The sequence below is a fragment of the Ziziphus jujuba genome, chromosome 2 (assembly GCF_031755915.1).
Source record: "Ziziphus jujuba cultivar Dongzao chromosome 2, ASM3175591v1".
Lineage (NCBI taxonomy): Eukaryota > Viridiplantae > Streptophyta > Magnoliopsida > Rosales > Rhamnaceae > Ziziphus > Ziziphus jujuba.
This window is the reverse complement of record NC_083380.1, coordinates 6293560-6365648: the sequence shown is the minus strand read 5'-3', so window position 1 is coordinate 6365648 and position 72089 is coordinate 6293560. Positions and strand designations below refer to the sequence as shown.

Genomic DNA, 72089 nt, shown 5'->3' with positions numbered 1-72089 from the left:
AAAGGTGGTCCAATATCATCAGCACATGACTCACCATGCCAAGTCCATCGCCGATAGTTGACATCAAATCCATTTCAATATATATGGCCTTTAATATCCCTAATAGTATGGATTTTCATATTCCCACATTGCATGCAAGGACACCGTACAACATTACAATCATTGGCATTCTCGATGCTAAATTTCAAAAATTCATTCAACCCCTTAGCAAAATCACTTGATGTTCTATCCTTTGTTATCCATGATTTATTCATTTCCCTACCAATCTAAGCAGAACAATGTCAAACAATATCACACAAAACATTATCGACAAAAGCAAGATTAAGAAAATCCATCGCAAACAAATTATTGACAAAAGCAATATTAAGAAAACCCAGTGAACCTCGACAAAAGCAAGATTAAGAAAATCCAGCGAACCTAACCTTCAGTTATAATGAAATAAATAAATAAAAAATAATCCAACCCACCACATGTTACCGCCAATCATAAAGAGAAAAGAAACTCACCAAAACCATGGAGACGAAGAAAGAAAAGCCAAGCTAACCATGAGGGCGACACAGATAAATCCAACTTCCAGATAGCAACACAGGCAAATGGAAACTTAAACACGAAATATCCCACTCTTCAAATCTCTTTTAGATTGCTTCCAATTCTAACACCTATTATGAAGTGTACTACTAACATATATTTTGTGAAAAGAAATGGTATTCAAATCCCGCGTAAAATTTTAAAACAAGCCAAAAATTTTAAGAAAATTGATAAACAGGTGACGTATTGAAATAAACTGTGTCGTTAAAGGATAAACAGTTTTAGGGATGCCCTTTTTTTTAATTCTTTTAAAAAAAAAAATTTCTCCAAGTACTATTTATATCCTTTTAAACTTTTGGCAATAACTCTAAATTTGTAATTTTTCATTTAAAAAACTAGATGAACTAGCAACTCCTTGAAATAAAAAGGAGACGCAGATACATATAAAAGGGTCGCCTTATCCAATAGTATTTAAAATTTATTTTTTAATTTTAGTTACTTTTTTTAAATTTCATCTACAAATATTTTCACAAACATCAATTCAATTGATCTAAAAATAGAAAACAATTTTATCAATGCTCGTTTCAATTATTCACACATATGTGTATACACAAACACAAAAACACATCTCACTACATAATTTGAGATTGGATATAACAATTGTAAATTGATCTAAAGCAAGGACCCACAGTCCAATTGCTCGACGTAAGTATGTTCAACGAGTTGAACTTTCATGTTTTTGGCTATCAACGATAGTTTATTTGAACCCAAATAAAATAATAGATTACATTTGTTTCTTCTTTTGAAATAACAAGTGACGCATTAAATGATACATGGCTCGCCAGATAATTTAAGGCGACCCTTTCAAAAGGACAATAGGCGACGCATAAATATTATTACACATCCCCTGTTAGCCATTAATTTTTTTGTTTTCCTATTTTTTTTTTATCAATCTAATGTTCTTTCAATATTAAATCACTAGTGAAAATATTAAAGCAAAATAAATGATAAAGTTTTTCTTCTTTTTTTATTTGTAAAAAATTTTAGTAACAGGCGACACATAAGCATAATTAAGAGTCGCCTATTAGATATTTATTCATGTTTTTTGGTTTATTGTTTTCAATCAATCTGATTTTTTTTCAGCATCAAATCACCAATAAAAATATTTAAGCAACTTATTAACTAAACTTTTTTTTTTTTTGGTTCAAAAGCATGGTAACAGGCGATGCATAACCATAATTACACGTCGTTTGTTAGCAAATCTTTTTTGTTTTGTTTTGGGTGCTCTTTTTTTTTAATCAATCTGATTTTCTTTCAGCATCAAATCACCATTAAAAATATTTAAAACATATAAATGAGTTTTTTTTTTAAAATAATTTTAATAGGCGACGCATTACCACATTTCCACATCGCCTGTTAGCAAATCTTTTTTTTTTTTAATCAATCTAATTTTCTTTACAATATCAAATATCCTGTTAAAATATTTAAGCAACTTATTAACTGAACTTTTTTTTTTTCCCCACAAAAGCATGGTAACAGGCGACGCATAACCATATTTACACGTCGCTTGTTGGCCATTTTTTTTTTTTTCTTCTTGGTTGCTCTTTTTGTTTAATCAATCTTATTTTCTTTCAGCATCAAATCACCATTGAAAATATTTAAACAACATAAATGAGTTTGCTTTTTTTAAAAAAAAAAAAAATAATTGTAATAGGTGACGCATAATCATATTTTTGCATCACCTTTTACCAAACATATATATATATATATATATATTGTTTTTGATTTTTTAATCAATCTAATTTTTTTTCAATATCAAATATCCAGTGAAAATATTTAAGCAACTATTAACTGAACTTTTTTTTTTTTTTTAACCCAAAAGCATGGTAATAGGTGATCAAAACCATAGTTACGCGTCGCTTGTTACCAAAACTTTTTTTCTTTTTTGGTGCTCTTTTTGTTTAATCAATTTGATTTTCTTTCAGTAACAAATCATCAGTGAAAATATTTAAACAACATAAATGAGTGTTTTTTTTTTAATTATTGGTAATAGATGACGTATAATAATATTTATGCATCGCTTGTTAGCAAATTTTTTTTTTTTTGGTTTTTTGTTTTTTAATCAATCTGATTTTCTTTTAACATCAAATATCCAGTGAAAATATTTAAGCAACTTATTAACTGAACATTTTTTTTTTTTTTAACAAAACCATGGTAACAGGTGACACATAACCATAGTTACACGTTGCTTGTTAATAAATCTTTTTTTTTTTTTTGGGTGCTCTTTTTTTTTAATAAATCTGATTTTCTTTCAGCATCAAATCACCAGTGAAAATATTTAAATAACATAAATTAGTTTTTTTTTAACATATTTTTAATAGGCAACGCATAATCGTATTTCCGCGTCGCCTATTAGCAAATTTTTTTTTTCTTTTTTTCTTTTAAATCAATCTGATTTTCTTTTCAATATCAAATATCTAGTAAAATATTTAAGCAACTTATTAACTGAACCTTTTTTTTTTGGGTACAAAAGCATGGTAACAGGCGACGCATAACCATAGTTACGCGTTGCTTATTAGCAATTTATTTTGTTTTTTTCTAGATGCTCTTTTTGATTAATCAATCTGATTTTCTTTCGACATTAAATCACCAGTGAAAATGTTTAAACAACATAAATTAGATTTTTTTTAAAAATATTTTTAATAGGCGACGCATAAGCATATTTTCGCGTCACCTGTTAGCAAATATTTTTTTTTTGATTTTTTTCCAATCAATCTGATTTTCTTTCAACATCAAATCACCAGTGAAAACATTTAAACAACATAAATGAGTTTTTTATTTATTTATTTTTTTAATCAATCTGATTTTCTTTCAAGTATACTTTATTTTCTATTTAAACTTTCAAAACACTTAAAATTTATATGCTTTTTATTTTTTGATAGGTGGCATAGTTTCTTCTTTATGAATCGCCCATTCTAATTTCTTCTTTTTTCTTTTGTATTTCGATTTTTTCTTTTTTTTGTGTCTTTAAATATTTTCATTTGCCCCTAAAATGTTCTTAATAACCATTTTTTATTCCCCAATATTCAGGAAATATTAAAAAATAAAATGGCACATTTTTCGATGGGCTTTCTTTTCAACATTTAACCCCAAGTACGGGTACTTGAGTGTTGGAAGCAATCTAGGAAGTATGAGAAGATTTTGAAGGATCACTCTCTCATTAGGCATTCGTGTTTCTTTCAAGGGTTTGAAGGATTTTGTGGGTTTCTTTCCTAAATTTCAAAGTTCCTTCTTCCTCTGCTTCTTCTTCTTGCTGGTGGTTGGGTTGGAAGCACTTCACCCTTTTGCCATGGCCGTCGCTATCGCTGGGTTGGGTGGGTCGTGTACTTCGCCATTGCAGGGTTAGGTGGCTGGGATTTTTACCGTCTCATCGCCGGGTTGGGTTGCTGGGTTTCTGCCATGCCGTCGCCATCGCCTGCTATGGTGGCTTGAAGTTCCTCTTGATTGCTGGATTTGTAAAGGTGTGCTATTTTTCATCCATTTTAGGGTTCGGTGGTGTATGTGTTGCTTAAAAAAATATTATGTTTGGTGGTTTTTTTTTTTTAAATTTTTGTTCGTTACTTTTAATTTGGTGGGGTTTTATGTTGTCAAAATCATGTCTTGTCATCAACAATGGGTTAGCTAAATTTTTTTTTGAAAAATAGCTATATTTATTGAGTGGGGTTCAATTGTATGTAAAGCAAAATGATATGCTAATATTTGTATTATGTGTTTATATGTTTAAATTCAAGATATAGCCATTATAAATTGTATTGGAAATGTCAACTGTATCACAGATGGTTCTCTATTGTAGGTCTTAAAACGACATCATTTGTACGACTCAGAATCCATTAGTGATTTATTCGCCTTTTGCGTTTGAAAATGTTAATAACTGTTAAAGGGGATAGATGTTAAGAAGATACTATTACTGCATCACTTTGTAAATAAATTATATGACTTTATCATTTATTATTGTTCTTAATGGTTTATTAATTATACCACACCCTATGTTCATATTGTTAGTAATATTAATTTGTGTTTATGTTTTTTGTATCTAGAATTATGGATCCTTTTAATGAACATGTCCTCTCGGATGGGGATGGCACTGGATCACCATCCAATGATATGGAAAGATCGAATACGTCAGCCCCAAGGAGTAGAAAACGAGGGGCTACAATGATGAAAGGCCTTAGGAAGTATTTGGTGGGAAACAAAAGCTTGGAACCTCAATATAATGAGGTTGGAGTTGCTATTAATTATGAGGCCGTTCGATTGAACAATTTGGAGGGCTCGTTGGCTAGGAGCACAATACCAATTAATATACCTAATTGGAGAGCTGTGTCAGATAGGTTAAAAGATAACCTATGGGCATCAATAAAGGTACGGAGTGCATTATTGTTAAATATTGTTTATTATGAATCATATTTAATTGATGAAGATTTTATAATTCCTTTTTTGCATTTGTAACTTGTATGCATTTTACTTGCATTTCTAACTTACAGCATTTACTTGTCAATCAATGTTACTAAATATATATATATTTTTTAATTTTGCAGCAATATACGGGTAAAGATGATAGTTTTAGGAAGGTAACTTTAAAAGATTGTTGTGACAAATGGAGAAAATTCAAGAATTACTTATATAGATATTTTGTTCGACCATATATTGACACACTTGAAAAGTTGAAGCATCAACCATCAATGTATGAATTCATAAGCCAAGAGGTGTGGGATGATTTTGTACAACAAAGGTTGTCGGATAAATGCCAGGTATAGTTTTATTTAATGCACGTTAATGTTGTATTAAATTGCACTGTCATTATTTATATAAAAATTAAAATTTGTTATGGTGACTTAAATTATTTGGGTTTTCTAATATGTATGTTTATAACTTTTGTAGGCATTAAGTCACAAATATTCAGAAAAACGGTAATTAAACAAGTATCCACATAGGATGGGTGCAATGGGCTATGCGAGATTAGAAAGACCCATTGTATGCAATTTATTTTTATTTACATTTAACCATATTAATTTTGTCATTGTTACTCACTTGCATTATTAAAATTAATTTATTTGTAACTTTTGAAGCAACTTGAAAGAGGCACCAAAGATTATGTAGACCGAGATGACCTATGGATACAGGCACGTAAGGGGAAGGATGGAAAATATGCAAATGAAGAAACTGAACATGTAGCGGAAAAAAATTGTGAGTATTGTATTTTTTATGAATATTTGTTGCATATATTATTATTTAGTTCATTATTATATAAACTAATATGTTTAATCATTTAAAAAATATATTGTAAAATGACTTAAAGAAGAAGGCAACAGAAGAAGAAATTCGGCCTTCACCTCCGGTGGATATCCTCACACAAGCTTTGGGAAAAGAGGAGTATGGAGGTAGGCTTAGGGGTCGAGGCAAAGGATACACGGTGACTAACTTTTTCCATACTCCTAAGCCCAGCTCACAAAAAAAGACTAAGTCGGAGGGAAGTGGAAACAATGCAGTCTACGAGATGCTGCTCAAAGGTCTGGTGGCAATCGTCAAAAAATCAAGTAGCAACAGTGCTGCCAAGTTGATGCGCTCATATCAGCATGGGGTATTGACATTTCTGTCACTCATTCATCCAGCCGATGATGTTGCTACTCCTGGGATCCAAGTCGATGATGTTGCTGCTCAAAGGACCCCCCCAGCCGATGATGTTGATGCTCCTGGGACCCAATCTACATCTAAGGTTAATGCTCCTCCGATCTATCCATCACCGATGAGATGTCCAGAGGTAATTATTTTATTATATATATATATACATGTTTAAGTGGGTTATTATTATCTATATAGCTCCCATGGTTGAAGAGCCCTACTTACCGCCATGAGGTCATGGGATCAAGTCTTTAAGTTGAAAGAATATTATCATGTCAACATATATTAATTTTTTATTTTTTATTTTTAACTTTGCAGGGTGTAAAATGCAATCTTGCACAGGCAATGTTGGCCATATAGTAGTACATGGCACTTTGGTACCTTCGCTGCCAACGGATATGTGCCATGGTGTGAAGCTAGGGGCAGCAAATTATAAGGTCACTGTTGATGATGTTATTGATGGATTTGCACCTTTTCCTATTCCATTATTTGACATCATACGTGTCGGTGATGCTGAAGGTGCATTTGTTGCATGGCCAAGAGATCTTGTTATCTTGCCATCTGAGGAGGTATTGTTCGATGCAGCTATATATAATAATGAAGTTTAAAATAATTTTGTTTTTGTATATAATAATGAAGTTTAAAATAATTTCATTTTTGTTCTACTTTAAATGTTGTTTGTTGATATTTGTAGGGAAGCTCGAACATGTCAAATGTTGAGAATGATCAAGATGATAATATTGATCCTTTAGTCATTACCCCAACGATCCGAGAGTTGCTATGTTGGATCAAGGATGTCGATAGCGATCATTTATGGTTTTTTAATATGAAAAAAGAGATCTTTGGGGAAGAACAACAGTTGGGCATAGCGAGGAGCGACATAAATGATTCTGTTACATGCAAGAATTATCTTCCGAATGCATCTTGTTCTACATATGGTAACCTAAATTTGGATGTGTTTATAACTAATTCTTCAATTTAATTAATTATAAACACTATAATTACTTTTAATCAGATTATGTAGGCATTTATGTGAGGGATTGATGGGCTCCTTCGAAGGGAATTATTACTTTGCTCATCCGAATATTATTGCTTCGGTTGGTCATCCAAACCCTCATAAACTGATGATAAATATATTGAGTAGATGGCAAGATGCAAGAAATAATCAACTATGGTTCTTTCCCTACTGTGCAAGGTAATATTGTGTTAGTTTTAATTGAATTATGTAGTGAAAATATTAATTTCAAAAAACATCATATTAACTAAAATATTTATTGGTGTTTTTAGGAATCATTGGATGCTATGTGTTGTTGATGTATACAAAGCAGTAACATGGTTTTTTGATTCTTTGAAGACTCATAAGAATATAATTGATAAGGATCTAAAAACTTTGATCGACGAGTAAGTTAATAACTCTCATTTTTTTAATTAATTGTTCTTATATTGGATATGTACTGAAGCTATAATATAATATTATACAATATATTTATTTCTATATAGTTCCTTCGTTGCATGGAACCAAGGGAAGACATCTGAAAAGAAATTTCGGTGGCAAAATACTAAGGTAATTATTATATATAAACTGAGCATTATTAATTGTTAGTTAATTTAAATACTTGTATATATTCGTATCTTATATTACACATAATTTATTGTTTGCAAATTTATACACCGATGCAGCCCGGGAGTATGGAATGCGGTTACTGTGTTATGATGATAATGCGAGATATCATTAGGCGCAAAGTTCCTCCCCGGGACTTAAGAGGAATGGTAAATTATTATTAATTTAATGATTTCATCATATTTCTATTATGTAATAATTAATATTTATGATTATTTGTATATTAACATAAGTTTCTCATGTTCAGTATGAAGGTGTCACTTGGTTACAAGCTGAAAATGTCAACGAATTTAGAGATGAATTGGCAACAGTGATGATCACAAGTATTTCAAACCAATGAATATCTATGCATGGTAGTGAAATAGCTAGCTTTTGTTGACAGCTTTTGTCTGTACATATAAAATATCGTAGACCAATTTGTAAAAATTGCTCATGAGGTAATATTTGTTTTGCATGAACTTTAGTTTTAAACATACCAATTTTACAAAAATTCAAACAATATTAAAAATAATTAAAAGAGTTGAAACACAAAATGGACAAGATGCTTGTGCATCGCCTGATATTGCAAAACAAATTAAAAACAAAAAAAACAAAAACCAGCACAGTTATGATGCTTAAAAATTGTAAATGGTTATTTGAAGGAGAAAGTAAAACTGATTGATTAATATTTTTAGAAAACCCAAAAAAAAAATTAAAAAAAATAAAAGGTGAACAGGCGCCGCACAATATGCTTGAGCGTCGCCTGATACAAATAATGCAAAAAAAACAAAAACCAGCACAGTTATGTGCTTAAATATTTTAACTGGTTATTTGAAGTTGAAAGTAAAATAGATTGATTAATATTTTTAGAAAATCAAAATATTTATATATATATATATATAAAGGGTAACAGGCGACGCACAATGCGCTTATGCGTCGCCTGATACAAATAATGCAAAGAAGACAAAAACCAGAATAGTTATGCTTCTTAAATATTTTTACTGGTTACGTGAAGTTGAAAGTAAAACAGATTGATTAATATTTTTAGAAAACCAAAAAAATAAAATAAAATAAAATAAAAGGGTAACAGGCGATACACAATTCGCTTGATACAAATAATGCAAAAAAAACCGAAAAAAAAAAAAACCAACACACTTATGCTTCTTAAATAGTTTTGCTGGTTATTTGAAGTTGAAAGTAAAATAGATTGATTAATATTTTAAGAAAACCAAAAAACAAAATAATAAAATAAAAGGGTAACAAGCGATGCACAACATGCATGTGCATCGCCTGATACAAATATTTTTTATAAAAAAATAAAAATAAAACAAGCTCTCTGATGCTGCTTAAATATTTTCACTTGTTATTTAAAGTTGAAAGAAAATTAGATTAATTAATATTTTATGAAAAAGGAAAATAAATAAATTGAAGGTGAACAGGCAAAGCATAATATGCATATGCGTCGCCTGATACAAATATTTTTAAAATAAAAAACGAAAACAAGCTCTGTGATGCTGCTTAAATATTTTCTCTTTTTATTTAAAGTTAAAAGAAAATCAACTGATTAATATTTTAAAAAAAACCCAAAAAAATAAAATTTAATAAGTTAATAGGCAACGCATAGTGTTGATTATGCGTCGCCTGATATCAATAATGTGCGGACTAAAAAATTAAAAATCCAGCTATGTTATTTTTCTTAAATATTTTCACTGGTTTTTAAAGTTGAATCAGATTGATTAATATTTTATAAAAAAGGAAAATAAATAAATTGAAGGTGAACAGGCGATGTACAATATGCATATGCATCGCCTGATACAAATATTTTTGTAATAAAAAACTAAAATAAACTCTGTGATGCTGCTTAAATATTTTCCTTTTTTATTTAAAGTTGAAAGAAAATCGACTGATTAATATTTACAAAAAACAAAAAAAAAAATTAATAAGTTAACAGGTGACGCATAGAGTTGGTTATGCGTCGCCTGATATCAATAATGTGGGGACCAAAAAAATAAAAATCCAGCTCTGTTATTTTTCTTAAATATTTTCACTGATTTTTAAAGTTGAAAGAATATCAGATTGATTAATATTTTATGAAAAAGGAAAATAAATAAATTGAAGGTGAACAGGCGACACACAATATGCATATGCGTCGCCTGATACAAATGTTTTTGAAATAAAAAACTAAAACAAACTCTGTAATGTTGCTTAAATATTTTCTCTTTTTATTTAAAATTGAAAGAAAATCGACTGATTAATATTTACAAAAAACAAAAAAAAAATTAATAAGTTAATAGGCGACGCACAGAGTTGGTTATGCGTTGCCTGATATCAATAATGTGTGGACCAAAAAAATAAAAATCCAGCTCTGTTATTTTTCTTAAATATTTTCACTGGTTTTTAAAGTTGAAAGAAAATCAGATTGATTAATATTTTATAAAAAAAGAAAATAAATGAATTGAAGGTGAACAAGCGACGCACAATATGCATATGCGCCACCTGATACAAATATTTTTGAAATAAAAAACTAAAACAAGCTCTGTGATGCTGCTTAAATATTTTCTCTTTTTATTTAAAGTTGAAAGAAAATCAACTAATTAATATTTACAAAAAACCAAAAAGAAAATTAATAAGTTAATAGGCAACGCATAGTGTTGATTATGCATCGCCTGATATCAATAATGTGGGGACCAAAAAAATAAAAATCTAGCTCTATTATTTTTCTTAAATATTTTCACTGGTTTTTAAAGTTAAAAGAAAATCAGATTGATTAACATTTTTCATTAGTGTAGCATTTAAACAATACAATTCATATAAAATATACACACGCTATTAAAGGCGACTTTGTTCAGCTGAATATTCAGCGACTCTTAACAGATGTGTCGTGTGTTGTTGTTTCTAGCGACTTATTGACGTCGACAGTTTTCGGATGCGTCGTCTATTTATTGCATTTTTACTGATGCATTAATCTCAGAGTCGTGGTTTTATTTTTTTAAACGCATTTATTTCGTAGTGTCGCTAAGTGAATGTCGCTAGATCTTAATTTTTGTATAGTATATATGAATTAATTACAAGTACTTCATTCATTACCACTATGCATTTTTTTGGATAATTTTTTTAAGGTAAATTTTCTTTTCTCGTATATTTCTATCTATATTGATAATTACTACATGTGTATGTAAGTCTTTTATCAAGTTACTGTTTTTTAGGGTAAACTCTAGTTTCCTACTTATATAGTAATTATAATGGTAATAACGCTGCGTATTCTCCACGATAAATTTTTTAAAGTAAATTTTCTTTTCTAATACATTATTATTAATTATCTATGTTGATAATTATTATGTGCAAGTCTTTAATCCAATAAGTATTTTTAAGGTAATTATTCTTTGTTACTGTTTACTATTAAGTTTATACGTGAATATATCTAATAGTTTTTTTCTTTTTTTTTTAATTAGTACTAGAAAATCTTTTAAAAAAAATTAAATATTAAATTATCTAATAGTTTTAGGTTTTTTTACTACTATTTTCTTATAATTATTACAAGTAATGAAAGAATTTACCTGAATTTTTTTTTCTTTTTATGTTTTTTAATTACAATTAAAATGTAAACTATACTTTTTTTTTTTTTGAAAGAATTGTAAACTATACTTAGATGACGAATATTTTATACTATAGTCTTTATAAAATTTATTTATTATTATTTTTTTGACCGAGAGAATAACAATATATATTAAAATTTAACAATATAAAAATTAAAAACGATATCAGAATTTTGTTAATTTCTTATTTTATCTAAGTTTTACTAATTTCTTTACGTTTCTTAAACTGTGTTTCTAATTTCTTATTAAGTTTTTTGTTTTATTTTGTTTTTATGCCTATTTTAGGTTGTTTTACTAATTTACTCTTTTTTTTTTATCATTACTAATTTACTTAAATGTTCTTTTTGCACATCTAATCCTTTACTAATTTCTTATTTGTTTAATGGTTGGTTCCTTCAATGAGTTTCATTTATTATTTTTTTCGTATATATTATAACATTACTATAGTTATAATAGAAGTATAGCTCCTTTTTTTCTTTTTTCTTATTTTCACATTTATTTATTTATTTATTTTAAGGACATATCAAAACGAAGCATTGATAGCATGTGGAATAAATAATTTACCCTATGGCTATAACTTCAGGTTGAAAGTAAACTAGAGATAAAGAGCACAAAGAAATTAGTAACAGAAAATAGAAAAAAAAGGCAATAAGAGAAAGTTTAAAGAAATAGAGAAGAAAACAAGGAAGAATGTAGTAGGTGTTGAGAAAGAAAATAGAGAAAAAAAATGGAGAAAAGCAGTGAGAAAAAGTAAAGAGAAAACAAAAAAAGAAAGTAAAGAAAAAACAAAATAGAGGAAACAAGTCAAGAGAGAAAGCATTGAGAAAGAAGAGAGGGAGAAGCAGAAAAAGAAATGCAGAAATAGAAACAGAGAGAAATTCAAGTGAGAAAAATTGAAAGGGAAAGGAAACAAATGAGAGACAAGAAGAGAGACAAACACAGCACACCAACCCGCATAAGAGGGAAGAGAACCTCGGGCAATTCCAGCATGATTCTCTTCACCCAAACGCCAAAAATTTCATATTTTTTTTATTAACAAAGAGTTATCACAGCGGGACTCAACCTTGCTTTACAACAAATATACACCCCTGACATTTTCTTATTTACACATCCATGAAATGTCTTCTATTGTGTAGAGAGGCAAGCCAAAGACCAGCTGTAATTACGACAGAAATAAAAAAAAAAAAATGAAAATTATCAGCAAGACTATCATGCAAGTACCTGTTTACCCAAAAGAGAAAAAAAAAAAAAAAAAAAAAAAAAAAAAAAAAAAAAAAAAAACATGTACATGTGCATGTAAGCAAGTCTATCATGCAAATATACAAGTTATAAGGAAAAAAACAAAAGAAAAAAGCATAATGAGCAAAAATATAAAACTGATAAACTATTGAGGATAAACTGTAATGTCCTGGCAGCAGGACTTTAAGCAAATGTCGCATAAATCACCACTTAAAGTTTTTGAACATGACTAATAAATACGAGAATCTTATTTTTTGAGAGGTCAAAGATCCATAGATAAATTGAGAATAAGGCACAAAACGACAAGCAAAATTCGCTATACCTTTGCAAACTAAGTATGCATTACGCATGCTTCAATGTAACGTTCTCTCCTTGCCAACAAACATTTAGACGCTTCCTCTGGACTTAAACATCCATAGTCCATTCAGATGCCTTTTGGATCTTCACATTAGTTTCCCCATCCAAATTTGAATTCAGAAACTGAGAATTAGGAAGACTAGGTGGATTTAATCATGGTGTACATCATATAAAAAACAACCTTACTCTTAAAAATATTAAAAGAGAAAAAAAAGACAGAGGAAACTCCATGTAGCAGACACCATCCGGGGGATTTGGACTAGTAGCAAGAGAAAACAAACCGGGAGGAAAGCCTGCAACCATTAGCAAGTACGACAAGGATTCTCAGCCTGAGAAGTTCGTAATGTAGAAATATAATAACGGCTAGAAACGAATTAAAGAAAATATTACTGTTTCTAAATTTGAATTTTTCTTACCGTTGGATTTTCAAAATTCAAATTATTAATAATAATTATAATAATAATAATAATAATAATAATAATAATATTATCATCATTTTTCTCTCTCGCTCTCCTTACCCTAGTGGCATTGGGTTACATTCTGGGTCAGCTGAAAATTGGGCTTGAACTTTCTGTCTATATATGCCAAATTTCAGCCCAGCTTATTAAAATTTTACTTTTGGGATTTTATTTATTTATTCATTTTTTTGGTGAAAAATTCTACATTTCTAATAAATGGAAAATAAGGAGGAAGAGAAGAGTCCTTAACTTTATAATCTCCATATTATGCTCAACAAAAATTAATATCAAAAATATTGTTTCTATCAATTTTATTTTATTTTTTTTACAATATATTCTTCTCTGCTTTTATACCATTTTTTTTTCAAATAAATATTGCTGATAACCATTTTAATTTTTTTGGACAAAAATTTCAAAATGAATGTTGAAAATTATTTGTTATGTAATAAAATTACATTTTTAATACTAATAAAACAAAAATACAAAAATACTAAGTTAGTATTTAAACTTCTCAAATACTAAGCTTATTGGTGCAATTCCTCCACGTTTAAGAAATCTCTCTGGCTTGCACAAGATATTAATCACTCTGTGAAATATCATTATTAACTTAAGCCATTTTGTGGAATAAATTGGAAGAATATTTGGAAAAATGAAGCTGATGTTTAATATTTTCTATGCTAAACAAGTAGTATGGACTTGCTAGTAACAATTTTTGTTATACTTTATTCTTTTCTGCATAAAAGCTGGCAGAGAAGTTCAAGCTGAGGATAAAATATTTATCATCAATATCAGGTAACAGACACAGTTGCATTATCACATGGAATTTTCTGAATGGCTTCCTTATTGACTTTCTAAGAAGATATTGTGAAAGAAGTAGGTATTTGTGCTACTCACCAAATGTAAAATTGTCCAGGTGACAATGACGGCTTAGCAAAGGATCATGTGGAAAGGAAATTGTGTCGTGTCATATAATCGTATTAAATTTTACTCATTTAAATATAATATGTTAAAAAAATGGACGTCGGATATATTCATATTTAAATTTATCATTTAATTTAATAGGTTATTCGTTACCTAATATGTTAACACGTTAAGCTTTTTCAATGGATATGGATTAACAACAAACATATTATCCATTTGATCCGTTTGACTTTCATATTATATTCTATAAAACATTCTTTTTACCGCAGAAAAATCAGGTGGTCCCTGGACCACATTTCTCTATAAATTTCTTCTATTTAAATTTAAATAAGTGGCAAAAATTAGCTGACTAGGACTTAAATTCCCTCCCCCCCAATTTTTCCACTTGAAATTTCTCTTCATCAAAAATTTTCCCCTAGTTAAATGTTTGGAAATGTTTTTTTCCTATTTGCCGAGTAAAATTTCTATGTTTAATTTTTTCAATATTTAACACCTAAAAATAATTTTTTCAAATTTAATAATTTTTTTCCAATACAATTTTGTTTCTGTTTTGATTTGGCTCATTTGGCTGGTTAAAATTCTAGTCAACTAAATTTTATAACACTTGGCAAAATTTGAATGGAGGAACTTTGTAGAGAAGGTGGCCCAAGGACTTTTCCCTTTTTACTAAATATTTGTCAATATATGGCTTATTAAATGTAGTCTTTGCTCCTTAAAATACAAACAGACACTTATATTATGGCCTACAGTCTGCAGAGTGACTACTGTACATGCAAAATGCTTTCATTGCCTGTGATCAAATTGTAAAATGATTCGTTTAAACAAAAATATTGTTGTCTTCATCCATCTTCAGTTCATTTTATAATTTTCCACTCAATTTATGCTTTCATTACTTATGATCAACATGCTTTGCATTGTTTATGAGAAGGCAGTTTTATAGACAATGTAGTTTTCTTCCTTAATAATGCCTTCTTAGTGGGGTTGGTATCTAATTTATCAAATACTCAATGATTTAAATAATCTGTTTAGCTTTGTTGTTATTTCCACATTAATTAAAGAGATAGTATTTTACAGCTAATATTCAAGAAGACAAACAACTTTTATTATCTTATTCTACCAAAAATTTGACGAGGTAAAAGTTGAAATTAAGTAGTAATTAATAGCATGGATATATATATATATACACATATATATATATATAGCTGGTAGTCACTCATTTTAAAAAAATTGCAGAGATGTTGGATGGTAGTGGTCTCTAATTGAAAGGTGGTGAAACGGGAACATTTATATATGTTAAGCTACTGTGAAAGGTAAAAAGCTAGATGATTATTTTATGGTCAAAATCCTTAGGACACGCTTCAAATTTCATGCCATAAACTATAGAATACTTTTTAAATCAAATGCGGGGCCTGTTTTCTCCCCCAAAAATCACTCTGTGGAACTTTCCTAATCTCTTCTATCTGATATAGATCTTGCTACCAAAACTAACAGAAATCAAATTTCTATGGTAGAAGACTTGGTGTTTGATTTCTTTATCCATTGTTTTTCTTTATGTTGATGGGAGAGAACATACAGAACACACAAAAATTTGCTGAAAATCAAAAGAGAGCAAATTTTAAAATTAATTTGTAAAGAAGGAAAAGAGAGAAAGCTGGTTTGCATTGTAGAGTCAAAAGTTAAGGATGCAACAAATTCCAATTATTATTACAAATGTCACCATTAAAGTAAGCCTTTTGTGGAATAAATTTCAACAAATTTGGAGAGAAAATGAAGCTGATGATCACCATTATCTATTAAACAAGTAACATGACTTGCTTTGTAGCTATTTTTGTTATAGTTTATTCTTGCCTGCGACAAATAGAGATAAGAAGAAACAAATTTGTATATCAAAATCAGGCAGAGGAAATCCTTTATCACCTACTTGGTAAAGAGACATACCTGCCTTGAGATTCAATCTCTATTTGATTATATGTTTAATATAATATATACGCTTTTCATCAAATACTAAACAATGAATACTTTTTATATAATTTTACTAGATTTCCATAGACTTTTTATCATGCATGGTTGAAATATAGAAGAGAAATAACAAAGGACTTGCAGAGATTACCATTTAGTTACCTGTGAAGAAATTTTAGCTTCATTACCTCGCTGTAGAATTGTATAATGAAGAAATCTATTTTGCGAACATATAATGTGGAAAGGCATGCACAACTTTACCTTATACCTAAATATATATATATATATATATTTCTTTTTCCATATATTTGAACAATTTTTAACTATATTTTGCTTTAAGACTATGGAAAATCTGAAAAGGAAAAACAACGAAAAAGGAAGCACCAACAAGAGTATCTATATTCCAGCGATGGGAAGGACTAACTAGCTTTACATGATCATTACTTTCTCTGTGGCTTCTTCAAAAGTGGATCATTTTTTGGTTTATCATTGAATTCAACTTTTCTATATTTTCATGTTTTTGTTAGTTGAAAGTCTGTTCTTACAAAAGCTTCTTATATTCCTCTTCACCAAAACGCGGTTTACAGTTCAATTTTATGGTTTCTGCTGGCATAAAGCTTGTACCTCTGATGGAAACAATTATAGGGCTTCCATTAATGTTACTAATTCTCTGCTTCATAATTATAGGAGAATTTCTTGCCAACACTGATGCTGAGGTGATAAATTACTTCAAGTCAGACAGAGAAGCTCTTAATGACTTTAAGATGAAACTTTAGCAAAAGTTATTACTTTAAAGCACATTACAGTGATGAGAATCAATCCGCATATCCAGTTTTTGATTTTATAATATGTTTCAGAATTTGATAGTAAAGAAGAGAGCTCTGCTCAAATCCGCTTAATACTTGCAGGTGGATGAAACTCGTTAAAATCATTAGAAAGCATATCCACTTTGTCAAATTTCTATTTTGCAGTGGGAAACTCTTATTTTGTTTTGCTTTGTGGTATTAAGAAAACACAATTAGAGAACAATGGAAAAGAATGTGAATGAGAAATATACAAGTAAAATTTGATTGGAAAGACCCCTCAATTAAATGCAAAAGAATTTGAGATTTAAATAAATAAAGGTGCTTAAGTAAGTGTATTTTTTATCTATGGGATTCGTGAAATTTCTTTATAGGATGGACCACAAAACTATGTCGGGGTATTCCTAATCTCTACTATTTCATATGGATCTTGTCCACTAGTGTAACAGAAGTGGCATTTCTATGGTAGAAAATTTGGTTTTTAATTTTTTATGAATTCTTTTTCTTTATTTTTTAATTTGTACTATAAATAAAACTACAGTATGAACCAAGTTTGCAGAAAATTAAACTTGGAAAAAAGAACAAAGGAAAAGAAAAGAGAGAGGAGGGGGGGGGGGGGGGGGGGGGGAGAGAGAGGGAGAGAGAGAGAGAGAGAATACGTAGAACCAAAAGTTCGCAGAAAATCAAAAGAGAGAACATTTAAAAATTTGCAGACCAAGAAAAGAGAGAAAGCAGGTTTGAAGAATCAAATGGTAAGGATGCAACAAATTCAAACTATTATTTCAAATGTCAACATTAAAGAAAGCTTTTTGTGGAATAAATTTCTAAAATTTTGGAAGAAAAAAAAAAAAATCAAGCTGATGGTTGTTAAAGTTTAATTGTCCGCCATAAAGAAAAGCTAAGAAGAAAGAAATTCGTATATCAATATCAGGTAGAGAAAATTGCGCTTTATCTCTAACTTGCTATAGAGACTTAGTTGCCTTGAGGGTCACTCTCTATTTGACTATATATGTACAGTAATGCATGCACTTTTCAAAAAATATTAGAGAATGATCAACTTTCATCAAGTTTGCAATACTAGATTCCCATGACTTTCATCATGCATGATTGCAATGTAGAAGGGAAACATGTCTCCTTTTTATATTGAAGCTGTAGAGAAAATATCATGACTGATTGGTTGAAACGTAGAATATCAATTTAACAGACAACTTGCAGAGATCGCTATTTACAAGTGAAGTATATAGCCTTAAAAGAAAAAAGAAAAGCTTTTTTTCCTACTTGTAGAAATAATATCATGACGAAATCTGTTATATGAATAGATAATGTGAAAAGGCATGCATAGCTTTGCTTTATACCTACAAGTAATTTCCATACATTTAAACAGTTTTTAACTATATTTTATTTTGAGACTGAAAAATCCGATGGGAAAAATGAATGATTAGCGTTACATTATCATGGCTTTAACTGTGGCTTTCCTAAGCTTTTCTATTTGATATGGATCTTGTTACCAAAAGTAACAGAAATGGTATTTCCATGATAGAAGATTTGGTATTTGATTTCTTTATCCATTTTTTTATTTTTTTTTTATTTTTTGATTTGTACTACAAAGAAAACTACAGTTAATATGATTGATGTTTAAACCAAGCGAAAGAGGTTGGAAAAAAAGTTTAAAATTAAGAGAGAGAGAGAGAGAGAGAGAGAGAGAGAGAGAGAGAGAGAGAGAGAGAGAGCGTAAAGAACACACAAAGTTTGCAGAAAATCAGAAGAAAGAAAATTTTAAAATTTGCAGAGAAAAAAAAGAGAGAAACCAGGTTTGAACAATCAAAATCTAAGGATGCAACATAATCAAACTATTGTTCCAAATATCATTATTAAACAACACTTTTCAAATATCATACTATAAAATATAGCAGGCTTTAAAGGATACATCTATTTACTCTTTTAATCAAATGCTGTACAGTTTTTTTCTCCCACTAAAACACTCTGTGGAATCTCCTTATTAAAGTAAGCCGGCTTTCTGGAATAAATTGCAACAAATTTTGGAAAATTGAAGCTGATCTTCATTATTACCGTATTAAACAATTAATATGGACTTCTCATTGTAACCATTTTTTTAGAGTTTATTGTTTTCTGCATAAAATCAGGCAAAGAACTACATAAGAATAAAAAAATTTACATCAATATCAGGTACACAACAATAGCATTATCACATGGCATTTTATTTGTGGTTTCCTAACAGAGAGACAGCTTGAGTGTTGGATTTAAATTTTCACATTGGCAATGAGAAAATATTTGAATGAAACCTACTTTAGTTTATATCATATCTTAGACTTCAGTGTTGAAAGGCAAAAATCCTACTATAGAATGCTTTAAAGGTTCCTTCTATTTGCCCTTTGTTTTAATCATAAGCTGTGTCTGTTTTCTTCCACTAAATCACTCAATGAGGCTTTCCAAATCTATTCTGTTTACAGAGATATAAAGAGAGAAAAAGCTGGTTTGAAGAATCAAAATGTATAAATGATGCAACTAATTTCAACTATATGCAAAATGTCACCATTAAAGTAAGCTTTTTGTCGAATAAATGGCAACAAATTTGGAAAAAAGAAGCTGATGATCATTAGTATCTGCGTTAAAGAAGTAATATAGATTTGATTGTAGTCATTTTTGCTATAGTTTATTATTTTCTGATTAAAAGCTTGAGAGATCACTCACCGAGAGAGCTTTTTCTCAGTGGTTTCCTCATTGGCTTGAAAATTCAACCTGCTTGTCTCCAAATTCGGTAATGAGTCTATACCATTTGTTATCACCGTGTAATGCTGAACCAAGACGGTCCATTTAGCAATTTTATATTATTAATCAGCACTAACTTTTTCAAGAATAAATACGACCACTTTTGCATGCTTTGAATGCAAAGTTTCTTATTCCTCTTCACTAGAACAAAACTTATACTCTTGAATTTTTGTTTATGGTTTCTTGCATAAAGGTTTTACCTATGATGGAAACAATTACAGGTCTCCCACTAATGTTACTGATTTTCTGCCTTTCAATCATAGGTGAATTTCTTCCCAACACTGATGCTGAGGCGATAAATTGCTTGAAGTCAGACCGAGAAGCTCTAATTGACTTCAAGAACGGTCTTCATGATCCTGAAAACTGGCTTTCTTCATGGAAGGCAAGCAACTGCTGTCAATGGCGGGGAATAAGCTGTGAGAACACTACTGGAGCTGTTATTGCAGTTGATCTTCATAATCCTCATCTGCAAGATTTTGATTCTTCTGGCAGGTATGAACTCGGGAGCTTCAGTGGGGAAATTAGACCTTCATTAACAAAACTGAAGTCCTTAAGGCATTTGGACTTGAGTTTCAACACATTCGATGACAACCCAATTCCTGAATTTTTTGGATCTTTTAAAAATTTGCAATATCTAAACCTCTCAAATGCTGGGTTTAGTGGTTCAGTTCCTCCAAATTTAGGAAACTTGTCTAGCTTGCAGTATCTTGATCTCGAGTCTTTGAGTTTACTTGTTGATAATCTTGCATGGGTAAAAGGTCTTGTCTCTCTAAAGCATCTTGTGATGAATGAAGTTGATCTTTCAGAGGTAGGATCAAACTGGATAAAGTCCCTGACCAAGCTCCCATTCTTAACTGAGTTGCATCTATGTGATTGTAGTTTATCTGGTACCATTCCACCTCTCATCTATGTAAATTTAACTTCTCTTGCCGTCCTAGATCTCAGTTACAACAAGTTGAATTCAAAAATACCTAATTGGCTTGTCAATGTTACTAGCCTTGTTGCTTTTGATATAACCTTAAATAACTTCTTTGGAAGAATCCCACTCGGTTTTAGCAACCTTCCTAATTTGCAAAGTTTAATTCTTAGTAGTAACTACAATCTTACAGCAAGTTGCTGCCAATTGCTTAGAGGAAGATGGGAGAAGATAAGAGTTCTCGATTTAGGGGGGAATAAACTACATGGGAATCTTCCTGCTTCCATTGGAAACATGACATTTCTCACCTACTTGAATCTTGGTTCCAATAATGTTGAGGGTGAGATTCCAAGCTCTATTGGCAAACTCTGCAACCTGATGCATTTCTTAATGTCAGGTAATAACTTGAATGGAACTTTACCTGAATTCCTTGAAGGAATAAAAAATTGCCTTTCTAAAAGGCCACTGGCTAGTCTGTTAAACTTGGACTTGTCACAAAATCACTTGGTTGGTAAATTACCACAATGGCTTAGTCAGCTCAAGACTCTCGTTGGTCTTAGTCTAGCAAGGAATGAGCTAAACGGAACTTTGCCAGAAAGTTTGGGACAACTTCCTGATTTGTCTTATCTCGATGTTTCTTCCAATCATTTGATGGGTATAATTACTGAAACACATTTTTCAAAGCTAGGTAAGCTAAACCTTTTGTCCCTATCTTCAAACTCTTTCACCGTGAATATCAGTTCCAGTTGGGTTCCCCCATTCCAACTCTGGTATCTTGATATGCATTCATGCCATTTGGGTCCTTCACTTCCTGCGTGGCTTAAGTCACAAAAGCAAGTCAGAACTTTGGATTTCTCATATGCTAACATTTCTGGCTCCATACCCAACTGGTTTTGGAAACATTCCTCTAGCCTTTCATGGTTGAATGTTTCTTATAATCTGTTAGAAGGTCGTCTACCAAGTCCACTAAACTTAGCTTCAAATGCAGTGGTTGATTTCAGCTCAAACCTCTTCAAAGGGTCCATTCCTCTTTCAGCCGGCAAAATTTACTTTCTTGATGTCTCCAAAAATAAATTTTCTGGTATTATTCCAGATAACATAAGTGGTTCCTTGGTTTTCCTCTCTATTTCTAGAAACCAGATAAATGGAGAAATCCCAGCTTCTATAGGTAACAATCCTGGTCTTCAAGTCATTGATCTTTCTAATAACAACTTAACAGGAAGCATTCCATCAAGCTTTGCCAACTGTTTTTATATTAAAGCACTAGACCTTAGTAACAACAATTTGTCTGGAAAAATCCCTGCCATCATAGGTTACCTAAGTTTGCTTCAAACATTGCACCTAAATGACAATAAGTTCTCCGGAGTGATCCCGTCATCTTTCCAGAACTTAGCAAGTTTGGAGACACTGGATCTTGGAAACAACAGATTAATTGGTAGAATTCCACCATGGATTGGGAAAGGTTTCGAAAGACTGAGAATTCTTAGCTTGAGAGCCAATGCATTTTCAGGAGAACTTCCACCAGTGCTATCAAATTTAAGTTCGATACAAGTTTTGGACCTGGCAAGAAATCAGTTCCATGGCAGCATTCCAGCTAGTTTTGGAGATTTCGAAGCTCTGAAACAGGAGCAAATCATAAACCATTATCTGCTTTATGGGATGTATGGGACTACCTATTATAAAGAAAACTTTGTTGTAACTCTGAAAGACCAGTCTCAGAGTTTCAGCAAGATCCTCTCCCTTTTAGTTGGCATAGATCTCTCAGGAAATAATTTGAGTGGAGATCTTCCAAGAGAGATAACAAAATTGTCAGGTTTGGTGTTTCTGAACTTGTCCAGAAACCATATCAGCGGACACATTCCCGAAAGCATTTCAAAGTTGGAGCAATTGTCATCACTTGATCTCTCTAGTAATAAGTTCTCAGGTGCTATTCCTCAAACTTTGGCATCACTCTCATTTTTGGGGTTCCTTAATCTGTCAAACAATAACTTCTCTGGTAGGATCCCTTATACAGATCACATGTCAACTTTTGATGCACCTTCTTTTGCTGGAAACACTGGCCTTTGTGGCATTCCACTTGATGTAAAATGTCCAAGTGATGATGATGATGACGATGATCCAGAAAAGGGATTGACTACTCGAAAGGCTAATACAAGTGGTGACAGCTTTGTTGACAAATGGTTTTGCTTGAGCATTGGATTGGGATTTGCAGCAGGAATTCTTGTTCCCTATCTGGTAATCACGATGAAAAGGTCTTGGAGCGTAGCCTACTTCGATGCTGTTGAGAGAGTTTTAGATAGAATACTATATCTGTGGTTGAAATACAGAACCAGACAGCAAAGGAATCGAGGGAGTAACCAAAGAAGATGACAGTCTGTTTTCTTTCTTCACTTAGTTATCTTGAAATGTATACCCCGCTTTCTTTGTTACTGGTTTATGTCTTTGTTACTGGTTTATGTCAATTCATTTTACTTGTCAAGATCCCATTTCACTCAATAGTTTTTCTATAGTTTCATTTCGAAATAGTATTACGTTTATTTGAAAATGTGCTTCTCATCTATGAACTATTATTTCATTTCGAAATAATATTACGTTTATTTGAAAATGTACTTCCCATCTATGAACTATTACTTATGTATCATCTACATTTCAAGCTTCAAAGTATTTGTTTTTTCTTCTCTTTATTATTTTTATTATTATTTATTATTTTTTTGCCTAGAAGGGAGGGAGGCATGTATTTTATTATATTTGAAAATCTCAATTTTTGTACGAGTAAAAGTTGTGAAGGTTTAGTGATGTGATGGTGGTCTAAGGAAAAGGTTTCTGTTCTTAACTTCAAGATGGAAAAGTGAGAAACCTCACCAAATTACTTGGTCCAAATATCCTAAAAGAGAAGAAAAGGTTTGGGTATCAGCTTCATTTCTTTGGAAGTGAGTCTATGAAAACACTGTTTGAAGGCCTGAAGGAGAAAGGTTTCCTTAACACATAGATAATGTATATAATTACAAAATATATCTATTCTTTTGTTTCACTTTCCCATCCTTATTTAATTTGTTATTTTATATAAACGTTGTGTTCAAATCAATATTGAAGGAAATGATATGCAGCTATTTACCCAAAACTACAAAAAAAAAAACAAAGAAACAAAAAAAAAAGACAAAAAAACAAAAAAACAACAAAAAAACAAAAAACAAAAAACAAAAAAAAAAAACAAAGAAAGAGAAGGAAATGATATGCTGCTGTATATTTTTTACCTTAATCATGGGATTGAGAAGCCTATGATCAGCTTGTACTATATAAAATAATTGAACTGAACGTCCAACTTTTAAGAAACCTCATTGCATCAATCTTTCTATAGCATTTACAGTGACCAAACTTTGACAAGTGTGAACGGTGAATAGGAACTTTTTTCTCATTTTGTCATGTGGAGTTTTCCACTGAGCAAAAACTTCAATTTGTTGATATTTTTCTTACTAGTTTTGATTCAATGATTCCAATACGAATTGGAATTTTTCTTTAAAAGAAAAAAAAAAAGCCAACGTTTGTATTAAAAATTTAGAAGGTAATCCGTGTGACAAAATTTTAGTACATGGGTTTGGTCAATTGTGTAACACCCCGTCCCGAACCATGTCGGAATTTTTGCATGTTGACCGAGGTTGACTGTTGACCATTGACCAAGGGGTCAAAAGTTGACTTTTTGACTCAGTTGGAATTCTAGGTTGACTGAGGTACCATTACGAAGTACACGTTGGCACGAGTTCGTAGACTAGTAGCACGTTGAAAACGGAGCTACGGTTTGAAAGTTATGAGCAAGGCAAGTTGAGGTCCAAACTGTCCAAGGGGTGCCGGAGTTGACTTTTTATTTATGGGGAAATGAGCTTTGACTCATGCATGGTTGTGAAGTGCTCTTCGATACGAGTTCATAGACTAGCAGCACGCTTAAAACGGACATCCGGTTAAAAAGTTATGGACGCGTGAAGTTTGCCGGATGCCGTAATATTTTAATGTTTTTGAGTCGATGAACAGTGAAATGCCACGTGTCATCACCTGAATTGTCCACATGGAATGAACAGTGTCACACGATGGCTTTTATTTGATAAAAATCTCGGGGAAGAGAGAGAAAGAGAAAGAGGAGAGAGAAAGAGAGAGAGAGAGACCGATCGGCTGCCGGAGTTTTTCAAATTTTCCGGCCGATTCACATTACATGCGCCGGCCATGCGGATGCCCCTCCCCATTTCCGGCAAAATCCCAAAATTTCACGGCCATTGGCCGCCGGACGCGCCCGGATCGAGGCGGCGAAGATTGGCGGCGATTTTTCCCTCCACACGCGCCAGCCACCCCTCACCACCTCCTCAAGTCCGGCCTACCCACCAAATTTCACGGCCACCGGACCTCCGACGCGCCGGGATTGGAGCTTTTTCCGGCGAGGGGCCGAAATTCTTCAAACTCCGATTTCTCCGCCGTCCGGCCTCCGTTTGCCTCACCGTTGGTCCCATTGGATTCCTCTCCCCTCGATCTACAAATCTGCAAAAAAATCTCAGCCAACGGCCACCGCACGCACCACCACCGGCGACGGTTGCCCGTGACCGAGACGGCTCACCGAAAGTTACTGTTCCGGCGAGTACCCAGTTGCACCGCTGATCCCTCCTGACTGTGTTCGACCTCCTGAACCCGAATCCGGCATCCGTTTCTGCCAATTCGCAACGGTTCGGGAGAATTGCGAAGTCGAAACCCGAAAGCTTTCCGGTGAGATTCCGACCACCTCGAGTCCGATCACCGGAAATTAAGACCGAATCTGTGATCCTCATCACTCGAGCTTCGATTCGGTATATAACTCCTAAATTTTAGATATCATTTGGTGTTCGCTCCCCGGGTACCCATTTGGGAGTTACCCGATTAAATTATTAATATTTGTGGTTTGGTGTATTGTGGATGTTTTAGGTGCACGTGCAAGTAGCGGAGTCGATCCTATGGAGGATCTTGATTGAGATACGTGCTTAAGGTGAGTGACCCACCCTCAAATTAATTTCGGAAATTAAATTGGTGAATATTATGTGTGATTTGAATATTTGGAATTTAAATTCTATGTGCCAAATATTTAATTGATTTATTGTGGAATTATTAATGGATTTATTTGATTAAAGAAAGTATACATTATATAAATTTATGCAAATGTGAAAATTATTTTACGGTATTGAGGATTGCGAAATTCTTGTGGTTTTAACATTAAATCGGGCATGATTTGATTTTCAAATATTTCAAGGAAAATATTTGTTTATGTTGGTGATTTCAATTTTTATAAAGTATGCCCATGGAATATTATGTGATTTAATTATTATATTTCAAGAATTATTTATGCTATTGGAAAATTGGAATATTTAAATTGATGGATTTGGGAGTTGGTGGAGTTGGATTTTCATGGAATTTATGATGTTGATTATAAAGAAATTGTGGAGAAATTTCCGGGTTCAAGTGGATGGAATAAACCCGCTATGTTTATGCAAAATGTGAGATTTTGATATACAAATTAAATATGTGGATTTTACGATTTTCAGATGCACCGTGCACGTACTGGTGTTCTGTTTATATGTGATATGGTTAGTGTGCACACGGATGTGATTAGCGCGGGTGGGTGTGAGTAGCGCGCAGGTGATTTTATGGGGTTGTCCTGTGATTGCCATCGGATGAGGGTAGGCGGCCCCTCCATGGCCGGGACACCAGTTAGCAGCGGCGCGATGGGACGCCATGCGACCGTATGCCGGTTTCTTTCTATAACCTCCTGTCTGGCGGTACCTTGAGACGCTGGGTACTGTTGGCGCCACTGGTATATAGTGGGTGCATCAAGTGATTTTCCGAACTGTGATTTTAAAATAAATATTTTGAAATTGTATTGGAATTAAAATATAATTATTACTGTTTCTGGTATTTATTTGATGTCTTGGTTTTTGGGGAATACGAACAAAGGGTTTTGTGAAAAGGTTTTAAAAAGGGAACTTTTCCAACCGAGAGAATTGTAAGGGTTTTGAGAGAAATTATTATTTCCAATTAATTATTATTTATCTACTTATTACCGTGGTATTATATTATATAGTAGATAGGGTCACTCACTGAGATGATTAACATCTCATATTTTCAAATTCCGTTCCTCTAGGTACCTGGTTGTCGGTGTTCATCCGGAGCGGACTTGATCTTCATCGCTGTCTTAGTTCGTGAAGTACCCTGTTCTTCTTTTACTGTAGTTGTAATACTTCTTTCACTCTTGTTGTATTCTATACTTAGTAGTACTTCACGAAGCTCTGTATACTGTATGGGACACTTATGTATTTATTATGCACTGGATTACTGTATTTATTTTTGGAGTGCTGAAATTTGTGGAATCAACTTGTCGTATTGTGGGAGGAATAAGGGGACGTCATAGAAGTGTGTTTTCAGTGCAGGAATTTGTGGTAAGTCCATCCCTTAGGGGAGGTTCTGCCGGATTTTCCATAGGAGGGTCTGGTAGGGTTTCCTTGGGATCAGGGCTTGTCTAGGGTTCCGGTGAGGAATTTTGGATGGGTCTTGACAAATTGTCATTTACATTGTATCTAATTTTCTTTCCCATTATAACAACATCTAACACTGATGGAAAAAAGAGTGATACTTAGGGCACACTTCGACAAAAGGTCCAGAGCAGAGCAGAGAGAGAGAGAGATGTTATGAATGGAGGGCAAAAGGTGGTGTGTGTAACAGGAACTTCAGGTTACATAAATAGATAGTATTGAGTCTATACTACAATTTGTCATCACCATGGAGCGACAATGGAGAAACTAGCTTCTAACAATTTCTTTTAATCGTAAAGACATTTACTATTTGGTTAAAAGAAAATACTAATAAAATGCAGCCACAACGTTAAATTGTTTATGTATTACTTTGACTTCAAAGTTTCTTCGTCCTCTTTACGAAAACTAAAGTTCATATTGAGATTTATTTTCTGGTGTCTAGTATAACGGTTGTACGTAGTTTACTAGTTTCTTTACTTTTCTTAACTTGTGTTGCCAATTTCTTATTTAGTTTTTGCTTTATTTAGCTTTTTATGCCTATTGTTGGTTGTTTTACTAATTAACTTTTTTTTTGTTTTTTTATCATTATTAATTTACTTAAATGTTCTTTTTGTACATATAATTTTTTACTAACTTCTTATTTGTTTAATGGTTGGTTTCTTCAATGTGTTTCATTTTATGCCTTTTTTTTTGGGGGGGGGGGGGTATATATTATAATAATACTATAGTTATAATAAAAGTATAGCTTTTTTTTTTTTTTTTACATTTAATTTTTTTAAGGACATATCAAAACTAATCATTGATAGCATGTGGAATAAATAATTTACCCTATAGCTATCACTTCACTTTGAAAGTAAACTAGAAATAAAGAGCACAAAGAGAAATTAGTAAAAGAAAATAGAAAAGAAAGTGGAGAGAAAAAAAGACAGTAAGAGAAAGTTAAAAGAAACATAGTAGAAAACTAGAGAGAAAGTGGTGGGTGTTGAGAAAGAAAATAGAGAGAAAAATGGAAAGAAAAAAAAGAAAGAAAAAAGAAAAACAAAAAAATGGTATAAAGAAAAAGCAGTGAGAAAAAATAAAGAAAAAACAAAATAGAGAAAGAAGGTCAAGAGAGAAAGCATTGAGAAAGAGGAGAGGGAAAAGCAGAGATAGAAACAGAGAGAAATTCAAGTGAGAAAAACAGAAAGGGAAAGGAAGCAAATGGGAGACAAGAAGAGAGACACACACAGCACACCAACCCACACAAAGGGGAAGAGAACCTCGGGCAATTTGCACATGATTCTCTTCACCCAAACGCCAAAAATTTCATATTGTTTTTTTGTTAACAAAGGGTTATCACAGCAGGACTCAACATTGCTTTACAACAAATATACACCCCTGACATTTTTTTGTTTACACATCCATGAAAAGTCTTCTATTGTGTAGAGAGGGAAGCCAAAGACCAGCTGTAATTACTACAGAAATAAAAAATGAAAATTATCAGCAAGACTATCATGTAAGTACATGTACATGTGATTCACCAACAAAAAATAAAAAAAAAAAAATACATGTAAATGTGCAGGCAAGCAAGTCTATCATGCAAATATAAAAGTTATAAGAGAAAAAACAAACATAATTAGCAAAAATATAAATTTGACAAACTATCAGGACAAACTATGATGTTACGGCAGTTAGGACTTTAGGCAAATGCCAGGTAGGTCAACACTAACAGTTTTTGAACTTGATTAACAAATAAGAGAATCTTATTTTTTTGAGAGGTCAAAGATCCATAAATCAATTGAGAATAAGGTACAAAACGAAGTAAGGAGGAAGATCACATTTTTTTTTCTTTAATTGTACACTTCTTATAAATGTAAAATAAGGAGGAAGATCCCTTAACTTTATAATCGCCATATTATGCTCAACACAAAGTAATATAAAAAATATTCTTTTTATCAATTTAATTTTTTTACAATACATTTTTCTTTGCTCTTATACCATTTTTTTTCAAATATGTTGATGATAACCATTTTAATTTTTTTGGATAGACATTTCAAAAGAAATGTTGAAAATTATTTGTTTAATAATAAAATTACATTTTTATACAAATGCATAAATAGTACAAAAATGCTAAGTTTAGTATTTAAACCTCTCAAATACTAGATTAGTGGTGCAATTACTCCACATTTAGGAAACTTTTCTAGCTTGCACTAAATACTGATCACTCTGTGAAATGTCATTATTAACGTAAGCCTATTTTTTGGAATAAATTGCAAGAAAATTTGGAAGAATGAAGCTGGTGTTCAATATTTTCTATTAAACAAGTAATACGGACTTGCTAGTAACAATTTTTGTTATACTTTATTCCTGAAATTTTGGGATCTTTTAAAAATTTACAATATTTAAATCTCCAAATGCTGGGTTTAGTGACGCAATTCTTCTAAATTTAGGGAACCTCTCTGGCTTGCAGTATCTTAATGTTTAGTCTTGGAGTTCATATGTTGATAATCTTGGGTGGGTGACAAGTCTTGTCTCTTTAGAACATCTTGTGATGAAAGAGTTAATCTTTCAACGGTAGGATCAGACTGGATTAGGATACTAAACAAACTCCCATCCTTAACTGAGCTGCACCTCTCATTTTGTAGCTTATCTGTTACCATTCCACCTCCTCCTTTTGTAAATGTTTCTTCACTTGTTTCCTTAGATCTTAGTTTTAACACCTTCAATCCAGAAATAGCTGATTGACTTTTAGTTTTAGTAAGCTGCCTAATTTGCAGTTTTTATATGTTGCTGGTAATCATAACCTCACAGAAGTTGCCATGAATTGTTGAGGGGAAGATGGGAAAAGATATAGACATGTCCTTGATATTGCATCCAATTGTCTGCAAGGGAAACTTCCTACTTTCCTTGGAAACATGACATTTCTTACTCGCTTAAATCTTCCTGAAAATCATGTTGAGGGTGAGATTCCAAGCTCTATTGGAAAACTTTGCTACCTGATGCATTTTGATATATCAAGTAATAACGTGACTGGTACTATATCCGAAATCCTTAAAGGAACAGATTGTCTGTCCAGGAAGCCACTACCTAGTCTACAGGATTTGGATTTGTCAAGTAATAACCTAGTTGGTAAGTTACCAGAATGGCTAGGTCAGCCCAAGAATCTTGTTGAACTTCATTTGCTCTATAACTCTCGTCATGGTCCCATCCCAGCTTCTTTAGGTTTAACGAAAATTCTTTCTGTATTATGGCTAGGAAGGAATGAATTAAATGGAACTCTTCTCGAAAGTTTGGGACAACTTTCTAAGTTGATACTTTTGATGGTTCTTCCAATCATTTGACGACTATAGTCATTGAAACATTTTTTTAAAGCAAGGTAAGCTAAAACATTTACTTCTATCTTTTAACTCTTTCACCTTGAATGTCAGTTCCAATTGGGTTTCCCCATTCCAAGTCTGGTATCTTCATATAGGTTCATGCCATTTGGGTCCTGTATTTCCTGCTTGGCTAAAGTCACAAAAGGAAGTCATTAATTTAGATTTGTCAAATGTCAGGCATCACCGGTTCCATGCCCTACTGGTTTTAGGAATGTTCCTTCATCTTAATATTCTTGAATGTTTCCCATAATAATTAGAAGGTCACCTACCGAGTCCATTAAGCTTAGCTTCATTTACAATGGTTGATTTCAGCTCAAACTTCTTCAATGGGTCCATTCCTATCCCAAATGACAACAATAAATTTCTTGATCTATCCAAAAATAAATTTTCTGGTACTATTTCGAAGAACATGAGTTATGATTTGTATGTTCTCTCTGTCAGGACCCGTCCAAAATTCCTCACCAGAACCCTAGACAAGCCCTGATCCTAGGGAAACCCTACCGGACCCTCCAATGGAAAATCCGGCAGAACCTCCCCTAAAGGTTGGACTTACCACAATTTCCTGCACTGAGAACACACTTCTATATTCATCTCCTTATTCCTCCCACAATACTACAAGTTGATTCCACAAATTTATAGCACTCCAAAAGAATAACAGTAACTCAGTGCATAAATAATACATAAATGTCCGAGACAGTATACAGAGCTTCATGAAGTACTACTAAGTATAGAATACAACATGGATGAAAGAAATATTACAATTTCAATAAATGAAGAACATGGTACTTCTCGAACTAAGACAGCGATGAAGATTAAGTCCGCTCCGGATGAATACCGACAAACCTGGTACCTAGAGGAACGGAATTTAAAAAATATGAGATGCTAATCATCTCAGTGAGTGACCCTATCTACTGTACAATTATAATACCACGATAATTAAGTAGATAAATAATAATTAATTGGAATTAATATTTTCTCTCAAAACCCTTACAATTCTCTCGGTTGGAAAAGTTCCCCTTTTAAAACATTTTCACAAAACCCTTTATTCGTATTCCCCGGAAACCAAGACATCAATTTTTTCAACTAAATATCAAATAAAATATAATAAGTCAAGCATCCAAAATTTATAATTAAAAGAAATTAATTTATTGAATAATTAAGTAAAGGGAAAATTAAACCAATTTAAAATCTCCCTTTCAAATAAATACCAAAAACAGTATTAATTATATTCTTAATTCCAATACAATTTCAAAATATTTATTTTAAAATTCCAGTTCTGAAAATCACTTGATGCACCCACTATATACCAGTGGCGCCAACAGTACCTAGCGTCCCAAGGTACCTAGCGTCCCAAGGTACCGCCAGACAAGAGGTTATAGAGAAAAACCGGCATACGGTCGCATGGCGTCCCACCGCGCCGCTGCAAACAAGTGTCCCGGCCATGGAGGGGCGGCTTACCCTCATCCGATGGCAAACACAAGACAACCCCACAAAATCACCTGCGCGCTACTCACACCCACCTGCGCGCTAATCACATCCGTATGCACACTAACCATATCACATATAAACATAACACCAGTACGTGTATGGTACATCTAAAAATCATAAAATCCACATATTTATTTTATATCTCAAAATCTCAAATTTTCCATAACATACCGGGTTTATTCCATCCAATTAAACCCGTAAATTTCCCACAATTCCTTTATAATCATCATCATAAATTCATCGCATAAATTCCATAATTTTCAAATCCACCAGCTCTCAAATCCACAAATTTAAATATTCAATTTTTCCAATAGCATAAATATTTTTGAAATATAATAAATTAAATCACATAACATTCCATGGGCATACTTATAAAAATTGAAGTCACCAACATAAACAAATATTTTCCTTGAAATATTTGAAAATCAAATCATGCCCAAAATAATGTTAAAACCACAAGAATTTCATATATAATTGAATTCCACAATTCTCAATACCATAAAATAATTTTCACATGGCATAAATTTATATAATGTATATTTTCTTTAATCAAAATAAATCCACCAATAATTTCCACAATAAATCAATTAAATATTTGACACATAGAATATAAATTTCAAATATTCAATTCACACAAAATATTCACAAATTTAATTTCCAAAATTAATTTGAAGGTGGGTCACTCACCTTAAGCACGTATATCAATCAAGATCCTCCGCAGGATCGACTCCACTACTCGCACGTGCACCTAAAACATCCACAATACACCAAACCAAATATATTAATATTTTAATCGGATAACTCCCAAATGGGTACTCGGGGAGCGAACACAAACGACAACCAAAGTTGATGAGTAATATACCGAATCGAAGCTTGAGCGACGAGTATTACAAATCCGGTCTTACTTCCCGAAGATCGGACCGGTGGTGGCCGGAATCTCACCGGAAAGCTTTCGGGATTCAACTCTTCGATCCTCTCAATCCGTCGCGAATTGGCGGAAAAGGATCCCGGATTTAGATTCAGGGGGTCGGAATCAGTGGAGAGGGACCGACGGTGCAACTGGGTACTAGCCGGAACAGTGATTTCCAGTGAGCCACCGCGGTCACCGGCAACCGTCGTCGACGGCGGCGCGTGCGGTGGCCGATGGCTAAGATTTTTGGGGGTTTTGTAGATCAAGGGGAGAGGGTTCCAACGGGACCGGCGGTGAGGCAAATGGAGGCCGGACGGCGAAGTAATCGGGGTTTGAAGGTTTTCGGTGCCTCGTCGGAAAATGCTCTGGTCCCAGCTCGTCAGAGGTCCGGCGACCATGAAACTTGGTGGGCTAGCCGGAAATGAGGAGGTGGTGAGGGGTGGCTGGCGCGTGTGGCCTGAAAATGGCCGGAAAGGGGTCAAAAGGCATTGGTCGGTGGTGGAGGGGAAAATCGCCTTCGAGCTTCGCCGGCTCGATCTGGACGCGTCCGGCGACCAGCGGTCGTTAGATTTTGGGGTTTGGCCGGAAATGGGGAGGCGCTCCTGTCTGGCCGGCGCATGTAGCAAGGATCGGCCGAAAAATTTGACGATTTCTGGCGGCCGGTCGTTTCTCTCTCTCCCTCTCTCTCTTTCTCTTTCCTCCCCGTCATTTTTGCCAAATAAAAGCCACCGTGGGTGCCACTGTTCATCCACGTGGACCAATCAGATGTCGACACGTGGCATTACTGTGCACGTAAGCCAGATATAATAAAATATTACAGTATCCGGCAAACTTCACACGTCTATAACTTTTTAACCAGATGTCTGATTTAAGCGTTCCGCTAGTCTATGAACTCGTATCGACGAGTACTTTACAACCATACAAAAGTCAAAGCAAAATTATACAACGATAAAAAGTCAACTCCAGGCACCTTTTGGACAGTTTGTACCACGAACTTGTTTTGCCCATAACTTTCAAACCGTAGCTCCGTTTTCGACGTGCTACTAGTCTATGAACTCGGGGCATCATGCACTTCGCCACGGTACTCTGGTCAACTAGAAATTTCAACTGGAACAAAAAGTCAACTTTTGACACACTAGGTCAACGGTCAACCTCGATCAACGTGCACGAATTCCGATGTGGTTTGGGACGGGGTGTTACACTCTCTCTTTCTGATAACAATATAAATGGAGAAATCCTAGCTCTATAGCTAATAATCACCATCTTTTAGTCATAGATCTTTTGAAAAACAACTTAATAGGAAATATTCCATCAAGCATTGGAAATTGTTCTTTCCTAACAATATTAGACCTCAGTATGAACAATTTATCTGGTAAAATTGCTGTATACGTGGGCCAATTAAGGGAGCTTCAAACCTTGCACCCAAGTGACAACAAGCTTTCTAGATATCTTCCAATATCTTACCTAAACTTATCTAGTATGTAGACACTGGATCTGGGATATAACAGAATAATGGGTAGAATACCACCGTGGTTTGGAAAAGGTTTCAAAAGTCTAAGAATTATTAGCTTGAGGTCTAATTCCTTTTTAGGAGAACTTCCACTAGTGCTGTCAGGACCTGTCCAAAATTCCTCACCGGAACCCTAAACAAGCCCTGATCCCAGGGAAACCCTTCTGGACCCTCCAATGGAAAATTCGGCAGAACCTCTCCTAAGGGTTGGACTTACCACAAATTTCCTGCACTGAAAACACACTTCTAAATTAATCCCCTGATTCCTCCCACATTACTACAATATAATTCCACAAATTTTCAGCACTTTAAATAAATAACAGGAAATTAATGCAGTATTTAATAAAATGCATCCAATACAGTATACAGAGCATTTTACAAATAAATGTGGAATTAATACAATATCAGATAAGGAAGCAATACAAGATGGAGAGGAAAAAAAGAAGGAAATACTTCTTGGACTTTCGGCAATGAACTGAGACGTCGAGTTCGCCCCGGACGATCAACGTCTCCCAACCTGGACCTAGGGGAACGGAATTTAAAAGCGTGAGATGCTAATCATCTCGGTGAATGACCCTGGCTACTGAACACTTTTAATATTAATAATAATTATAGTACACTTGATTAATTAAGAATAAATAAATAATTAATTAATTGAAGATAATATTTCTCTCAAAACTCTCTCCATTCACTCTGTTGGAAATGTTCCCCTTTTAAAACATTTTCGCAAAACCCGATTGTTCGTATTTTCCAAAAACCAAGGGATCAATTAATTTAATAAATAATAATTAAATACCCCAAATATAACTAAAATGTAATAAAATATAATAAATAATTTTTTGAACACTTTAGGGTTTGAAATTTCTATCTGAAAATTTATACTTGACGCACCACACCATATACCAGTGATGCCCTCCGATACCCAGCGTCCCGAGCACCGACTGACGGGGAGGTTCAAGAGAGAGACTTGCATACGGTATTTCGGCGTCCCGACAGCACCGCTGCTGAACCACGGAGGGGGCGGCTATGGCCAATATCAAACTTGTCTGCCCTCGATCCAATGGCAACTCACGGGAGACATAATAACTTGCGCGCTAATTCACATATACAGTCAGAACACCAATACTGTATGAGTGTGTCTAAAACCAATTTTTAAATTTTTTATTATCGTACTGATTTTCCAAAAATCACCGTGGAAATTATACCAGTTTTTAACTTCACCATCCCACATTTTCCTTTAACATTTCTGGTACGAAAACATCAATAACAATACACCAATAATTTTTCTCATAGCACAAAGTCCATCAAATAATATTCCACGGGCATAATTACCAAATTTAAAACCACCAATTTAAACAAATATTTTCCTTAAAATATTTAAACCAATTATGCCCAAAAAATAATATAAAAATCCAGATACAATTAATTAATGAAAATACTTTGCTCATGTGTTATAAATACAATTAAATCACAATAATAAAAATTGGAGATTTCTTAATAACCCAAAATTTTGTTTAGCACCAATAAACATATACGTACTTATAAAATAATATTTTTCCACAATTATAATTAAATTTCCACCACATGAGCATAATTCCAGATATCAAATTAACACAACATAAATATAATTAATCACCTCAAAATAGTTTTAAAGGTGGGTCACTCACCTGGAGCACGTAATTAAACCACGATCCACCATAGGATCGATTCCACAATACACACATGCTCCCAGAACAACAACATTACATAGTCAAATAAATTAATATTTTATTCGGGTAAATAATACCCGGTACTCGGGGGGTTAAACACAAACGTTAACTAAAATTGACGAGTAATATGTCTATGGAAAGCTTGTGACATGAGGATCTCATTACCGACCTTCATTGAGCTCAATTCAACCGGCGGTGGCCGGAATTTGGCCGAAAAGCTTCGGCCGAGTTTAAACTTGAGGGATCTCTCAAACGGTGGGGATTTTGGGCAATCTAACCCCGGAAATGGACTCATAGGGGTCAAAAATGGTGGGATACAAGTATGGGTCGAGCTGGGTTAGCCGGAAACGGTGAGAATCGCCGAAAAAACTTAATCGCCGCCGCCGACTTCACCTGCCCGATCTGGGCGCGTCCGGCGGCGTCTGGAGGGGAAACTTGGAGGTCGGGGTCACCGGGAACTAGGCTTCACCAATGACCAGCGCGTGTGGCCGTCCGGTGGTCAGAAACGAAGAAACAGCGAGGGCCCAAGTGGAAGAAGGAAAGGAAAGGAAGAAGAAGGAGGAAGAAGAAGAAGGCTTCGGGTGGGGGGCCTGGGTGTTTTCCCACGTGGGGGAAAAGAAAAAAAGAAAAAAGAAAAGAAAAAGAAAGAAAAAGAAATAAAAAGAAAGTAAATTAAAAAAAATTAAATAATATTCAAAATAATATTATTATATAAAATAACAATAATAAAATAATATGGTATTAAGCATGGTTGACATGTGGCATCTCAACATGGTTACACATGGTCACATTTATTAAGTCACACGTGGCACATTGTTACACGTTTAAAAATAATATTAAAATAATATAGTATTTGAAAAATTCTACAGGTCCATAACTTTCAAACCACATGTCCAAATCAGACGTACCGCTAGTCTATGAACTCGTATCGATGAGTACTTCACAACCATGCATGAGTCAAAGCTCAACTTTGCATGAATAAAAAGTCAACTCAAGCACCCCTTGGACAGTTTGGACCTCAACTTGTTTTGCTCATAACTTTGAAACCGTAGCTCCTTTTCAAAGTGCTACAAGTCTACGAACTCGTGCCAACGTGTACTTTATAACAGTACCTCAGTCAACCTAGAATTCCATCCGAGTCAAAAAGTCAAACTTTGACCCCTTCAGTCAACGATCAATGGTCAAGGTCAACGGTCAACGGTCAATCTCGGTCAAAGTTGGAAAATTTCTGTTGCACTTTGGGACGGGGTGTTACAATCTTCCCCCCTTACAAAAATTTTGTCCTTGAAATTTCTTACGTTGCTGAAATGTATAAAAATATTGATTGCGGATTTGTGCCTCGAGCTTCCACGTCGCTTTCTCGACTAGATTAATTCACCACAAGACCTTGACTCGAGAAAATAGTCTTATTGACCCATACGCATTCTTCATGACTTAAAATCTGTCTTAGTCGCTCCTTACATTGTAGGTCTTCGATGTCATTTCGTAGCAACAATACGTGAATTACACTGCATACCCATGTCTGCTTTCCCGAAAATACTAACTTGCATGCTACAAAACCAATTCTTCCAATAACCTCGTAGAACTAAGATAATGAGAACTTAGCTCTCTCTGTCAACCAAAGCGTACAACTCTCTCCTACGAAGATAATCTCAAAAACTTAATCTCGGACTTTGAAATCAACATCATTTCCATGCACGTCGGCTTAACTCATTCGTCGATCTTGAGCGGCTTTCAAACTCTCTCGGATGACCTTCACCTTATTCATAGTCATCCGTAGGTGTTTGCATCCAATTTAGGTTGGTTGTCGTATGGCGCTTCTCCTCACCCACTTCACTCCAATATAGTGGGGTTTGATGCTGGCTTCCATATAGGATCTCACACGAAGACACCTCGATGCTAGCTTGGTAGCTAATATTACAATGGACCTTATCAACGACAATTGCTTATTCCCACTTCATTCGATATTACATCATGCACGGTCTCAGCATAACTTCCGAGTGTGAATTCTGCACTTTGCTTGTCCAATGACCTGTGGTGTAAGGTGATGCAGTAGTTAAGTCCCGCTTCAAGTGTATCTGTTAACCTTCGTCATAGTCTTGAAATAAAGCTCTAATCTCCATTAGACGTAATGGCGATTGATGCTCTATGCAGACTCATAATATGCTTTACGAACAGCTTGGCTGACTTGTCTCAGTAAGAACCATTCTTCATACCAGGAAAAGTGCACTAACATTTCTACTTCCCGCTTCCGTTTGTCGGCAGCTTACGTACCTTGATTCCAATTCGGCAACTTCCTTTATCGTGCCCATCCACCAATAATACCTAGTGAGCATTCAATATATCTTTATACCTTTGGGGTGTATCACATACATCGAATCACGTGCTCCCTTTAGGATCTCCTTTTTGAACTCAACGATATCGTACTTTGGACTCAAAATTGACGATACTTAAACCTTAAGTCGGTCTTGGAAAAACCATAACATAAAACAAATAATAAAATATATTTTTCAAATATACCACCAACATAAAATATACACAATTTATCAACCCAAATTAAATTTCCAAACTTCTTCAAAATCAAAATATAATTTATGAAATTTACTAATTAAATCAATGAAATAATAAATAATACGAAAATTATTTTAATTAGTTTCAAATATCTTAACTTGCATAGGCAATTGTTAAAACTCCACATTGGAACAATAATAAAAACATGAATAAATACATAAAATCATATCTTAAAATCCATAGCATAAAATAAAATATGCACGCTCGTAATGGAGGTACGTACGATACCTTCTAACATGCTACGTGATCCATGATTCCAGCTGTCGCCGGCACTCTGTTACCAATACAAACTAAGGTGGTTGCCTATATTGGCCGTCTGATCCCCTGGACTCATAGGCAACATGATTATAGGGCTAGCTCTATATGGACCACATTGGTTCGCCGCCTCCGTATGGTGCTGTATATGCAATATAATATCAAACAATATAACATACAAATACGTGTACGAACATAAACAAAAAAATACTTGAATAAAATACCTTCAATTTCAAATATCACTTTGAAAAGTATTTAATTTTTAATAATCGATCGGAAAAATATCTTGACACCTTGAGGTTGATCGATACACATCCATACTCGACAACAAGTATCGATTATGGGTGGTCACCTTGCTAAATCGTTGATAGTCGATACACACCCTTAGGCAATCATCCTTCTTCTCCATGAATGAAACAATGCCATTCACAATGATAAGCTTGGCTTAGTGAAACCTCCAATCTTGTGGCTGAGCCTTTCAGTCCTTTAACTTTGATAGAGTCGCATAGTATGGCGGTACTGAAATAGATCGATGTCCAAAACCAAATCAATAATGATTCGATATCCTTTTTACGGTCGTAATCCAGATAACTTACTGGAAAAAATACTTTCGAATTGCTTCCCACTATTAGTGGTTCCAACGTTCACCATCTTCTTTGGCATCAACCACCTGGGCCATAGACCTTTAAGAACCATTCTCCGATAGCTCCTTACAATGACGGCAGAAATTAACCTCCGTAAAGGCTTCCTAACTCATCCACGAAGCACCACTTCAGGTAAGCTGAATCACTTTAACTTTACTCCTTTATGCCAGAGGTCCATAAACATAAGATGCATAACTACTCGATCCAAATCTAGGGTCGCTTCAGATCCCAAAAAGATTCAAAGATTGGATCTGCCCCCATTACTTGACCTTCAAAAAGAAAAGGCAATCCTCGACCTTCGACTAGGCCATAGGAATTCCCCGTTAGGATAGATGATTCCAATTGACACCCTCGAAGATTAGAGTTATTCAAACTCGGACAACGAATTTACTTCAAGACAAAGGGAAAGAACGCTTTAAGATAGGTAAAACGAGAGATTAGACGCAGATGGGATGCACAACAATGCACAATCCCTTAGGAATACTAGAACCTAGAGCTCTGATACCAACTGTCAGGACCCGTCCAAAATTCCTCACCGGAACCCTAGACAAGCCCTGATCCCAGGGAAACCCTACCGGACCCTCCAATGGAAAATCCGGCAGAACCTCCCCTAAGGGTTGGACTTACCACAAATTTCCTGCACTGAAAACACACTTCTAAATTCATCCCCTTATTCCTCTCACGTTACTACGATATAATTCCACAAATTTTCAGCACTTCAAATAAATACCAGGGAATTAATGCAGTATTTAATAAAATGCGTCCAATACAGTATACAGAGCATTTTACAAATAAATGTGGAATTAATACAATGTCAGATAAGGAAGCAATACAAGATGGAGAGGAAAAAAAGAAGGAAATACTTCTTGGACTTTCGGCAATGAACTGAGACGTCGAGTTCGTCCCGGACGATCAACGTCTCCCAACCTGGACCTAGTGGAACGGAATTTAAAAGCGTGAGATGCTAATCATCTTAGTGAGTGACCCTAACTACTGAACACTTTTAATATTAATAATAATTATAGTACACTTGATTAATTAAGAATAAATAAATAAATAAAGAATAATTAATTGAAGATAATATTTCTCTCAAAACTCTCTCCATTCACTCCGTTGGAAATGTTCCCTTTTTAAAACATTTTCGTAAAACCCGATTGTTCGTATTTCCCAAAAACCAAGGGATCAATTAATTTAATAAATAATAATTAAATACCCCAAATATAACTAAAATGTAATAAAATATAATAAATAATTTTTTGAACACTTTAAGGTTTGAAATTTCTATCTGAAAATTTATACTTGACGCACCACACCATATACCAGTAATGCCCTCCGATACCCAGCGTCCCAAGCACCGACTGGCGGGGAGGTTAAAGAGAGAAACTTGCATATGATAATTCGGCGTCCCGACAGCACCGCTGCTGAAACCGTCATCCCGGCCACGGAGGGGGGCGGCCATGGCCAATATCAAACTTGCCTGCCCTCGGTCCAATGGCAACTCACGGGAGACATAATAACTTGTGCGCTAATCCACATATACAGCCAGAACACCAATAATGTATGAGTGTGTCTAAAACCAATTATTAAATTTTTTATTACCGTACCGATTTTTCAAAAATCACCGTAGAAATTATACCAGTTTTCAAATTCACCATCCCATATTTTCCTTTAACATTTCCGGTACGAAAACATCGATAACAATACACCAATAATTTTTCTCGTAGCACAAAGTCCATGAAATAATATTCCACGGGCGTAATTATCAAATTTAAAACCACCAATTTAAACAAATATTTTCCTTAAAATATTTAAACCGATTACGCCAAAAAAATAATATAAAAATCCAGATACAATTAATTAATGAAAATACTTTGCTCATGTGTAATAAATACAATTAAATCACAATAATAAAAATCGGAGATTTCTTAATAACCCAAAATTTCGTTTAGCACCAATAAACATATACGTACTTATAAAATAATATTTTTCCACAATTATAATTAAATTTCCACCACATGACCATAATTCCAGATATCAAATTAACATGACATAAATATAATTAATCACCCCAAAATAGTTTTAAAGGTGGGTCACTCGCCTGGGGCACGTAATTAAACCACGATCCACCATATGATCGATTCCACATTGCACACATGCTCCTAGACCAACAATATTACACAGTCAAATAAATTAATATTTTATTCGGGTAAATAATACCCGGTACTCGGGGGGTTAAATACAAACGTTAACTAAAATTGATGAGTAATATGTCTATGGAAAGCTTGTGAGAAAGATCACATTACCGACCTCCATTAAGCTCAATTCAACCGGCAGTGGCCAGAATTTGGCCTGAAAGCTTCGATCGAGTTTAAACTTGAGGGATTTCTCAAACGGTGGGGATTTTGGGCAATCTAACCCCGGAAATGGACTCATAGGGGTCGAAAATGGCGAGATACAAGTATGGATCGAGCTGGGTTGGCCGAAAACGGCGAGAATTGTCGGAAAAACTTAACCCTCTGCCGTCGACTTCACTGGCCCGATCTGGGCGCCGGAAACTGGGCTTCACCAATGGCTGGCGCGTGTGGCCGTCCGATGGCCGGAAATGAAGAAACGGCGAGGGCCCGAGAGGAAGAAGGAAAGGAAAGGAAAAAGAAGGAGGAAGAAGAAGACGGCTTCGGGTGGAGGGCCTGGGTGTTTTCCCACGTGGGGGAAAAGAAAAAAAGAAAAAAGAAAAGAAAAGGAAAGAAAAAGAAATAAAAAGAAAATAAATTAAAAATAATTAAATAATATTAAAAATAATATTATTATATAAAATAACAATAATAAAATAATATGGTATTAAGCATGGTTGACATGTGGCATCTCAACATGGTGACACCTGGTCATATTTATTAAGTCACACGTGGTACATTGTTACACGTTTAAAAATAATATTAAAATAATACAGTATTTGAAAAACTCTACAGGTCCATAACTTTTAAACCACATGTCCAAATCGGACGTACCGCTAGTCTATGAACTCGTATCGACGAGTACTTTACAACTATGCATGAGTCAAAGGTCAACTTTGCATGAATAAAAAGTCAACTCCGGCACCCCTTGGACAGTTTGGACCTTAACTTGTTTTGCTCATAACTTTCAAACCGTAGCTCCGTTTTCAAAGTGCTACTAGTCTACGAACTCGTGCCAATGTGTACTTCGTAACGGTACCTTAGTCAACCTAGAATTCCATCCGAGTCAAAAAGTCAACTTTTGATCCCTTCGGTCAACGATCAACGGTCAACGATCAACGGTCAAAGTCAACGGTCAACCTCTGTCAAAGTTGTAAAATTTCCGTTGTACTTTGGGACGGGATGTTACAAGTGCTATCAAATTTAAGCTCATTACAAGTCTTGGACCTGGCAGAGAATCAGTTGAATTGTAGTATTCTTGCTAGCTTTGGAGATTTCAAAGCTATGTCACAAGTCCAAAACATTAACCACATTATCTATTTTACGGGGCATTTGACCATTATCTCTTGTATGGAAGGGCTGCTTCAAAGAAAACTTTACTGTGAATTTGAAAGGATAGCTTCGAACGTACACCAAGACCCTTTCCTTTCTAACCAGCCTAGACCTCTCAAGAAATAATTTGAGTGGAGATCTTCCTATTGAGATAACAAAATTGTTGGGCTTGGTGGTCTTGAACTTGTCCAGAAACCATATAAGTGGACACATTCCTGAGAGCATTTCAAAGTTGAAGCAATTGTTGTCGCCTGATCTCTCAAGCAACGAGTTTTCAGCTACTATTCTGTAAAGTTTGGGATTGCTCTCATTTTCGGGGTATATGAATTTGTCAGACAATAACTTATATGGAAGGATTCCTTATTTAGATCATCTGTCAACTTTTGATTCACCCTCTTTTACTAGAAACCTTGACTTTTGTGAGAGTCCACTTGCTGTAAAATGTCCAGGAGATGATGAAGAAGATTCAGATAAGGGTTGGACTACTCCCAAGGATGGTGACAGTTTGTTGATAAGTGGTTTTATTGGAGCATTGGATTGGGATTTGCAGTAGGAATTCTGGTTCCTTCTCTGATATTGGCTATGAGGAAATCCTGGAGCTATTTTGGTGCTGTGGATGAAATTCTAAAAAGAATACTATATTTATGGTTGAAACATAGAACCATGCAGAAGAGGAATAAAGGGCATCAACAGTGAAGATAGTTTTTTTCTTTTCTTTTTTTTTCTTTTTTTTGTCGTTTTACTTGTCAAGATTGTGTTTCTTTTGATTGATCTTTTAGCTATATTTACTACTTGTTGAAATTTCATTGTAAAGGGATCTAAAAATGAATGAATAAGATGGAAATGCATGGATGCCTTTAATCCGTATGAACGAGTTTTTTACTTTTCTGCATCTTGTTTTTTCTTTGTCTTGTTCTTTTGACTTAATATTTTTGTATGAAATTGTAAAAAAATCTAGAGGAAAGAACAAAAAGGAAGTTCAAATATTAGTTACAATTTTAGTAACTTCAAACAGTGATGGCAAGCAATTAGAAAAGTTTTTATAGGTTTTCCTTTTCTCGGCCAAGAGATCATCATCTAGTTGGGCCAGCACAGAGTCTCCTACACTAAAGCAATCAAAACATGAAGAAAGGCCAGCACAGAATGTCCTAGACTAAAGCAATTAAAACTGTGAAAAATTGCCACTTGTTTTCCATTAAACACAAGGCAAGGAAAGAATTGAAGAAAACAAGTTAAGCAAGGTTCTATTACAATTACTGAATGCAACCCGGGTAGTTCCATTATGTCCAGCATTTCAAATGGAAACCATAATAATTGTATTATGCCTAAGAAGCTTTTCATTAGGATTTTTTAAATAGTGTAAAACTTTGGACAAATCACCTTCTAAACTCACAAAGCTTAAGTTAAGTCTCTATTTAGACCATCTTTTTAGTTGCTCAAAAGCTTTATTAACGGTCAAAACTCACTTGAAACCGGTTATGAGCTAGCATACTGCTACATTTTAGAAGGTACATAATTTTAGATATCATATGTACACAGCAAACTTGTTATGTTATCTTTTCTGAAGTTCTATGTCTTCTTTTCTATCAATTTTATGCGTAACACATCTCACATGCTGTAAAACCCAATTTCTTTAGTACAATGGATAATATTACTATGCAAAGACTAATATGACTATCATAGCTCATGTGGTTCAACAAAAATAAAAAATTCAGATAGTTAATGTTATAGTACATAGATTTTCAGCAACTACATAATCATGACTTTCTCTGTAGCTTCCTTCACTGACTTACAAAAAGGAGTCACTTGCTTACCTCAAAAGCCACATTTTCTTATTTAAACATCCATGAAATGTCTTCTGGTGTGTAGAAAGGGAAGCCAAAGACCAACTGTAATAACTGCAGAAATAAAATAAAATAAAATAAAACAAGAATGACCACCTTTAATAACTGCAAAAAAAAAAAAAATAAAAAAAAAAAGGGATGCCAAAGACCAACTGTAATAACTGCAAAAATAATAAAAAAAGATTATCATGCAAAAACATGTACATGTGCAGGTAATAAGCAAGCCTATCATGCAAATATATAAGTTCTAAGAAAAAAATCCAAACATAAGAAGCAAAAATATAAAATTGAAGAACGATGAGGATAACTTGTAGAGTCATGGCAGTATGACCTTATGATTGAACCCCACAATCTCCTATTGCATTCAATTTTTATGCACATATGAGAAGGCTATTGGAATTCACATAATGTCAATTTATATGAAGTCTTGTGAAGAATGTCAATTTATATGCAGTTTCTCTGTCCTTGCTCACAAATTTTGCTCCACCTCGTCTAATACATGATGTACATAGATGGGACAGGTTATATGTAACACCCCGTCCCGAATCGCACCGGAATCCGTGCACGTTGACCGAGGTTGACCGTTGACCGTTGACCGAAGGGGTCAAAAGTTGACTTTTTGACTCGGTGGGAATTTCGAGTTGACCAGGGTACCGTGGCGAAGTGCATGACGCCCTGAGTTCGTAGACTAGTAGCACGTCGAAAACGGAGCTACGGTTTGAAAGTTATGGGCAAAACAAGTTGAAGTGTAAACTGTCTAAAAGGTGCCGGGAGTTGACTTTTTCTTGTGATGTAATTGCGAGTTGACTCTTGTATGGTTGTAAAGTACTCGTCGATACGAGTTCACAGACTAGCGGCACGCTCAAAACGGACATCCGGTTAAAAAGTTATGGACGTTTGAAGTTTACCGGATACCGTATTATTTTAATATTTTTTTTGGGTCGGTGAACAGTGAAACGCCACGTGTCAGTTTCTGATTGGTCCACGTGGCATGAACAGTGTCATGCAGGGGTTTTATTTGTTAAAACACTCGGGGAAGAGAGAGAAAGAGAGAGAAGAGAGAGAAAGAGAGAGAGGAGAGAGAAAGAGCCACCGCCGGCCACCGGATTTTGTCACTGTTCCGGCCGAGTTACTGTACACGCGCCGGACAGAAAGCTTGCCCACCTCATTTCCGGCAAAACCTCCAAATTTCACGGCGAACGGCCGCCGGACGCGCCCGGATCGGACGTCCGAAGTTTGGCGGCGATTTTTCCCCTCCACCGCCGGCCACCGCGAATCGGCACTATTCCGGCCGATATACAGTACACGCGCCATACACCCAGCATCCTCTCCTCAAGTCCGGCCTACCCACCAAAAATCACGGCCATCGGACCACCGACGCGCCGGGATCGGAGCGTTTTCCGGCGAGGGGTCGAAAATCTTCAAACGGTGATTTCTCCGCCGTCCGACCTCCGTTTTGCTCACCGTCGGTCCCGTTGGATTGCTCTCCTCACGATCTACAAATCTGCAAAATTTCACAGCAAACGGCCACCGTCGGAAATTACTGTTCCGGCGACGGTTGCCGGTGACGTGGCGGCCGCCGGAAATCACTGTTCCGGCGAGTACCCCGAAAATTCCGGCCAGCTCCAGTCCGCAGTGTTCGACCTCCTGAACCCAAATCCGACTTCCGTTTCCACCAATTCGCGACGGTTTGGGAGAATTGCGGAGCCGAAACCCGAAAAGCTTCCCGATAAAATTCCGACCCCGTCGGGTACGATCATCGGAAATTAAGACCGGATCTGTGATTAGCATCACTCGAGCTTCGATTCGGTATATAATTCGTAAATTTTAGTTATCGTTTGGTGTTCGCTCCTCGGGTACCCATTTGGGGATTACCCGAATAAAATATTAATATTTGTGGTTTTGGTACTGTGGGTGTTTTAGGTGCACGTGCAAGTAGCGGAGTCGATCCTGCGGAGGATCTTGATTGAGATACGTGCACAAGGTGAGTGACCCACCTTCAAATTAATTTTGGGAATTTAATTGGTGAATATATAATGTGTGATTTAAATATTTGGAATTTAATTTCTATGTGCCAAATATTTATTTGAATTATTGTGGAATTATTTGTGAATTTATCGGATTTAAGAAAATGTGTATTTCACCAATTTATGCCATGTGGAATTATTTTATGGTTTTGAGGATTTTGAAATTGGTGTGGTTTTAATGGTAAATTGGGCACGATTTGATTTTCAAATATTTCAAGGAAAATATTTGGTTATGTTGGTGATTTCAATTTTTATGAAATATGCCCATAAAATATTATGGGATTTGATTATGATATTTCGAGAAATTATTTATGCTTGGAAAAAAAAAAATGTGGATATTTGAATTGATGGATTTGGGAGTTGGTGGATTTGAAAATCATGGAATTTATGGTATGGATTATAAGGAAATTGTGGAGAATTTCCCGGTTCAAGCGGATGGATTATGCCCGCTATGCTTATGAAAAATGTGAAATTTGTTTTATGATTTAAATTTATGGATTTTATAATTTTTAGATGCACCGTGCACGTACTGGTGTTCTGATTATGTGATATGGTATATGTGATATGGTTAGTGTGCACACGGTTGTGATTAGCGCGCAGGTGGGTGTGAGTAGCGCGCGGTTGATATTATGAGGGTGTCCTGTGGATGCCATCGGAGAGGGCGGCCACCCCCCTTTGGCCGGGACACCAGGTTAGCAGCGGCGCAGTGGGACGCCACGCGACCGTATGCCGGTTTCTTTCTATAACCTCCTGTCTGGCGGTACCTTGGGACGCTGGGTACTGTTGGCGCCACTGGTATATAGTGGGTGCATCAAATGATTTTCAGAACTGTGTTTTAAAAATAAAATGTTTGGAAACTGAATTGGAATTAAAAATATAATTGTTACCGCTTCTGGTATTTAATTGATGTCTTGGTTTTCGGGGAATATGGATAAAGGGTTTTGTGAAATTGTTTTAAAAGGGGAACCTTTCCAACTGAGAGAATTGTAAGGGTTTTGAGAGAAAATATTATTTCCAAATAATTATTATTTATATACCTATTACCGTGGTATGATAGTGTAGAGTAGTAGGGTCGCTCACTGAGATGATTAGCATCTCACACTCTTAAATTTCGTTCCTCTAGGTACCAGGTAGTCGGTGTTCACTCGGAGCGGACTCGATCTTCCTCGCTGTATTTGTTCGTGCAGTACCTTGTTCTTCTTTTACTGCAGTTGTACTATTTCTTTCACTTTTACTGTATTCTGTATTTTGTAGTACTTCATAAAGCTCTGTATACTGTATGGGACACTTATGTATTTGTATTGCACTGGATTACTGTATTTTTATTTTGGAGTGCTAAAATTTGTGGAACCAGTTCGTCGTACTGTGGGAGGAATAAGGGAACAATTATAGAAGTGTGTTTTCAGTGTAGGAAATTTTGTGGTAAGTTCATCCCTTAGGGGAGGTTCTGCCGGATCTTCCACAGAAGGGTCCGGTAGGGTTTCCCTGGGATCAGGGCTTGTCTAGGGTTCCGGTGGGGAACTTTGGACGGGTCCTGACATTATATTTGAACACGGACTATATCTTCAAATAGAACTACTTTTGAATAAAAAAAATATACATATATAAATAGTCCAAAATGATAACTAATATGATTCGGGAAAGAGAATGATACTGATAACAATGTAAATGGCATGCAGATAAGCATTATATACTATCAATATTGAAACAGATTTAACACTGGAAAACGATATGTAACTAGTTAACTGTGCTACATGCTATAGGGAAGTAACAAAGTAATTCATGCTGTATTCTTCTAGCCCATTTGCAAAATCAATGCAAATGTTACATAGGCTACAACCAACAGTTTTTGAAGCTGAATGTACCACTAACAAATAAAAGAATCTTATTTTTCGAGAGGACAAAGATATTGATCAATTGAGAATAAAGTACAAAACCACAAGCAAAATTACCTATTCCTTTGCAAAGTGAGCACACATTAGGCATGCATGAAGGTAACTTGCTCTCCTTGCCAACCAAAATTCAGACACTTTCTCTGGAGTTCAACAATCCGAAGTCTTTTCAGATGCCTTTCTGATCTTCACATTAGTTTCCCCATCTATATTTAAAGGCAACAACTAAGAATTAAAGAAGACTAGGTGGATTGAACCATGGTGTACATTACATTAACAAGACTAGTTTCCCCCATCTATATTTAAAGGCAACAACTAAGAATTAAAGAAGAATAGGTGGATTGAACCATGATATACTTTACATTAACAAGAAATAGCTCTTCAAAATATAAAAAGAGAAAAAGGATGGAGAAACCTAAATGAGCAGACACCATCTGGGGGGTTTAGCTAGTAATAAGAGAAAGCAAATCAGCAGGGACACCTGCAACCAGTGGCAAGTATAATATTCTTGTGTGAGAATATGAATAACAACAGCAGCAGCACAATTCTAAGAGTTAAAATTCCAAAAGAAAAAAAGAAGAAAAAAAAAGGTTTCTAGCTTAAGCAGAAAAGGAAAAGCAAAATCAAGAAGGATATAGTCAAAAGTCACCATAAAATAAATATTCTTGACATCTAAGCAATTGCATCCTATATTCGTGCACATCTTCCAGGTAATAATATATCTAACATTGTGCATAATAGCTATTCTGCAGCGGCATCGTAAAACCTCCATAAATTGTTTTCCACAAGCTGGTATCACATAGAAGAAAAGAACTCACTTAACAACCAATTTAAACTAACAAGAGGTATGAACTAACAACATTGCAGGCACAACAAACATAGTTTGCAAGGCAGAAATCTTAAGTGCACAATTTGTGCTTGAAACTCTCCTTCTTTCGTTTCTTTTTGTCCTAACTTCAATTGAGTTTCATTTGTTGTTATGATGTTTATAAAATGTTTTTTATACTTGGCTATGCGGGTATTTTAGAAGCATCACTCAAAGAGGAAACAACCAGATATACAAGGAGACTTGGGTATGCTTCTAATGGAGATGGATATCACTCATTATTACAGATTTGGGTACAACCAAATCTAATCACGTTCACTTCTCTAAGTTACATGCAAAAAAAAGTTATCTAAAGAATTAACTCGGCCAAAATCACCATATAATTACAGATCACATAACATATTCCAGTAACAAAAGCACCAAAAAAAAAAAAAAAGATTTCAAAATTCACAGGTCAAAACTAATAGCAATATTACTCAGCTGTTTGTGTTATATAGCAAGGATGATTGATATTTTTCTAACAAAAAGTCAATTAAGCAAATTACGCACCTTTGCTCACCAAAGGCAAAGAAAAAAGTAAGATCCACCAAGAATAATAGTAAACCCTAAAAAAAGTGAGACGAACGCCCTATATAGCAATCAGAGAGTGAGAAGAGTCCCTGTCTTACCCAATTTCTTTTGGGATCGGTGATGGAGTTGCAGACACCGGCCAATCCCATCGTCTCGTCTTCTTCAACAATCTCTCTTCTTCCCACAGCTTTTCCTCTTTTTCTTTTTTTATTTTATTTTTATCTTTTCGATCGAGAGAGAGAAAGACAATGATTTGAGGTTCGCAATGTACATGTAATAATTAATTATAATAATATTAACAGCTAAAAACCAAGAAAAAAAAATATTACCGTTCCTGAATTTAAATTTTCTTACCGTTGGTTTTTCAAAACCCCGAATTTTCAATTTTTTTTAATTGACCGTTGGTTTTTCAAAATTCAAATTATGATTATCATTGTTACGCATACTCTCTCTCTCCCCCCTCAACTTCTGGCTTTTTTGACTGGATTGAGCCTTCAGCTAAGTAGCCTATCAGGGTCAGCCAAATATTGGGCTTTAGATTTAAGCTTATATATGCCAGAATTTCAGCCCAACTTATTAAAAATTATACATTTCTAATAAATTTAAAGTAAAGAGGAAGATCCCTAAGCCTAAACTTTATAATCTGTATATTATGCTTTTTCACCCAAAAAAAAAAAAAATCTGCGTACCATGCTCAACACAAATCAATATAAATAAATAAATATATATGTATATATGTTATCAATTTCAATTTTAATCTTTTTAGGATATATTTTTCTCTGATCTTATGCCATTTTTTTTCCTTTTGCAGATAAATGTTGATGATAGCAATTTTAATTTTTTTTTTCAAACATCTCAAAAGGATGTTCATAATTATTTTTTTATATAATAAAATTACATTTTTATACAAATAATTTTTATTTGTTTATTTTTTCTTAGCAAATATTTAATAAAAAAAAATAGCACAAATACCTTTTTCAACATAATAGCAATAGTACTGTATTTAATGATGACACACTTCATTCTTCATTCTTCACTACTAAGTTCCATTTTCTGTTATATAGACCAAGAGAAATTTTTAATTTTTAATTTTTTCTCAGTAAAATTATTTTTCTATTTTGATTTGGCTCATTTGGCTACTTAAAATTTTTAACACTTGTCAAATTTTGAATAGAGGGACTTTCTAGAGGAAGGTGGGCCTAGGGACCTTCTGATTTTTCTCCCTTTTTACTAAATAAAAAAAAAGTAAAAAAATAAATAACATTAACTATCCGAAAATATTTATTTTTTACCAAAAATATTTATATTTTTTGTTTTTAGCTATCAAAATATATTTAAACAAACACAAAATAATAATATCTTATTACAAACCAAACATTGGGAAATTAGAAACTTTTTTTTTTTTGAGGAAAAGGAAAATTAGAAAATAAAATTGTTTAAAACACTATAACTATAATTAATAAAATTAGGTCTATTTTTTATTTTTAATAAAATTACTAAAATGCCCTTTTTCACTAGCGAAATGGTTATTCGCTGGTTTCACCCGTTAAGACGTGGTAACACTATAGCTGTAAATGAATTGACCTATTATCAACACAATGCCCTGTTAGTTAAACCCGAACATTGAATTATTCATACAGTTTCATGTTGTGTTAATGGATTGCATGAGATTTTGTTGGATCTATATTGATGGTGTTGGATTTGGAATCTCAGTGCAAGATCCTTATTCATGTTAGCAATGAGGAGATCTTTGAATGAAAGCAACTTTAGTTTTTAGTTGAATTGAAATACATGTGAGCCACACAAAATAACAATTAATTCTTAGATTTACATGCTTTGGCATTACTTATAAAATCACAATTTTAAAGGCTATCAAGTTTGTTTTTCCCCTTGAAAATGCATTCTTGGTTGGGTATCTAATTTATCTAATTTAACAAATATTCAATGATTTAAATAGTCCGTTTAGCTTTGTCTTTATTTCCACATTAATTAAAGAGATAGTATTTTACAGCTAATATTCAAGAAGACAAATAGCTTTTATGATCTTACTCTACCAAAATTTTGATCAGTTAAAAGTGTTGAAATTAAGTAGTAATTAATTAGCATGGATATATATATATATATAGCTATTAGTCACTTATCTTTAAAAAATTGAAGAGATGTTGGATGGTAGCAGACTATAATTGAAAGGTGGTGAAAAAGAAGCATTTTTATATGTTAAGCTAGATGATTATTTTAAGCTCCAAGTCCTTAAGACACGCTTCAAATGTTATGCTATAAACTATATAATACTTTTTAAATCAAATGCTGTGCCTGTTTTCTCCCCCAAAATTCACTCTGTGGAACTTTCCTAATCTCTTCTATATGATATAGATCTGGTTACCAAAGCTAACAGAAATGAAATTTCTATGGTAGAAGATGTGGTGTTTGATTTCTTTATCCATACTTTTTCTTTATTTTCTAATTTGTACTGTAAAGATAACTACTGTGTCAAGTATTATTCGTGTTAAAAAATAAAAGAAAAAAGATGAAATAAGGTACAGAACACAAAATTTGCAGAAAACTAAAAGAGAGCAAACTTTAAAATTAATTTGTAGAGAGAGAGAAAAAAAAAAAAAAGAAGAGAGAAAGCTGGTTTGAATTGTAGAGTCAAAAGGTAAGGATGCAACGAATTCAAACTATTATTTCAAATGTCACTATTAAAGTAAGCCTTTTGTGGAATAAATTTCAACAAACTTGGAAAAAATGACCACCATTATCTATTAAACAAGTAACATGACTTGCTTTATAGCTATTTTTGTTATAGTTTATTCTTGTCTGCCACAAAAAGAGCTAAGAAAAAATAAATTTGCATATCAAAATCAGGCAGAGAAAATGCTTTATCACCGACATGGTAAAGTGATATACCTGCATTGAGATTCAATCTCTATTTGATCATATGTTTAATATAATATATACGCTTTTCATCAAATACTAAACAATGAATACTTTTTATATAATTTTACAATACTAGATATCCATAGACTTTTTATCATGCACGGTTGAAATATAGAAGAGAAATAACAGAGAACTTGCAGAGATTACCATTACCAGTGAAGAATTTTCAGCTTCGTTACCTAGCTGTAGATTGTATCATGAAGAAATCTATTATGTGAACATATAATGTAGAAAGGCATGCATAACTTATACTTCATACCTAAATATTTTTTTCCCATATTTTTGAACAATTTTTAACTATATTTTACTATGAGACTATGGAAAATCTGAAAAGGAAAAACAACGAAAAAGGAAGCACTAACGAGAGTAACTATATTTTAATACCAATAAACAGTTATGGGAAGGACTAACTAGCTCTACATGATCATAACTTTCCTTGTGGCTTCTTCAAAAGTGAATCATCTGTTGGTTTGTTACTGAATTCAACTTTTCCATATTTTCATCTTTTTGTTGGTTGAAAGTCTGTTCTTATAAAACCCTATATTCCTTTTCACCAAAACACAGTTTACATTTCAATTTTATGGTTTCTGCCATAAAGTTTGTACCTCTGATGGAAACAATTACAGGGCTTCCGTTAGTGTTATTAAATCTTTGCTTCATAATTATCGGAGAATTTCTTGCCAACACTGATGCTGAGGTGATAAATTACTTCAAGTCAGACCGAGAAGCTCTTTATGACTTTAAGATGAAACTTTAGCAAAAGTTATTACTTTAAAGTGCTTTATATAATAAAAAAATAATTTTTTCATAAAGTTTGTTCGCTGGAATTAATGTAGATATGAATACATTTTGTAGTTTCAGCTAAAAATAAAAAGAATTGTAAAGACTATGAGTCTTGTAGGATGCAAACCAAGATGGGGCAAAATCAATGAACAATCCCACATAACTCCGGAAGGAAATTGTGAAGTGCCATATATGTGTTGAAGTTTCTCTACTAGTACAAGGCTTTTTGGGCAAGCTAGTGGCACTTCCAAAAACAAAACACCAGTGGATTTGGGTCGAGAATCGATCCCCTTAACCAGTTTTCGATTTTATAATATGTTTCAAAAATTTGATAGTAAATGGGAGAGCATTGCTCAAATCCGCTTAATAATTGCAGATGGATGAAACTTGTTAAAACCATTAGAAAGTATCTCTACTTTGTCAAATTTCTATTCTGCAATGGGAGACTCTTATTTTGTTTGCTTTGTGGGATTGAAAAAAACAATTAGATAACAATGGAAAAGAATGTAAATGAGAAATATACAAGTAAAGTTTGATAGGAAAGACCCCTCAATTGAATGCAAAAGAATTTGAGATTAACTAAAAAAAGGTGCTTAAGTTAGTGTATTTTTTTATCTGTGGGTTTCAGACACCTTACAAGGTGAAATTTCTTTATAAGATGGACCACAAAACTATGTGGGGATATCCCTAATCTCTTCTATTTGATATGGATTGTCTACTAGTGTAACAGAAGTGGTATTTCTATGGTAGAAGATCTGTTGTTTAATTTTTTATCAATTATGAAGTATGAAGTATGATTGACGTTAAACCAAGTTTACAGAAAATTAAACTTGGAAAAAAGAAAAAGAACAAGAAAAGGGAGGGGCGGAGAGAGAGAAAGAGAGAGAGAGAGAGAATGAGTAGAACAAACGTTTGCAGAAAATCAAAAGAGAGCACAATTTAAAATTTGCAGAGCAAGAAAAGAGAGAAAGCAGGTTTGAAGAGTCAAAAGGTAAGGATGCAACAAATTCAAACTATATTTCAAATATCAATATTAAAGAAAGCTTTTTGTGGAATAAATTTCTACAATTTTGGGAAAAAAAAAATCAAGTTGATGATCACTATTATATATATTAAACAAGTGATATGCACTTGCTTCATAGCCATTTTAGTTAAAGTTTAATATCGTCTGCCATAAAGAAAGCTAAGAAGAAGGAAATTTGTATATCAATATTAGGTAGAGAAAATTGCTTTATCTCTAACTTGGTATAGAGACTTACTTGCCTTGAGGGTCACTCTCTAATTGACTATATATGTACTATAATAAATGCACTTTCTAACAAATAATGGAGAATGATCACTTTTCATCAAGTTTGCAGTACGAGATTCCCATAGACTTTCATCATGCATGATTGAAATATCAAAGGGAAACATGTCTCCTTTTTATATTGAAGCTGTAGAGAAAATATCATGACCAGTTGGTTGAACCATAGAGTATCAATCTCACAGAGAACTTGCAGAGATCGTTATTTACAAGTGAAGTATATAGACTTTAAAAAAAAAAAAAAAAAACTTTTTCTCCTACTTGTAGAAATAATATGATGAAGAAATCTGTTATATGAATAGATAAAGTGGAAAGCCATGATAATTTCCATACTTTTAAACAGTTTCTAACTATATTTTATTTTGAGACTGAAAAATTCGAGAGGAAACACTACGCGAAAATAGCGATTTATCGACAGTAATATGGCGACCTAATACAAAGATATGCGATAACACGTCACTGAATAATAATAATAGCGATGAACCTCACTCGTAGTCGCTACATACAACACAATTCAGATGTAGCGACACCCATATTGCGACGTAATAAAGAATGCGAGATAACGTGTCGCTCAATAATAATAGCGACATACCTCACATAACGTTGCTATATTCCAAAAAATTGCAATCTAGCGACAAACAACTAGCGACAGTACGAAACAAAAACTCAATTAGTGTCGCTACAAACAATACTAAGCGACGTTGCTTTTCAGCGTCGTTCAATATGACTCAAAACTTATTAGGTAGTTTAGTTGATATTAGTTATTTGAGTGTGTTTCAATATTTGTTTAGTTGATATTACAATTCAAAATCCAAATAAATTACTCGTTTCTCTTCATTTTGCATTTTTGTTTATAAAAAAAGGAAAAATGTATCCGGCGACCCACGTTAATTACATGAGTTGCCCACTAAGATAGGGAAAAGGGCAAAAAATATGATGATTTTTATATGAAATTTGCATTTCAATCAACCTCCAAATTTATTTAGTGTTTGCAATATCATTGGACATTTAGGGGAAAAAAAATTATCATGTACATAAAAAAAAAAAAAAAATTTGATATGGGGCGATGTGGATTTAGTCGTCTGCGTCGCCCCATATGAAGTTTTTTATATCAAATTCACATTTCAATTAACTTGCAAATTTATTTACTGTTTGCAATATCATTGGACATGTAGGGAAAAAACATGATCATGTATCTAAACAAAAAAAAAAAATTGATATGGGGCGACATGGGTTTGGTCCTCTGCATCGCCCCATATGAAGTTTTTTTTTATGAAAATCACATGTCAATTAACTTGCAAAGTTATTTGTGTTTTCAATATTAATTGACATTTAGGGAAAAAAATGATCATGAATATAAAAAAAAAAAATAAATAAATAATTTGACATGGAACGACATGTAACACCCTGACCCAAACCACATCGGAATTCGTGCACGTTGACCGAGGTTGACCATTGATCGAGTGGGTCAAAAGTTGACTTTTTGTTCCAGTTGAAATTTTTAGTTGACCATGGTACCGTGGCGAAGTGCATGATGCCCCGAGTTTGTAGACTAGTAGTACATCGAAAACGGAGCTACGGTTTGAAAGTTATGGGCAAAACAAGTCGAGGTGGAAACTGTCCAAAAGGTGCCGGGAGTTGACTTTTTATTGCTGTGTAATTTTGTTTTGACTTTTGTATGGTTGTAAAGTACTCGTTGATACGAGTTCATAGACTAGCGACACGCTTAAATTGGACGTCTGGTCAAAAAGTTATGGATGTATGAAGTTCGCCGGATACCGTAATATTTTATTATATATGGCTTAAGTGCACAGTAACGCCATGTGTCGTCAGCTGATTGGTCCACGTGGGTGAACAATGTCACCCACGGTGGCTTTTATTTGGCAAAAACGTCAGGGAGGACAGATAAGAAGACAGGGAGAGAGAGAAACGACCGGCCGCCGGACTTGACAAATTTTTCGGCCGATCCTTGCTACACGCGCCGGCCAGACGGGAGTGCCTTCCCATTTCTGGCCGAACCCCAAAATTTCACGACCGTCGGTGGCCGGACGCGCCCAGACCGAGCCGGCGAAGCTCGGCGACGAATTTTCCCCTCCACCGCCTGCTACCGCTGTTGACCCGTTTCTGGCTACTTTCAAGCCACACACGCCTGACCGGTCTCTCACCTGTGGCAATTCTGGCCTACCCACCAAATTTCACGGCCACCGGACCTCCGACGCGCCTGGATCGGAGCATTTTTCGGCGAGGCGCCGAAAACCTTAAACCCCGATCTCTTCACCATCCGGCCTCCGTTTGCCTCACCACCGATCGCGTTGGAATCCTCTCCCCTCGATCTACAAAACCCTCAAAACTCTCAGCCATCAGCCACCGCACGCGCCGCCGCTGGCGATAGTTGCCGATGGTCACTGTTCCGACAAGTACCCAGTTGCACCGCCGATCCATGTCCGCTAATTCCGACCTCCTGAATCCAAATCCGGCATCCTTTTCCTCTAATTCGCGATGGTTTGGGAGAATTGAGGAGTTAAATCCCAAAAGCTTTCCGGCAAGATTCCAGCCACCTCAGGTCCGATCTCCGGGAAGTAAGACCGAATCCTTGATCCTCATCACTCAAGCTTCGATTCGGTATATTACTCGTAATTTTTAGTTGTCGTTTGTGTTCACTCCCCGGGTACCCATTTGGGAGTTACCCGATTAAAATATTAATATATTTGGTTGGTGTAATGTGGATGTTTTATGTGCGTGTGTGAGTAGTGGAGTTGATCCTGCAGAGGATCTTAGCTAATATACGCGCTTAAGGTGAGTGACCCACCTTTAAACCTATTTTGGGGTAATTAATTATATTTAATTGGTGTTTAATTGATATTTGAAATTATGCTCATGTGGTGCAATTTAATTTTCTTTATTATGCATGAGCAAGGTATTTTTAGTAATAAATCGTATGTGGTTTTAATATTATTTTTGGGCATAATTGGTTTAAATATTTTGTGAAAATATTTGTTTAAATTGGTGATTTAATCTTTATAATTATGCCCGTGGTATATTATTTGTTGAACCTTGTGTTACGAAAAAAAGTATTGTTTTATTGTTATCGATGTTTTCGTACCGGGTTTGTTAAAGGAAAATATATAGGATGGTAAATGTGAAAATTGGTATATTTCCCACGGTGATTTTGGAAAAACGGTACGGTTATAATTAATTTAATAATTATTTTAGACGCACTCATACAGTATTGGTGTTCCGGTGTATATGTGGTTAGCACGCAAGTATTATGTCTCCCGTGAGTTGCCATTGGACCGTGGGCAGGCAAGTTTGATATTGGCTACAGCCGCCCCCCTCCTTGGCCGGGATGATGGTTTCAACAGCGGTACTGTCGGGATGCCGAAGTGCCGTTTGCAAGTTTCTCTCTTTAAGCCCCTGCCAGTCGGTGCTCGGGACACTGGGTATCGGAGGGCATCACCGGTATATGGTGTGGTGCGTCAAGTATAAGTTTTCAGATAAAATTTCAAACCCCAAAGTGTTCAAAAATTATTTATTATATTTATTTACATTTTAATTACATTTGAGGTATTTATTTATTTATTGTTTATTAAGTTGTTTGATCCCTTGGTTTTCGGAAAATACGAATATCGGGTTTTGTGAAAATGTTTTAAAAAGGGAACATTTCCAACGGCGTGAATAGTGAGAGTTTTGAGAGAAACTATTATTTTCAACTGTTATTATTTATTTACCTATTTAATTGCTGGTATTAATTAAATTCCCTTATTCGTTATAGTATTATTATTAAAAGTGTTCAGTAGCTAGGGTCGCTCACTGAGATGATTAGCATCTCATTTTTTTAAGTTCTGTTCCCTTAGGTGCAAGGGGTGATAGGCATTCTTCCGGAACGAACCAAATCTCTGCTGTTATCGTAGTTTGAGAAGTACCTTTGTACTTGTTCAATTCAGTTGTAATATTTCTTTCATCTTTGTTGTATTTTCTATTAAGTAGCACTTCATGAAGCTCTATATACTATTCTGAACACTTATGTTTTATTTATGCACTTTATTACTATTATTCCTGTGAAGTGCTGTAAAATTGTGGAATCAATTTGTAGTATTGTGGGAGGAATAAGGGGATGAATATAGTAAGTCCAACCCTTAGGGGAGGTTCTGCCGGATTTTCCATTGGAGGGTCCGGTAGGGTTTCCCTGGGATTAGGGCTTGTCTAGGGTTCCGGTGAGGAATTTTGGACGGGTCTTGGCACGACATGGATTTAGTCCTCTGCGTCACCCCATATGAAGATTTTTATATGAAATTCACATTTCAATTAACTTGCAAATTTATTAATGTTTGCAATATCATTGGACATTTAGGAGAAAAAAAAGTATCATGTACATAAAAAGAAAAAAAAAATTTGATATGGGGCAACATGGCTTTAGTGTTCTGCGTCGTCCCATACGAAGGTTTTTGTATCAAATCCACATTTCAATTAACTTGCAAATTTATTTAGTGTTTGCAATATCATTGGACATTTATAAAAGAAAACATGATCATGTATCTATATCTAAAAAAAAAAAAAAAAAAAGTTGATATGGGGCGACGTGGGTTTGGTCCTCTGCGTCGCCCTATATGAAGGTTTTTTTTATGAAATTCACATTTCAATTAACTTACAAATTTATTTGTGTTTTCAATATTAACTGACATTTAGGGAAAAAAAATTGATCATGAATATAAAAAAAATAATAATAAATAAATAAATTGTGTCATTAATAATTATTTTTATTGTCATTAAAGGTTTGAAAAATTATTTAAAAATCTTTTTTATGTTTAAAAGGTAATGAAAAATTATTTTAAAAACTTTTTTATATTTAAAAAAGCATTTAGCGACGCATTTTTAAAAACAGTCGCCTATTATTACATTTAGCGACGAATCTGGAAACTACTCTCACAGAAATGCGTCGCTGTTTAGTGAATTTAGCGACGCATTTTGAAAAACACTCATATTATTACTTTTAGCGACGCATCTGGAAATAGTCTCACAGAAATGCGTCGCCTATTCCAGCTTTAGTGACATTTTCTTTTTTTTTTTTTCCCTCCAATTTGAAAGTTGCTTTTTGGTTTTATCAAATTAAGATTATTTGATAGATAAATTCATACAATACAATTGATAGAAAATAAATTTCAAATAAATATAGGCATAGGAAACTAATATTTCAAATAAATAAAATATTAACTTATATAATAATTTTATTATTTTAAAATTAATAATTTAATAAATAGTTAATACATATTTAATAGATAGGAAATAAAAATATTGTGAAAAATTTAATTATTTTGAAAATTTTAATAAAGAGTTAATAAAAATATCAATAAAATATTAATTAAATATGTTAATTATTTATTTAGTTTTTTGTTTTTTAAGTACAAATTATTTTCTTATTAAATTTCAATTATTTGAAATAGTATTTTTGTTATTTAAAAGGGAATAGGCAATGCAATGTTTTAATAGTGCATCGCCTATTACATTTTTTTTTATTCGTTCCCTTTTTTTAAAAAAAACAAAAATATAGTTTACATACTTGCAAATTGAAATAGAAAATAATTTTTTCTTAAGAAACAAAATAAAAGGAGAACAACAATAAATATAAATATTATAGGAAACAGACGATGCAATTAGGAGTAATGGCGTTGCCTGTTCAATTTTTTTTTTTAATTTGTTCAATTTTTTTGTAAAAATAAAACAATTTACATACTTGGAAGTTTAAATACAAAATAAAATGTGTTTGAGAAATAAAATAATTACAGAACGATAATAAAAATAACCACTGAATTCAACAGGCGACGCAATCGGGCGACATTGCGTCGCCTTTTCCTTTTCTTTATTTTTTTCTATTTTTTTAAAAAGCCAAAATACAATTTAAAGACTTGCATATTTGTAGGAATGTATCTTGTAAAATCAGATAAACTATCATTGAAGCATAAACACATAACTGAAAGTATAGCTCATTTAATATACTTATTTAGATAAATTGATCAATAAGTCCTTGTTGTATTAGTACTCTATATTTGGTATACCCTATCTTAGATCTTTAGATATTTGTGTTTTGTATATACACATATATGTGAATAATGAAATAACAAAATAACAGATATTTGCTTCATACTTTTTAGAATTATTTTTAGTATTTATTTGCTGATGAAAAAAGAAAAAAAAAGGAAATAACAAAATAAAAGGAAAAAATGGAACAGGCGACGCAGTCGTAGCAAATTGCTTCGCCTATTATTTTTTGTTTTATTTTGTTCCATTTTTTGAAAAAACAAATCTACAATTTAAAATTTTACAATTTTAAACAGAAAATAAACTATGTTTAAGAAACAAAATAATTAGAGAACAACAATAACAAGCGACATAATCAGAGGGTTATTAAGTCTCTTGTTCCCTCATTTAAAAAATAATAATAATTTAAAAAACTTGCAAATTTCTACGCGGGCTTTTGAATCTTGGCGCATTTTGAAATTTACGCCTTTTTTGCCATTTTTTTGAAAATTTTGGCGCGTTTTGAAATTTGTACGCGGGCTTTTGAATCTCTTTTATTTTCAAAACTACATCAAGTACTCTATCTAATAAATATTTGATTTGGAAACAACCTAAGAGGGACTTGAAGAGTGAGATATTTCAGATTTCATTTGTCATTTGCCTACATTGCCGTCAGAAAGCCGAGTTTCTCTGTGTCACCCTCATTGTGAGTTGGGTTTTTTCTTTTTTTGTCTTCATCATGTAGATGAGTTTCTTTTTTCTTTGTTGTTGGCAGTTGCATGTGGTGGGTTGAGTTTTTTATTTTTTTTATTTTTTTTCATATTAACCATAGATTAGTTTTGTTAAATTTTCTTAATCTTGCTTTTGTAGATATTTTGTTTGTGATATTGCTTAACATTGTTTTGATTTGAGATGGTCTGTTGTTTTAACTCCACACAATATCATACTTTTGTTGAAGAAGAATTGGTTGAAGAAGATGTTCTTGGCGATACTACGACGGCTCACAATCCATCTCAATGAGTATGCAATTCATGGAGATCTCCATGGTAAGTAAAACTACCTTCTAAATAAATTGGTAAGTAAATTTATTAACTTATGGTCAAAGTAATATTTATGACATTTAATTAATTTTTTTATTTGCTTTCCTAAGAAACAACGGTAATATTCTCTATATTATCTACTAAATTACTTTTTAATAATTAATATTTTTTATTTTGCATAAGTGCTTATAATTTTATTAATTTTCTCATGCAGTACTATGAGGGTGTAATATATTCAACAAGAGGATGTCAACTTCCATCTCAACGAGTATGCATTCATGGAGATTTAATTAATATTGCTTTTGCTTTCGCATATACAATAGTTCAATAGTTACCAATTCAAAAACTAGTTCATGAAATAATATTTAATTTATTTGATAATTATTTTGTTATGAAAATATTTTTTATGCAATTTTTGTATTCCAATTACTTTCGATCAAGATAATTTTAGTTATTTTGGTATTTTTATTATTTTAATTTTTTGGTATTGATAATTTCTAATCAATTTTCACACAATTATAAAAAATAAATATAATAAAATAAAATAAACTAAACCCTAACAAATTAAAAAATAAAAAAATAGAAAAAAATATAAAAAAAGCAAAAAGGGCAACGCATGAAACATTTAGTGACGCATAACATAAATGTCGCCAATTCAACTTTTAGCGACGATAATATTTAGTGACACGAAATAAAGGTCACTAAAGGTTAAACATCAATATATATAGGGACATATTAATTTCCTCAACAGCGACGTACAATTAAACTTGTCGCTAAAAGTCTAACATTTAGCGACGCGTATATTTGCCAAGACAGAGACATAGTATTTTAAATGTCGCTAAAAATCCTAACATTTAGTGACGTATATATAGTGTCACTGTTTCATCTATATTTAGCGACATAGGTTTTACGGCGTCGCTGTTTCTCCATTTTTAGCGACCTTTTCTCATACGTCGCTGTTTATCTAATATTTTTAGCGACAGAGCATTAAGCGATGTGGTATAATGCGTCTCTGTATATTTCGTTTTACTTTTTTTTTTTTTTGCGTCGCTAAATCGCTATTTTCGCGTAGTGAAAAATGACTGAATAGCTTTACATTATCATGGCTTTAACTGTGACTTTCCGAATCTCTTCAATTTGATATGGATCCTGTTACCAAAAGTAAGAGAAATGGTATCTCCATTGATAGAAGATTTGGTGTTTGATTTCTTTATTTATTTTTTCTTTATTTTCTGATTTGTACTACAAAGAAAACTACATAAATATGATTGACGTTTAAAGCAAGCGAAAGAGGTTGGAAAAAAACAATTTAAAATTAAAAAAGGGAGAGAGAGAGAGAGCGTAAAGAACACACAAAGTTTGCAGAAAATCAAAAGAGAGCAAATTTTAAAATTAGCAGAGAAATAAGGTTTGAATAATCAAAAGCTAAAGATGCAACATAGTCAAAACTATTATTCCACATGTCATTGTAAAACAAAGCCCTTTGTGGAATATATTTCAACACATCTAGAAAAAATGAACCTGATGATCACTCTATCTATGATAAACAACTAACATGACTTGCTTTGTAGCCATTTTTGTTATTATGTTATAGTATTGTTCTTCTTTATCACAAAGGAAGCTGAGAGGAAAGAAATTTGCTTTTTTTTTTTTTAATAAATAAGGAAGAAATTTGTTTATCAATATCATGAAGAGAAAACTGCCTTCTAACCGACTTAATAAAGAGATGTACTTGCCTTTAGGGTCATTCCCTATTTGTTACAAAAAAATATAAATGAAATGAAAATTCATCTTCCATCAGCTTAAACTTTTGGGATCAGTGGTATTTCAACTTGGTATCAGAGCTAGAGATCCATGAGGTTCTGAGTTCAAAATTCAACAACTCCATCCAAAATTTAAAAAAAAAAAAAAAAAAAAGCAAATGTAAAGACCCAGAGAAGTCCAAATGAGGTAGGCTTACATTTGAGGGGGAGTGTTAGAAAAAAAATATAAATGAAATGAAAGCCCATCTTCCATCAGCTTAAGCTTTTGGGATCAGTGGTATTTCAACTCTATTAAAATACACTTTAATACTAGAAAGTGATTACTTTTTATATAATTTTATAATACTAGATTCCCATAGACTTTTGAACATGCATGCATGGTAAATATAGAAGAGAAATATGCCTCTTTTTGATACTCAAGCTGCAGAGAGACATGACTGGTTGAAACATAGAAATTCCAATAAAAAGGACAACTTTCCTAGATTACCATGTCAGGACTCGTCCAAAATTTCTCACCAGAACCCTAGACAAGCCTTGATCCCAGGGAAACCCTACTGGATCCTCCAATGGAAAATTCGACAGAACCTCCCCTAAGGGTTGGACTTACCACAAATTTCCTGCACTGAAAACACACTTCTATATTCATCTCCTTATTCCTCCCACAATACTACAAGTTGATTCCACAAATTTACAGCACTCCAAATGAATAACAGTAATCCAGTACATAATTAATACATAAATGTCCGAGACAGTATACAGAGCTTCATGAAGTACTATTAAGCATAGAATACAACAAGGATGAAAGAAATATTACAGTTGCAATAAATGAAGACAAAGGTACTTCTCGAACTAAGACAGCGATGAAGATCAAGTCCGCTCTGAATGAATACCGACAAAACCTGGTACCTAGAGGAATGGAATTTAAAAATATGAGATGCTAATCATCTCAGTGAGTGACCCTATCTACTGTACAATTATAATACCATGATATTTAAGTAGATGAATAATAATTAATTGGAAATAAATTTTCTCTCAAAACCCTTATGATTCTCTCGGTTGGAAAAGTTCCCCTTTTAAAACCTTTTCACAAAACCCGTTATTCATATTTCCCGAAAACCAAGGAGTCAATTATTCAACTAAATATCAAATAAAATGTAATAATTCAAGCATTCAGAATTTATAATGAAATAAATCAATTCTTGAAGAATTAAGTAAAGGGAAAAATTAAGTCAATTTAAAACCTCCATTGAAATAAACAATAAAACCAACATTAAATATGTTCTTAATTTGAATACAATTTCAAAGTATTTATTTTTGAAATCCAAGTTCTGAAAATCACTTGATGCACCCACTATATACCAGTGGCGCCAACAGTACCCAGCGTCCCGAGGTACCGCCAGACAGGAGGTTATAGAGAGAAACCGGCATACGGTCGCGTGGCGTCCCACCGCGCCGCTGCAAACAGGTGTCCTGGCCATAGAGGGGTGGTCTACCCTCATCCGATGGCAAACACAGGACAACCCCATAAATCACTTGCGCGCTACTCACACCCACCTGCATGCTAATCACATCCATATATACAGAACACCAGTACGTGTATGGTGCATCTAAAAATCATAAATCAACACATTTCAAAATTTCAAATTTTCCATAAATATGCCGGGTTTATTCCATCAAATTAAACCCATAAGCTTTCCACAATTCCTTTATAATCATCGTCATAAATTCATCGCATAATTACCATAATTTTCAAATCCACCAGCTCTCAATTCCACCAATTTAAATATTCAACTTTTCCAATGGCATAAATATTTCTGAAATATAATAAATTAAATCGCATAATGTTTCATGGGCATAATTATAAAAATTGAAACCACCAACTTAAACAAATATTTTCCTTGAAATATTTAAAAATCAAATCATGCCCAAAAATAATATTAAAACCACAAGAATTTCATATATAATTGAATTCCACAATCCTCAATACCATAAATTAATTTCCACATTGCATAAATTTATATAATGCATATTTTCTTTAATCAAAATAAATCCACCAATAATTTCCACAATAAATCAATTAATATCAAAATCACAATGCCTTTATATATCAAATTTCCATAAAATCCAAATTTCCATAATTTGTCAAAAATGAAAATATGATTTAATTTATTCAAATATGGGCATCAAAATTTCCACATATAAATCCACTAAATATTTGACACATAGAATATAAATTTCAAATATTCAATTCACACAAAATATTCACAAATTTAATTCCCAAAATTTATTTGAAGGTGGGTCACTCACCTGTAGCACGCAAATGAACCAAGATCCTCCATGGTATCAATTCCACGATGCATCCGTGCTTCTAAAACAACAATATTACACAACTTAAATAAATTAATATATTATTCGGGTAAATAATACCCAGTACCCGGGGGGTTAAACACAAACGTTAACCAAACTTGACGAATAATATACCAAATCAAAGCTTGAGTGACGAGGATCACGAATCCGGTCTTACTTCCCGGAGATTGGACCCGAGGTGGCCGAAATCTCGCCGGAAAGCTTTCGGCCTTTAGAGCCCCAACTCTCCCAAATAATCGTGAATTGGAGGAAAAGGACAGCGGATTTGGATTCAGGGGGTCGGAATTAGTGGAGAAGGACCGGCGGTGCAATTGGGTACTCGCTGGAACAGTGATTTCTGGCGAGCTGTAGCGGTCACCGGCAACCTTTGCCGCCGCCGGCGCGTCCGGTGGCCGATGGCTGAGATTTTTAAGAGTTTTGTAGATTAAGGGGAGAGGGTTCCAATGGGACCGGCGGTGAGGCAAACGGATGCCAGACGGCGAAGAGATCTGGGTTTGAAGATTTTCGGCCCCTAGCCGGAAAATACTCTGATCCAGGCGCGTCGGAGGTCCGGTGGCCGTGAAATTTGGTGGACTGGCCGGAAGTGAGGAGGTGATGAGGGGTGGCTGATGCGTGTGACTTGAAAATGGCCAGAAATGGGTCAAACGGTGGTGGCCGGTGGTGGAGGGGAAAAGTCACCATCGCCGGAAAACGCTTCGATCCGGGCGCATCGCCGGTCGGTTGGCCTTGAGATTTGGGTGGCCGGTCGGAAATGGAGAGGTGCTCCAGCCTGGCAGGTGCGTGTGGCCCTCCGGTGGCTAGACGGTGGCCAACCGGTGGTGGCCAGTTGTTTCTCTCTCTAGCTCTCTCTCTCCTCTCTCTCCTTCTCTCTCCTTTCCCGGCCGTTTTGCCAAAATAAAAGCCACAGTGGGTGACACTATTCACCCACGTGGACATCTCAGACGTCGACACGTGGTGTTTCACTGTTTACTGATTCAAAAATATTAAAATATTACGGTAGTCGGAAAACTTCACACGTCCATAACTTTTTAACCAGATGTCCAATTTAAGCATGTCGCTAGTCTATGAACTCGATTTGTTTTGCCTATAAATTTCAAACCGTAGCTCCGTTTTCGACGTGCTACTAGTTTACAAACTCGTGCCAACATGCACTTCGTAACGGTACCTCAGTCAACCTAGAATTCCATCCGAGTCAAAAAGTCAACTTTTAACCCCTTCGGTCAACGGTCAACGATCAACGGACAACGGTCAATGGACAACCTCAGCCAAAGTTGGAAAATTTCTGTTGTACTTTGGGATGGGGTGTTACAACCATTTACAAGTGAAGATGGTATATAGTATTATAAAAGAATATTTTCAGCTTCATTTCCGACCTATAGAAATTATATCATGAAGAAATATATTATGTGAAGAAATTATAAGGTGCAAAAGAATGCATAGCCTTATTTTATGCCTATAAATAATTTTTCCATACTTTTTAACAATATTAACTATATTTTTACCAAGAGACTACTGAAAATCAGAAAGGAAAAAGGACTAATTAGCTTTACATGATCATGGATTTTTCCGTGGCTTCCTCAAAAGTTGTTCATAATTTGGTTTCTCATTCAATTCAAGTTATCAATATTTTCATATTATTGTTGGTTAATTGGAAGTTTGTTCTTATATAGGATACTTCTTCCTTCTTCAGCAAGATACAATTTTTTTTTTTTTTTGTCAATTTCATTTCTGGTTTCTGGCATAAAGCTAGTGTGTAACTTTGATGGTGGCAATTACAGGGCTTCCATTAAAGTGCATTGTAATATTTTATATCGGCTAATATACATAAAGATAAACAACTTTTATTATCTTATTTTATGAAATTTTTGACAAGTGGAAAGTAGAAATTCAATAGTTATTACCCATGTCTATAGCAGTGAATAGCTTAGTTTAAAAAATTGCAGATGTGCTGATTGTGGTCGATTATAAATGAAGGGGGTGGGTCATGAAAATGAAAATTCTTTTTATGTCAAGTTTCATTCATTGATCTTTCAAATAACCGCTTAACAGGAAGTATTCCATCATGCATTGGGAATAGTTCTAAGCTCAAGGCATTAGATCTCAGTAAGAACAATTTATCTAGGAATATTCCTGGATCCTTAGGTCAACTAAGTATGCTTCAAACATTGCACCTAAATGACAACAGTTCTCAGGAGAGATCCCAACATCTTTCCAAAACTTATCAAGTTTGGTAACTCTGGATCTTGGAAACAACAGATTAATGGGTAGAATTCCACCCTAGATTGGGGAAGGTTTACTTTGGAGATGATCATTCAAACCAAAAACACTTGGTTTTGGGTGACAACTCTGCAATTTTGCTTTTGCAATTTAAAATTTTGCATCAACGTCATGGAAAACAAAATCAATATCTCATAAAAGCAGAGGAGGACAAAATTGTATGATTAGTATATCTATATATTGGTTGTCCCAAAAATAAATTGGAGTATATGTACACAAGCCTGACTAGAATTTTGTAGTCCAACGAATTTTCTATCTCTGTTAGGACTTTAGAGATAACTGGCCTTAGAAACACTATATTAGATGGGCCACGAAGTGAGTCCAAGTAAATAAATATAATTTGCCAGTTTAAGCATTCAATAGTATGTTATGATCATTCCCTTAACAATAATAGTATATATTAGGCGTTTACATACTTTGCGTTACTTATAAAACCACAAGTTTAAGGATAACTAGTTTCTTTTCCTTAATAATGTATTCTTACTTGGATTTACTATGTACTTTCATAGGCTCTATTAATTGATCAACCATTCTCAATGCTAATTTTATTCAATTATTTAAATTATAATCTGCTTAGCTCTAATTTTTATTTCCAAAATAAATTTATACGGATGATGTCATTATACCAAGTGAAAGTAGAAGTATATACGTGTTGAAGCGGTTGATGTGCAGATGTCATACGTAATTGCACACGATTGGACAGTGATCCCCCATCAAAAAGGTTGTGGTAAATATATCTTAGCTTAAAAATAGAACTAAGAGTTAAAAATTGTAAAATCTTAGAAACATGTAAGGCCAAGACTAGGTGTTTAGACAAATGTAATAAATCTTGGCTTTTTGGTTTGCCCTCCAGGTAGAAGCCATGGGGTCTATACGTATGTAACACCCTGTCCCAAAGTACAACGGAAATTTTCCAACTTTGACCGAGGCTGACCGTTGATCGTTGACTATTGACCGAAGGGGTCAAAAGTTGACTTTTTGATTGGGATGGAATTCTAGGTTGACTGAGGTACCGTTAAAAAGTACACGTTGGCACGAGTTCGTAGACTAGTAGCACGTCGAAAACGAAGCTACGGTTTGAAAGTTATGAGCAAAACAAATTGAGGTCCAAACTGTCCAAGGGTGCCCGAGTTGACTTTTTATTTATGGGGAAATGAGCTTTGACTAGCGGCACGTCCGATTTGGACATGTGGTTTGAAAGTTATGACTCTGTAGAGTTTTTCAAATACCGTATTATTTTAATATTATTTTTTAAATGTGTAACAATGTGCCACGTGTGACTTAATAAATGTGACCATGTGTCACCTTGTTGAGATGCCACATGTCAACCATGTTTAATGTCATATTATTTTATATAATAATATTATTTTTAATATTATTTAATTATTTCTTTTATTTTATTTTTATTTCTTTTCTTTTTTCTTTTTTTTCTTTTCCCCACATGGGAAAAAAAGGCACGGGCCCCTTCCTCTTCTTCTTCTTCTTCTTCTTCTTCTTCTTCTTCTTCTTTCTTTCCTTCTTTCTTCCTTCCCACCGGCCATCACTCTCTCTCTCTCCCGTGTTCATCTTTCTCCGGCCACCACAAGCCACACGCACCGGCCACCATCAAAGACCACACGCCGGCGAGCTCACCAGCCAAATTTGGCGGCCGGCCGGCCAGTGACGCGCCTAGATCGGGCTGTTGAAGCCGATGGTGGTGCTCCTCCCTTTTTCGACAATTCCGCTGTATTCTGGCAAACCCAGTCCAAATTAAACCTCCTCTCCCCCTATTTTGGGTCTTTTGATCCCAAATATGGCCTCCAATTTCCAAAATTCGAAGCGGTTTGCGAGATACGAGGAGTTGAATTTCGGCCGGCGCTTCACGGGTAAATTCCGACCACCGCAGGTCAAAATGGGTCCGACAAAAGTTGGTTTCACGCTCCTCATCTCGTAAGCTTTCCATAGACATATAATTTGCTTATTTTGGATAACGTTTGTGTTAGGCCCCCGGGTACCGGCCATTATTTACCCGAATAAAATATTAATTTATTTGAGATGTGTAATGTTGTTGTTCTAGGAGCACGGGTGAGTCGCGCAATTGATCCCATGGAGGATCTTGGATTAATTGTGTGCTCCAGATGAGTGACCCACCTTTAAAAATATTTTGGGGGAATTAATTATATTTATTTGGTGTTTAATTGATATTTCAAATTATGCTCTTGTGGTGCAATTTAATTATAATTGTGGAAAATTATTATTTTATAAGTACGTATATGTTGTTGGTGCTAAACGGAATTTTGGATTATTAAGAAATTCCCAACTATTATTATTATTGTGATTTAATTGTATTTATTACACATGAGCAAGTTATTTTCATAAATTAATTTGTGTCTGGATTTTTATATTATTTTGTGGGCATAATTGGTTTATATATTTTAAGAAAAATATTTGTTTAAATTGATGGTTTAAATTTTATAATTATGCCCGTAGAATATTATTTGTTGAACCTCGTGTTACGAGAAAAATTATTTTTATATTGTTATCGATGGTTTCGTACCAGGTATGTTAAAGGAAAATGTGGGATGGTAAATTTGAAAACTGATATATTTTCCACGGTAATTTTTGGAAAATCGGTACGGTAATAATTAATTTAGTAATTATTTTAGACGCACTCATACAGTATTGGTGTTCCGGTTTATATGTGGTTAACGTGCAAGTATTATGTCTCTCGTGAGTTGCCATTGGACCGAGGGCAGGCAAGTCTTATATATTGCGCATCAGCCGCCCCCCTCCTTGGCCGGGATGATGGTTTCAGCAGCGGTACTGTCGGGACGCCGAAGTGCCGTATGCAAGTTTCTCTCTTAATCTCCCGCCAGTTGGTGCTCGGAATGCTGGGTATCAGAGGGCATCACTGGTATATAGTGTGGTGAGTCAAGTATAAATTTTCGGATAAAGAAATTTCAAACCCCAAAGTATTCAAAATTTATTTATTATATCTTATTACATTTTATTTGTATTTGGGGTATTTATTTATTGTTTATTAAATTGATTGATCCCTTGGTTTTCGAGAAATACAAATTTCGGATTTTGTTAAAATGTTTTAAAAGCGGAACATTTCCAACAGAGTGAATAGTG

The 72089-nt window shown here is 34.1% G+C and overlaps 2 protein-coding genes and 1 long non-coding RNA gene across 3 annotated transcripts; 2 read left to right on the top strand and 1 right to left on the bottom strand.

Annotated features, from left to right (window-relative positions):
- The first annotated feature begins 20135 nt into the window (after nt 1–20135).
- Nucleotides 20136–23216, top strand: LOC132800684 (receptor-like protein EIX2). The gene has a single exon (XM_060814903.1). It carries the CDS (start codon nt 20136–20138, stop codon nt 23214–23216), a length of 3081 nt encoding a protein of 1026 aa, XP_060670886.1.
- Nucleotides 23217–30279: 7063 nt separating this feature from the next.
- LOC125422384 (DNA damage-repair/toleration protein DRT100-like) lies at nt 30280–30705 on the top strand. The gene has a single exon (XM_048473816.2). It carries the CDS (start codon nt 30280–30282, stop codon nt 30703–30705), a length of 426 nt encoding a protein of 141 aa, XP_048329773.2.
- A 12249-nt stretch (nt 30706–42954) lies between these two features.
- On the bottom strand, nt 42955–50738 carry LOC132800647 (uncharacterized). Its single transcript, XR_009635857.1, has 4 exons — nt 50589–50738; nt 49510–49575; nt 49155–49300; nt 42955–45229 (listed from the first exon to the last, which is right to left on the bottom strand). It is a non-coding gene; the product is annotated as an uncharacterized LOC132800647 (long non-coding RNA).
- Between the last annotated feature and the right edge of the window lie 21351 nt (nt 50739–72089).

What these genes read in the sequence shown, in the direction of transcription:
- LOC132800684 (XM_060814903.1), top strand. Translation starts at nt 20,136, where the DNA reads ATGGAAACAATTACAGGTCTCCCACTAATGTTACTGATTTTCTGCCTT.
- LOC125422384 (XM_048473816.2), top strand. Translation starts at nt 30,280, where the DNA reads ATGACATTTCTTACTCGCTTAAATCTTCCTGAAAATCATGTTGAGGGT.